Source organism: Salmo salar, chromosome 10 (genome assembly GCF_965601325.2).
Source record: "Salmo salar chromosome 10, fSalSal1, whole genome shotgun sequence".
NCBI classification, from domain to species: Eukaryota; Metazoa; Chordata; class Actinopteri; order Salmoniformes; family Salmonidae; genus Salmo; species Salmo salar.
In genome coordinates this window covers 31,019,009-31,091,097 of record NC_138300.1, presented here as the reverse complement: position 1 = coordinate 31,091,097, position 72,089 = coordinate 31,019,009, and the positions used below count along the sequence as shown (strand labels likewise).

Here is a 72,089-nt window from a genome sequence, read left to right as displayed (position 1 = left end):
AAACTGAGCAATCGGGGGAGAAGGGCCTTGGTCAGGGAGATGACCAAGAACCTGATGGTCTCTTTGACAGAGCTCTAGAGTTCCTCTGTGGAGATGGGAGAACCTTCCAGAAGGACAACCATCTCTGCAGCACTCCACCAATCAGGCCTTTATGGTAGAATGACCAGACAGAAGCCACTCCTCAGTAAAAGGCACATGACAGCCCTCTTGGAGTTTTCCAAAAGGCACCTAAAGACTCTCAGACCATGAGAAACAAGATTCTCTGGTCTGATGAAACCAAGACTGAACTCTTTGGCCTGAATGCCAAGTGTCACATCTGGAGGAAACCTGGCACCATTCTTACGGTGAAGCAGTGTGGTGTTAGCATCATGCTCTGGAGATATTCTTCACTGGCAGGGACTGGGAGACTAGTCAGGATTGAGGAAAAGATGAATGGAGCAAAGTACAGAGAAATCCTTGATGATAACCTGCTCCAGAACGCTCAGGACCTCCAACTGGGGTGAAGATTCACCTTCCAATAGGACAACGAAACTAAGCACACAGCCAAGACAACACCGGAATGGCTTCAGGACTAGTCTTTGAATGTCCTTGAGTGGCCCACCCAGAGCCCGGACTTGAACCTGATCGAACATGTTTGGAGAGACCTGAAAATAGTTGTGCAGCAACGATCCCCATCCAACCCGACAGAGCTTGAGAGAATCTGCAGAGAAGAATGGGAGGTGTGCCCTATAAATAGGCCCATTTAATTTTGTCTGGCTTGCTGTTCTAAATTAAATGGAATCTTTTTTGCTTATATAATTTAAAAAACAAGTCGCGAGGTGTAGGCAAGGCCATAAAGAAATAGGTAAACTGAGATATGACTAAAGAGTTCATCAGGGTGATTTCTCCACAAATAGACAGGTATTTCCCTTTCCATGGTAGCAAGATCTTATCTACTTTTGCTAACTTTCTATTCAAATGTATTGTAGTGAGATAATTTTTTCTTTCGGGATAAGAAAGTATGTCCACTTCACCGTAGACCCTTTTATTGGTAAACTACAATGTAATGTAAAAATTGCATTTTTTGTGATCCAATACGTACACTCATCATAATTTGGTTGTAATCCAGAGAGGTTAGAAAAAGTATCTAGATCCTCTATGAGGCTGTGGAGAGATCCAAATTGTGGATTTAAAAGAAAACATTAATCATCAGTGTACAATGACACTGTCACGGCCGTCGTAAGGATTGGACCAAAATGCAGCTGAGCGGGTACGTGAATGCTCATATTAACTTTATTAGAACACGACACAAAACAAGAAAACGAAAAAAACGAACGACAGCTAAACAGTTCTGCAGGCTAACCATAGCAGTGCAAAAACAACTTCCCACAAAAGACAGGTGGAAAAAGGGCTACCTCAGTATGGCTCCCAATCAGCAACAACGATGTACAGCTGTTCCTGATTGAGAGCCATACCAGGCCAACACAAAGAAATACACAACATAGAAAAACATAGAAATACAAAAACATAGAATCATACCCAAAATCCCCGAAAACACAAAACAAACACACCCCTGCCATGCCCTGACCAAACTACAATAACAAATAACCCCTTATACTGGTCAGGACGTGACAGACAGTTTTGTTTTTAAGCACTGGATTTATAGCCCCTTGATATTATTGTTGGATCTGATTTTAATAGCTAACACTTTGATGGCCGCAATAAATAGATGGACAACCTAGTTTTACTCCTCGACAGTTTAATACTTTCTGAGAAGTATCCATTATTTACTATTTTAGACCTAGGGTCACTATACATAACTTTAACCCATAATATAAGAGATTCTCCAAAATTAAATTTTCCAGGCATTTATCTATAAATTCCAGTAGTACTTTATCAAAAGCCTTTTCAAAATCTGCTATAAATACTAAGACTGTCACGCCTGCTCCCGCTCCCCTTCTCTGGCGCTCGAGGGTGCCAGGCTGCCCATCATTATGCACACCTGTCACCATCATTACGAGCATCAGCACTTCATTGGACTCACCTGGACTCCTTCACTTTGTTGTTTGCCCCCTCTGTATCGGTCTGTTCCTCAGTTTGTTCCCGGTGTCAGCATTAATGTCATTTTGTTTCCCCTGTCTAGACGCTGTCCATGTTTAGTTTCATGTCCGTTATTTATTAAATCTTCACTCCCTGTACTTGCTTCTCAACTCCCAGCGTCTGTCCTTACAGAATGCTGACACCAATATTGGAAGCATGAAGGAGTTTTGTTTTTTGTTTTGGTTGGTGACATCGTGCCTGGGTGCCACTGCCGAAGGAACCGGGGGAGCCTCAGCTGGCTCGTCAGGCTTCCACGCCTTAGCTGGCTCGAGAGGTTTCCTTGCCTCGGTTGGTTTCCTTGCCTCAGTTGGTACGCAAGTATAAACACCATGGGACCACGCAGCCATCAAACCGCTCAGGAAGGAGAATTCTGTCTTCTAGAGATTAACGTACTTTGGTGCGAAAAGTGCAAATCAATCCCAGAACAACAGCAAAGGACCTTGTGAAGGTGCTGGACGAAACAGGTACAAAAGTATCTATATCCACAGTAGAATGAGTCCTATATCGACATAACCTGAATGGCCACTCAGCAAGGAAGAAGCCACTGCTCCAAAACCGCCATAAAAAGCCAGACTACGGTTTGCAACTGCACATGGGGACAAAGATCGTACATTTTGGAGAATTGTCCTCTGGTCTGATGAAACAAAAATAGAACTGTTTGGCCATAATGACCATCGTTATGTTTCGAGGAAAAAGGGGGAGGCTTGCAAGCCAAAGAACACCATCCCAACCGTGAAGCACGGGGGTGGCAGAATCATATTGTGGGTGTGCTTTACTGCCTGAAAGACTGGTGCACTTCAAAATAGATGGCATCATGAGGCAGGAAAATTATGTGGATATATTGAAGCAACATCTCAAGACATCAGTCAGGAAGTTAAAGCTTGGTCGCAAATGGGTCTTCCAAATGGACAATGACCCCAAACATACTTCCAAAGTTGTGGCAAAATGGCTTAAGGACAACAAAGTCATATTGGAGTGGAGTGGCCATCACAAAGCCTGACTCAGTTACACCAGCTCTGTCAGGGGGAATGGGGCAAAATTCACCCAACTTATTGTGGGAGCTTGTGTAAGGCTACCCAAAACGTTTGACCCAAGTTAAACAATTTAAAGGCAATGCTACCAAATACTAATTGAGTGTATGTAAACTTCTGACCCACTGGGAATGTGATGATATGAATAAAAGCTGAAATAAATAATTCTCTCCACTATTATTCTGACATTTCACATTCTCAAAATAAAGTGGTGATCCTAACTTACCTAAGACAGGGAATTTTGTCTAGGATTAAATGTCAGGAATTGTGAAAAACTGAGTTAAAATGTATTTGGCTAAGGTGTATGTAAACTTCCGACTTCAACTGTATGTTATGTCAGAAAAAGTAAGTTATAAAATCTTCTGTCCTAGTTAAAAACAAGTTATCATCCGATAGGCTTGGATTACATTTCCAATATCCTCGCCCACGTGGAAATTCTGTAAGAGTAATGTATATGCCAATTATTTGATGGTCCGACCGCATTCTGTCCCTTATCAACACTTTTTTTACTTTTGGTGCCAGCGAGAATGACATAAGAAAGGCTACTCACATCGGCTACAGAGAGCGTGATCACACAGTCGTCTAGAACTGTTGATGCTCTCATGCATAGTTCAGTGTTGATTGCCTCGAAGTGAGCATAGAAGGCATTTAGCTCATCTGTTAGTCTCTCATCACTGGGCTGCTTTCGGCTGGGTTTCCACTTTGTAATTCATGATAGTTTGCAAGCCGTACGGTCACTGTGGGGATGACATCATCGATGCACATTAATGAAGCCAGTGACTGATGTCCAACTATATTCTCACAAGCAGTATCTGTATATCCAGTACCTACAGGTGTAGTATCTTAATTTGACCAGTTTCTCACAGCAGGAAAATAATCCTTCAGCAAAAGGAAATGTGAATTATTGTGTGGATTATAATTAATGGACATTTTCCCAGGGGTTGATGCATGTCAAGTCTGACATTTTTAAATTGAAATTACTAACTTTAAAAGCCTGTTTAAGCCTTGAATACACTACACGTTTCCTGTAACAACAGGGTGATCCAATTAAGATACCATATCTGTATAATTATAATTATACATAATACAGTAAGGTAGGAGTAGACAATGCTCCAAATGGAGAGCTACTGGGTGCAGGCTTTTGCTCGAGCCCTCTTCTAACACACCCATATGTGTGTGTGTGTGTGTGTGTGTGTGGTGTGTGTGTGTGTGTGTGTGTGTGTGTGTGTGTGTGTGTGTGTGTGTGTGTGTGTGTGTGTGTGTGTGTGTGTGTGTGTTTTAAGACCGCATTACTACCCTCAACATGGTTTTCAAATTCATTTCACCAGAATACAAAGAGTCCATTGATTCAGAGAAAGGGAGAGAGAGAAGAGTGAAAGGGAGGGAGAGAGGGATGAGGAGATAGAACATGATAGAGAGAGAGAGAGGAGTGACAGAAGAACTTTCCAAAACATTTGGTTCTGGAATGTTGGTGGAAGGTGCCACATAGCTTCAAATATTTGTTGTTTCCATCGTCAAGGCAATGGAGCGGCCAAGGGGTTTAATAGAGTGCTGAGGAGGAGGATTCTACGGTGTCCAGAAGAAAATTCACCATTCATTTTCTGTATACAGGGTTCACTCAAACGTTGTTTTAAGCTTTGTTTTACTATTGACAGTTACTGTTGATTTCGGGATTGTGTATCAATTTGCTCTCCTTAAATATAAATAATCTGATTCATTCATTTCAGTCTCTGGATTGTTAAATCAAACTTTTCGCCGCTGGCGCACTAGGCCCGACCTCGTTTTCCGCGGTTTCCCTGGCTAAACTAGCTGGGTAGCTGAACTGTGCTAGTTTTCGTCCTCATTGCCAAACTTCATAAATACTGCACCCTCAACTTCCAAACTCCTTTTCTAGTTATACAATTATGTAACTAAGAAATTCTCTGGAAAGAAACTTGAAAATTATGTATTGTTTTATTGTTTTGTTGAAAAGTCATGACTGGTTCAAGACATCTGTCGTAAGACGAAGGCGAAGGATATATAAGGCGAAGGATATTATTGCTACTTAACGCGGATCCAAGCTCAGTTTTGAGAGAGGGAAACGTGTGCGGCAACTGCACCGTCCGCAACCGCAGGCCAACCGGGTGTTGCGGTCCGCCCAACGCATCACTGGGAGCCTGTTCACCTCGCTATCATCCAGAAGGCGAGGTCTGTACAGGTGCATCAAAGCTGGGACCGAGATACTGAAAAACAGATGCTATCTCAAGGCCATCAGACTATAAATAGCCATCGCTAGCCGGCCTCCACCCAGTACCCTGTCCTGAACTTAGTCACTGTCACTAGCACAGCTATTTTCAGGTCTTTCGAGAGATGTTCGATCAGGTTCGAGTCCGGGCTCTGGCGGGGCCACTTAAGGACATTCAGAGACTTGTCCCAAAGCCACTCCTGCATTGTCTTAGAAGGTGAACCTTCACCCCAGTCTGAGGTCCTGAGTGCTCTGGAGCAGGTTTTCATCAAGGATCTCTCTGTACTTTATTCTGTTCATCTTTGCCTCGATCCTGACTAGTCTCCCAGTACCTGTCACTGAAAAAACCTCCCCACAGCATGATGCTGCCACCGCCATGCTTCACCTTAGGGATGGTGCCAGGTTTCCTCCAGACGTGACGTTTGGTATTCAGGCCAAAGAGTTCAATCTTGGTTTCATCCGAACAGAGAATCTTGTTTCTCACAGTCTGAGAGTCTTTAGCTGCCTCATAGCAGTCTGTCATGTGCTTTTTACTGAGGAGTGGCTCCCATCTGGGCACTCTACCATAAAGGCCTAATTGGTGGAGTGCTGCAGAGATGGATCTTCTGGGAGGTTATCCTATCTCCACAGAGGAACTCTAGAGCTCTGTCAGAATGACCATTGTGTTCTTGGTCACCTCCCTGACCAAGGCCCTTCTCCCCCGATTGCTCAGTTTGACAGGGAAGTCTTAGGAAGTCTTGGTGGTTCCAAATTTCTTCCATTTAAGAATGATGGAGGCCATGGCTTCCTGAGTGGTGCAGTGGTCTAAGGCACTGCATCACAATGCTAGAGGCGTCACTACAAACCCGGGTTCAATCCTGGGTCTGTAGTGAGTCCCTTAAGGCGGCGCACAATTGGACCAGCGTCAACTGGGTTAGGGGGCTTTACTTGGCTCATCACGCTTTAGCGACTCCTTGTGGTGGGGCAGGCGCCTGCAGGCTGACTTCGTCGGCTGTTGAACGGTGTTTCCTCGACACATTTGGGAGTTGCAGCGATGAAAAAATATCTAAATTAGGGAGAAAAAAGGGCAAAAAAATGATTTATACAAAAAAATGTGTACGATGGAGGCCACTGTATTCTTGGGGACCTTCAATACTGTGGAAATGTTTTGGTATCCTTCCCCAGATCCGTTCCTCGTCACCATCCTGTCTCGGAGCTCTATGGACAATTCTTTTGACCTCATGGCTTGGTTTTTGCTCTGACATCCACTGTCAACTGTGGGACCTTATATAGTCAGGTGCAAATCATGTCCAATCAATTGAATTTACCACAGGTGGACTCCAATCAAGTTGTACAAGGATCTCAAGGATGATAAATGGAAACAGGATGCACCTGAGCTCAATTTCGAGTCTCATAGCAAAGGGTCTGAATACTTATGTAAATAAGGTATTTCTGTTTTTTGTTCTTAATGAATTTGCAAACATTTTCAAAAACCTGTTTTCACAATGTCATTTTGGGGTATTGTGTGTAGATTTCTGAGTCAAGGGGTCTGAATACTTTCCGAAGGCACTGTATATACTGTATATATTATTTTACTTTTAGATTTGTGTGTATTGTTGAGTATTGTTAGATATTACTGCACTGTTGGAGCAAGGAACACAAGTATTTCACTACACCCACAATAACATCTGCTAAACATATGTATGAGACCACAAAAATTTGATTTGATTTGATGTGGAGTTTCGTTGCATTGTGAAACACACTCTTCCACACAGAGCGACAGCTCTTCTCAGGCAGACAAGGCTTAGAGAGGTGAACAGATCAAACTACTGTCACTCAACTATGCTGATTCCTCTTCCTCTGCCTCGCCTCTCTACACACACACACACACACACACACACACACACACACACACACCAAGCACAGCATGTACACAAATAACAGTCTGTAATATCTGGTGTAGTACTGGCATGCTGTGTGTGAGTGGAATGATCAGGCTGCTTTGGCTGATCTCTCTGGGTCTACACACACACACACACACACACACACACACACACACACACACACACACACACACACACACACACACACACACACACACACACACACCCCCCCCCCCCCCCCCCCCCCTACTCAGGGCCAAGTGCTCTTCAAAGAGAAAATATTAAACCCCCTAACCAACCCTACTCCCCCCTAAGACCTCTAAGCATTGATCTGTGATCGGGTTTCATTGCTGCCATGCCGAGGAGGGATGGAGGGGAGGAGTGTTAAATCTTTATCTAGCAACACAGACGGAGCTACACAGTCTTTATTGCACACACCAACACAAGGCTCTAGGTACCAGCCAAACCAATGCTAGCTCACGCAAATAGCTTCATGAATAATTGACAAAATCAATAGAAGCCCCTCTCTCTCCGCTGAGGGCTAACGACTTAGACTAGTTCTGATCACTCAATAACTAACGCAGGGAGGGAGGTACATCTGAGTGCTCCAAGAGAGGCCTGATCACAAAGTATGATTCCTCTAAGATTGTAGTGTACTGTATTACTCTCTCCCAAATCACAGAGCCTTTGTAGTCCCTTACAGCTGTGGTAGGATGTCATATAGAATCCCTGTGACGCTCCGCACACACCCTCAACCTCCAATCCAGATAAAACAGCCTCAGCTCTCCTTCTCCTTCTCTCCCCTATTTTCTTCCTCCCCCCATCTCTCTATACACACTCCCTCTCTCCTCACAGATGACAGAAAACAACTGGTCAGCTTAAAACAAGAGCCAAGTCCTGCTGTCACACTCTACTTCCCTCCCTCCACCACCCCTCCTCTTCTCCCCTCGGCCTCCTCTTTTTACCCCACCCCACCCCCTCCCTCCCTGTCCCTCATTTCTTATTGCCTCTGAAAAGTCAGTCTAGCATAACCACAGAATATAAACACTAGCAGACAACCCCAACCCTTGACAACCCTTGACAACTCCTTCTCCCCCTATCCGACACCAGAGGTAAATGGGGTGGATCAGGTTAGAGCGTCGGCCATCTTGTTTCCCACCTGTATAAACACAGAGCTCCATCTGGGTTCAGGAACCAGCGGTTTAATAGCTATAGATCACTATGCCCAACAACACACACACACACAAACATACACTCGCTGGCTTGTTACAGGCTGGCAGAAGCCATGTCAGGCAGTGTGCTGAGGCTTTCCATACCTACTACAGAGCATCAAGGAGCCCTTTCACACCTCAGACAGGCCGCCTGTTCACCTGCTGTATGACTGTGAGTGTGTCAGAGGAGGCTGGTGGGAAGAGCTATAGGAGGACTGGCACATTGTAATGGCTGGAATGGAATAAATGGAACGGTATTAAACACATCAAACAGATGGAAACTACGTTTGACTCCGTTCCATTTATTCCATTCCATTACAATGAACCCATCCTCCGTTAGCGTCTCACAAAGACACGGCAGTTGGAACAAAACATTTCAAATTTGGACTCCAGACCAAAGGACAAATTTCCACTGCTCGTGTTTCTTGGCCCAAGAAAGTCTCTTCTTATTATTGGTGTCCTTTACCAGTGGTTTCTTTGCAGCAATTCGACCATGAAGGCCTGATTCACACAGTCTCCTCTGTGTCTGTTACTTGAACTCTATGAAGCATTTATTTGGGCTGCAATTTCTGAGGCTAATGAACTCTAATGAACTTATCCTCAGCAGCAGAGGTAACTCTGGGTCTTCTATTCCTGTGTGTTGGACCTCATGAGATCCAGTTTCATCTTAGCGCTTGATGGGTTTGCGACTGCAAAGGTTCTTGAAATGTTACGTATTGACTGACCTTCGTGTCTTAAAGTAATGATGGACTGTCGTTTCTCTTTGCTTATTTGAGCTGTTCTTGCCATAATATGGGCTGTCTTCTGTATACCCCCTACCTTGTCACAACACAACTGATTGGCTCAAACGCATTAAGAAGGAAAGAAATTCCACAAATTAACTTTTAAGAAGTCACACCTGTTAACTGAAATGCATTCCAGGTGACGACCTCATGAAGCTAGTTGAGAGAATGCCAAGAGTGTGCAAAGCTGTCATCAAGGCAAAGGGTGGCTATTTGAAGAATCTCAAATATATTATGATTTTAACACTTTTTTGATTACTACATGATCCCATATGTGTTATTTCATAGTTTTGATGTCTTCACTACTATTCTACAATGAAGAAAATAGTAAAAATAAAGAAAACCTTAAATGGGTAGGTGTTCTAAACCTTTTGACCGGTAGTGTACACTATATATACAAAAGTGTGTGGACAGCCCTTAAAATGAGTGGATTCTGCTATTTCAACCACACTGTCACGACTTCCGCTGAAGTCGGTCCCTCTCCTTTTTCGGGGGGCATTCGGCGGTCGACGTCACCAGCCTTCTAGCCATCGCCGATCCACTTTTCATTTTCCATTTGTTTTGTCTTTGTCTTACACACCTGGTTTCAATACCCCAATTACTTGTTCATTATTTAACCCTCTGTTCCCCCATGTTTGTTTGTGAGTAATTGTTTGTCTTGTATACGGTCCGTTATTGTGGACTCGGTATATTGTGTTGTATTTGTGAATACTTGAGTAAATACGTTGATTACTCATATCTGCTGTCCTGCGCCTGACTCTCTACACCAGCTACACACAGGCCGATTACACACACCTGTTGCTGACAGGCGTATAAAATCGAGCACACCGCCATGCAATCTCCATAGACAAACATTTCAGTAAAATGGTCTTACTGAAGAGCATAGTGACTTTCAGCGTTACACCGTCATAGGATGCCACCTTTCCAACAAGACAGTTCGTCAAATATCTGCCCTGCTAGAGCTGCCCCAGTCAACTGTAAGTGCTCTTATTGTGAAGTGTAAACATCTATGAGCAACAATGGCTCAGCCGCGAAGTGGTAGCCACACAAGTTCACAAAACGGGACCGCCGAGTGCTGAAACGCATAGCGCATAAAGATCGTCTGTCCTCGTTTAGCAACACTCACTACCGAGTTCCAAATTGCCTCTCGAAGCAACATCAGCACAATAATTGTTTGTCGGGAGCTTCATGAAATGGGTTTCCAAGGCCGAGCAGCCGCATACAAGCCTAACATCACCATGCCCAATGCCAAACGTCAGCTGGAGTGGTGTAAAGCTTGCCGCCATTGGAGCAGTGGAAACGCGTTCTCTGAAGTGATGAATCACGCTTCACCATCTGGCAGTCCAACAGACGAATCTGGGTTTGGCGGATGCCAGGAGAACACTACCTGCCCAAATGCATAGTGCCAACTGTTAAGTTTGATGGAGGAGGTATAATGGTCTGGGGCTGTTTTTCATGGTTCGGGCTAGGCCCCTTAGTTCCAGTGAAAGGAAATCTTAACATTACAGCATACAATGACATTCTAGACGATTCTGTGCTTCCAACGTTGTGGCAACAGTTTTGGGAAAGCCCTTTCCTGTTTCAGCATGACAATGCTCCCATGCACAAAGCGAGTTCCATACAGAAATGGTTTGTCGAGATCGGTGTGGAAGAACTTGACTGGACTGCACAGAGCCTGGACCTCAACCCCACTTAACACCTTTGAGATTAATTGGAACGCCGACTGCGAGCCAGGCCTGATCGCCCAACATCAGTGCCCAACCTCACTAATGCTCTTGTGGCTGAATGGAAGCAAGTCCCCGCAGCAATGTCCCAACATCTAGAGGGAAGCCTTCCCAGGAGAGAGGAGGCTGTTATAGCAGCAAAGGGGGGACCAACTCCATATTAATGGCCATGATTTTGGAATGATATGTTCGAAGAGCAGGTGTCCACATACTTTTGGTCATGTAGTTTATTTCCATCCCCTATTTCCTTACCTCCTCTTACCTTCCCTTACCTCTCCTTATCTTTCTCTCTCTCTCTCTGAGTAGTTGTAAGTTCCAACCTCTTAAAAACCACAACAGGCCTGCCCAGCACGCACACACACAGGCCCATCTAAAATTGCCATGGTGGCAGCCTTTGCAGAGATTACATTATGTACATATTTAATCATATTTAATAGTTTTTATGTAAATATTTTTCAATAGCTAAATGATTGCAGATCAAGTGTTGATATCATGAATTGGATTCCTACCCCTAAATTTATGGAAATCAGCATTGTCAACAAGCTAGCTAATGCTAGCTAGCAGGTGTGTTGTAGATCAGCTAGATTGCATTTGATTATGTTGCATCGTCTTATTAATCTAAATGTGTTTTTTTCCCATGTCGTCGTGGGAAAGACTCATTTGTTATCTTTTCGTAAAACAACTGGTTGCAGTATAGAGCCAATCTGGATACCAAACAGATCCTTAGGGAAATCGACGAGTACCAACAGCTTTACACTATGGAGGAACAACATACTCCTTCGTGGAACGATCCGACCACCTCACAAAATAACTTTAACCCGACAAAAAAAGAAAAAAAGATTAATCTACAGACACGGACAATTTACTTAGCATTGAGGTAGAGGCTAGTGCTCTAGCTGGAATCCATGCAACAATGGAAAAGTTGTGTGAGAGGTAGCAGGGCTGAAGGGAAGTTTGGAGTTCAGCCAGAGTGAAATTCTCAAACTCCAAAGAGAAAACAAGACACTCACAGCCAAGGTAAAAATACACGATTCCAACATATATTGTCGACTCAGGGAAAACAGGGTGATGAAGGAGACGCTACTAGACATACAAAGTCGTAGCATGCGTGAAAATATATATTTTTTTCTGGTATTCCTGAGGACGTATCCAATAATCCAGAGGGCGCGATCAGAGAATTCATGAAATCCGCATTGAAACTTCCTATAGAGACTGTAAACAAGGTGGCTTTCCACCTAGTACACAGACTTGGAGCTCGGAGCGACAAGACCAAGGGTCCCTGACCGATCATCGCAAAATTTGAACACTACCAACAAAAGGAGCTGATCAAAAGCAGAGGGCGGGAGCTAAAAGGGACCAAATTCGGTCTCAATGACCAATTTCCAAAGGAGATAAACGAACGTCGTAAGAGACTGTATCTGGTAGAAAGACAACAAAGGATGGATGGTAGGCGTGCCTTTATCATTGTGGACAAACTCTTTATAGATGGACAGCTATTCCGAGACAGCTCCATAGCACCGTGGCTGTACTAAATTCTACAGGGACTTCAGGTTACGAAAAAAAAGAAGGTATGGGAACTGTTTAAAATATCTGAACATTATGAAGTGAATATGAACACGCACGTACTCAACTACATGCTTGCTTACACATACGGACTTATACATACACACACACACCTGATCTCGCTCTCTTCTCTTCTCTCCCTCTCTCTATTGTCGAGAACTGTTTTATAATTTAATGTGTTTATTGTTTGTCTATCTTTTTTATGTATTTGTCTATAAGTTTATATATGTTTACAACAAGCAAGGGGAAGATATCAAAATAAGGGGCATTGGGGAATAATAACATATTGTATGGAATACATTTGTACTGTAGTGAAGCCATCTCTAGAGTAATGCAAGGTCTCTTTCATGATCATGTGAAACGTCAATTGCTATGGAAATGCTGGGATGTGTTTTTCAATTATGTTAAAGGAAATTATGATGCAACTATGATGGTGATACGATATGGATTACAATTATGAATATTAAGGTTATACGCACTACATGTTACACACATAGACACTCAAACATGCAAATTGGCAGAGTTATTATTTATTTGGACATCACACATTATAGTCATACTCTTATACAGACATCATACACACTCATTATATCATATCCAATATCATACACATCAACCTACTCAGACTTGTTACACACATAATTTGTCTCAATTTTCTAACATCTGTAGCATTGGCTCACAGGCAAACAGGCAAGGGAATAAAACAATTTATTGCTAGAACCTATTTCTTGAATTCTAAATATCAGACATTTGAAAGCTCTAGTTTTGACCTTCATAATACCTCTGGTGGCAGTAACTTTACAAGCACTAATTACGGTCAATTTAGCCTGAGAACAGTATCTAGTTATGGTAAGGGGTGAAATAAGTATAGCTAGTTATAATTGTAACGGTTTGGCAGATTATAAAAAAAGATCAGTCTTTACATGGCTAAAAGAAAAGTTATATAACACATGCTGTTTACAGGAAACTCACTCTACATCCTTAGATGAAGTTGCGTGGAAAAAAGGAATGGGGTGGTGAAATAATTTTCTGTCATGGACAAAGGAACTCAAAGGGTGTGAGGATATTAATTAACAAAAAAATTTATCTGAATGTGCAGATAATCAGGAATGATTCGCAAGGAAGGTGGATCCTTTAGAGTATGAAAGTGGACGAAAAAGAGATTTGGCTCATTAATCTATATGGTCCAAATCAGGATGATCCACACTTCTTTGAAAACATTTATACCAATTTATTGAATTTAAAGGCAACAAATGATCTAATCATTATGGTAGGAGACTATAGCACAGTGTTAATTACCTCAATGGACCGTAAAGGTAATCACTCCACAAACTATCATCACCGTGCCCTTAAGGAAATCACTAATATTATGGACACATTAGAAATAGTGGATATTTGGAGACTAAAAAACCCAGACCTAGTGAGATATGCATGGAGGAGACTTAATCAAGCTAGTCGTCTTGACTACTTTCTTGTCTCTTTCTCTCTTGCATCAAAGGTTAAAAAAGTTTTAATAGGAGACAGAATGCGATGGGATCATCATCTAATTGGCATTCACATAACTCTTATAGATTTTCCATGTGGACGGGGATATTGGAAATTTAATCAAAGTTTACTGGAGGACAACTTATTTTTAACTAAGACAAAAGAATTTATAACTGAGTTTTTCCAGTATAATATAGGTTCAGCAAATCCCCTTACTGTTTGGGATACCTTTAAATGTACCTTCAGGGGTCATTCAATTCAATATTCATCAATAATAAAAAAGAGTTTCTGGCTAAAGAAACAAGACTAACAAGGGAAATCCATGAACTAATAGTACAGGTAGAAAGCAATAAAAACGATACTACAGAGATACAAAATAAGTTAGAGGAATACAAAAAGAACTTGAGGAACTTATTCAAGAATGATCTAATGTAATCTATTACAAAAATAAAGCAAACTGGATGGAATATGGAGAAAAATGCACAAAATTCTTCCTGAATCGTCAATACAGAAATGCTAACAAAAACAATTTGCAGAAACTCGTTACTGAAGACGGAGTCATCTATGATTCTCCGAATGATATTTTAAAAGAGGAAGCTAATTATTTTAGGCAGATGTTCTCTTTTCCGTCTCATCCTCTCCCACTGAATAAAGATTACGGTAAGGAATTCTTTCCAAATAATATACAAAATTGAAAATTAACAAATGTACAGAAAGATCAGTGTGAAGGCCAAATTACAGAGGAAGAACTTTTTGAGGCTGTTAAATCCTTTCAGTCTGGAAAAACCCCAGGGCTTGATGGCATACCGGTAAAAGTATATCAAGTATTTTTTGATATACTAAAAGCTACATTGTTAGATTGTTTTAACTACTCCTATAGAAATGGTAGTCTGTCAGGTACTCAGCAGGAAGGTCTGATTTCTCTATTATTAAAACAAGACCCAGATGGCAAATATAAAGACCTGGTCTATCTAAAAGACTGGAGGCCCCTTACACTTCAATGTTGTGATGCAAAAATACTAGCAAAATGCATAGCACTCAGAATTAAAAGGGTTTTACCAGGTATTGTTCATCCTGATCAGACAGGTGTTTTACATGGACGATACATTGGAGATAATATACGACAACTACTACAAATAATAGAACATCATGAAAGATATAAGAAGCCAGGAATGGTATTTATAGCGGATTTTGAAAAGGCATTTGATAAAGTAAGACTGGATTTTATTTATAAATGCCTGGATTTTTTCAATTTCGGTAATTCTCTTATAAAATGGGTAGACATAATGTATAGCAACCCCAGGTGTAAAATACAAAATAACGGCTACTTCTCAGAGAGTTTTGAATTGTCAAGAGGAGTTAAACAAGGGTGTCCGCTGTCACCATATCTATTCGTTATGGCCATCGAAATGCTAGCTATTAAAATCAGATCCAATAACAACATTAGAGGATTAGAAATCCAAGGCTTAAAAACAAAGGTGTCCATGTATGCCGAGGACTTTTATGTTAAGTCCGCAAGCTAAATCCCTGCAATGTCTCATTAAAGATCTAGATAACTTTTCTGTACTCTCTGGACTAAAACCTAATTATAATAAGTGTACAATATTACGTATTGGATCCTTAAATAATACAACTTTTACATTACCTTTCAGCTTACCTATAAAATGGGCTGATGGTGAAGTAGACATACTCGGTATTCATATCACAAAATATATAAATAAGCTCTCCACAATGAATTTCAATATAAAACTTGTAAAAATAGACAAGATCCTGCAACCATGGAGAGGTAAATTCCTGTCTATTTATGGAAAAATTGCCCTGATTAACTCCTTAGTCATATCTCAGTTTATATCTCACTTACTTATGGCGCTGCCTACTCCTGATGATTTGTTTTTCAAATCATTTGAGCAAAAAATATTTCGCTTTATCTGGGAAGCTAAACCAGACAAAATAAAACGAGCCTATCTATATAATGAATATGAATTGGGTGGGTTGAGATTATTAAATATAAAAGCACTAAACCTCTCTCTAAAAGCTTCACTCATTCAAAAGTTTTATTTGAACCCTAAATGGTTCTCAAGTAGATTAATAAGAAAAGCTCATCCATTGTTTAAAAATTGCCTTTTTGCCTTTGTGCAGATTGCCATGTCTCATTTTCGATTAATTGAAAATGATACTTTTTTCAAAGTATCTCTCTTTTTCAAACAAGTATTGCAGAGCTGGCTACAATTACAATTTCATCCCCCTGAAAAGATAGAACAAATTACAACAATTATTATGGCTGAACTCAAATGTGCTGGTTGATAAAATACCTGTATTTATGGGAAAGATGTTTGAAAAGGGTATTTTGATCTTAAATGAAATTGTAAATTGTAATGGTAGAGTTATGTCCTTCATGGAGTTATCAGAATTGTACGGGAAGGTCTGCTCAATCCAAGAGTACAACCAATTGATTACAGCATTGCCCCAAAAATGGAGGAGGCGGGTGGCAGCGGGAGGAGGTAGGGAACTGGTCTGTCTGCCCAATTTAAAGGATCAAAACTGGCGGAGGAATAAAAATAGCATAAATAGGAAAGTATACCAGTTTCATTTGAGGACCAGGATGTTGACAACTGTGCCATACAGATTGCAAAATAGTTGGGAAGACATTTTTGATGTACCGATTCCATGGTATATGGTGTATGAGTTGATATATAAAACAACGCAAGATTCAAGACTTTGTGCTTTTCAGCTGACTGGGTCAGTCAATTACTAATACTCTTAGTAAAAGTATTTATCTTCAACACGCAATCTGTAGATTCTATTCGATTAGATAGATGGAAATTGTACGTTAAACATCATTGCATAGCTGAAAGATATGTGTTGCGTAGAAACACGAAGTGGGTGGCCAGCAAAGATAGATGGGATGGGCTGAGGGAAGCTGAGGGTTGGTATGTGGAATTGGAGACAAGTGGGAATGGAGTTGCTGTGTGTGAGAGAGAATGATGGTCAAAAGATAAAGGAAAAAAAAGTCAAAATTAAACATAATAAAAGTACATTTGAATGACACTAAGTGGCAGTGTTTTTACAACTAATGCCAGTTTGCCTGAGGCTGATGCCGTGTAGGTGTTTGTACACATGCATATACACACACTATCATTCAAATAAACACATACAAGAACACATTCATGTAATAGTGCAAGACGTGCACACAAACATATAAAGTAGGCATTGCTGTTATGATTTCAGTTTTTCTTGATGTCATTTGTTTTAAATTTATAATAAAAAATAAAAAAATGCATTGTTGTTTGCTGTTTTCTTCTGTCTTTTCCTTTTTTCTTTTTAGTTCATTCTCTTGGTTGTTGCTGCATTGGGGGATTCTTGGGGGTGGGGAATGGAATTAATTGTATTTTTGATTTTTTTCCCCGTGGGGGTGGAACTGTGGGAGGGGTCTCGAATGGTTGAAGGACAGCTATTGGGGAACTGTGGGGGGATCTTGGAGGGTTCGGGTTTCACAAGATTGTGATCAGGAAAAAGGAAACTATGACATATATTTCATATCACTAAATCTGTTAAATGACTTAAATGTAAATGTAATATCACTATCATGCACACGCACCCTCACACATAAGGATGGCTCTGTTGCGGAAAGACTGATACATGTTTGATAGTGTCTTGATGCTGTATTGTTTGTCCTTCATGTTCTAATACGTTAATGTTACCCCTTCTTTGTGTTTTTTGTAATAAATAAAATACAAAAATAAAAATAAGAAAGAAATTAAAATAATAATGTGTTTTTTTTGTATGTGTTACTGCAATTCAGCCTTTAGCTGTCATAGCGCACATGAAACAAAATTAAATCAAAATAAACCATTATCATCTATTGCAAGGCCAGTCCGACACAATCTACAGAGGCGCTCCAACAGCTGAAACAACAACTGCTCTCACAGTGTGTGTGTGTGTGTGTGTGTGTGTGTGTGTGTGTGTGGTGTGTGTGTGTGTGTGTATAATTGGTCATCATTTTGACTCTCAGCCAAAGAAAATAGATTGTTCAGTATGTCAGAAAGACGATCTCAAAACACAGAGTAAGCGCCCTCTCTCTCTCTCTCTCTCTCTCTCTCTCTCTCATACTTAAGATAAAAGTGAGGGTAAAGTAGTAGTTCTGCTTTCAGCTCAACATCCTCAGTGATTCTTAAGCATACCCAATATAAAGGGTTTGCAACATCCCTAACAGAGAGAACAAATCAAATCAAATGTTATGTCACATGCGTTGAATGCAACAGGTGTAGACCTTACAGTGAAATGCTTACTTACAAGCCCTTAACCAACAATGCAGTTTTAAGAAAAATAAATGTTAAGTAGAAATACATAAGTACATTTAAAAAAAATAACAAATAGTTAAAGAGCAACAGTAAAATAACAGTAGCGAGGCTATATACAGGGAGTACCGGTACAGAGTCAATGTGCGGGGGCACAGGTTAGTCGAGGTAATTGAGGTAATATGTACATGTAGGTAAAGTTAAAGTGACTATGCATAGGTAATAACCAGAGAGTAGCAGCAGAGTAAAAGGGGGGGGGGGGGTGGCAAATACAAATAGTCTGGGTAACCATTTCACTAGCTGTTCAGGAGTCTTATTGCTTGGGGGTGGAAGCTGTTAAGGAGCCTTTTGGACCTAGACTTGATGCTCCTATACTGCTTGCCGTGCGGTAGCAGAGAAAACAGTATATGACTGGGGTGGCTGGAGTCTTTGACAATTTTTAGGGCCTTCCTCTGACACCGCCTGGTATAGAGGTCCCCGATGGCAGGAAGCTAGGCCCCAGTGATGTACTTGGCTGTACGCATTACCCTCTGTAGTGCCTTGCGGTCGGAGGCCGAGCAGTTGCCATACCAGGCAGTGACGCAACCAGTCAGGATGCTCTCGATGATGCAGCTGTAGAACTTTTTGAGGATCTGAGGACCCATGCCAAATCTTTTCAGTTGTCTGAGGGGGAATAAGCTTTGTCGTGCCTTCATCACGACTGTCTTGGTGTGTTTGGACCATGATAGTTTGTTGGTGATGTGGACACCAAGGAACTTGAAGCTCTCAATCTGCTCCACTACAGCCCTGTCATTGAGAATGGGGGCATGTTCGGTCCTCCTTTTCCTGTAGTCCCCAATCATCTCCTTTGTCTTGGTCACGTTGAGGGAGAGGTTGTTATCCTGGCGTCACACAGCCAGGTCTCTGACCTCCTCCCTATAGGCTGTCTCATTGTTGTCGGTGATCAGGCCTACCACTGTTGTGTCGTCGGCAAACGTAATAATGGTGTTGAAGTCGTGCCTGGCCATGCAATCATGGGTGAACAGGGAGTACAGGAGGGGACTGAGCATACACCCCTGAAGGGCCCCCGTGTTGAAGATCAGCGTGGCAGATGTGTTATTACCTACCCTTACCACCTGGGGGCGGCCCGTCAGGAAGTCCAGGGTCCAGTAGCAGAGGGTTGTGTTTAGTCCCAGGGTCCTTAGCTTAGTGATGAGCTTTGAGGGCACTATGGTGTTGAACATTGAGCTGTAGTCAATGAATAGTGTTCTCACGTAGGTGTTCCTTTTGTCCAGGTGGGAAAGGGCAGTGTGCAATAGAGATTGCATCATCTGTGGATCTGTTGGGGCGGTATGCAAATTGGAGTGGGTCTAGGGTTTCTGGAATAATTGTGTTGATATGGGCCATGACCAGCCTTTCAACACAGGTTTTCCACTTGAATACGTTCACACACCACATGTGAGCAGGGCCGTTCTCATATTCTGTAGGATAGTCACCTCATAATCACATCCTGCTTCATATGTTATTGTATGTATAATGTGCAAGTGAGAAATTGTGTGAATGTACAGTATGAGCATTCACAGGTTTATGTATATTTCTCTCTGTTCCTCATTGTGTGTGTGCTCTCTGCCCCATGCAGCCTTTGAGCACAGGAAGAGAACTACTTAGCTCACGTGTGAGTGTGTGGAACAGAATTACCAACACAATAGAGTTTCCGTCACAGAGGAAGTCCTGCCTGAAGGGGCACTGATAGGAAGAAAGAGAGAGAGAGAGATAGAGAGACAAAGAAACAGAGAAAGGGAAGGAGAGTGACATGCTGACCACACCGCTTGCGTCGCATGCGCGAGCATTGCAAAACACATTTACACATACATGTTATTCAATCATTACACCTACACTGCTCGCACGCCAACGAGCATCTGCGTTGCCAAGTACTAAAATATAAGTCAGTTCTTTTTGTAACGCTCAATGTGCTGCAAGTCCTGTCTCTCCCATCTCCTCATTGGTTTATAGAAGCATATACCCACGTGCCATCTCCTCATTGGTTATACCCACGTGGGTAATTGAAAGATGAACTGCGGTCGGTCGGTCAGTTGTGGTAATACACAGAAGAAAAAGTCTGGAAGGAGGAGAGATGACTAGAAACAATTTGGTTGAACATTTTATGTGTGGATTAATTGTTGGAGTAGAGGACCTTGTGCATTTCAGGTAAAATAACAACTCAGCGTTTATATCCCAGGACAAATTAACTAGCAACAGCAAGCTAGCTAAATAGGACATATTAGCTTGCAACTGCAAGCTAGCTAGCTAAATTGCCATAAATGTTGAATGCTTTTCGACCTGTCCCCAAATTAATATAATTGGTTCAGAGTTTGTTTTTATATTTCAACCTGCATGTCGTGATCGCGTTTGGTGTGGGGGGACAAAATCAATTTGTGCACGATGGCGCACGTGCACATCCGGTTTGGGCATGGTTTTAGTGAAGGGATATTGTGGTAAAGAGAGGTGGAATGGGGGATGGAAAGGTGGATGCAATGAGAGACGGATGAAGGAAGAGGTGGAGGGAGAGCTGGAGGGAGGGAGCAATGCTAGGGGTATGAGAGATTTGTTATTTTGTACTTATTTGGTATTTATTAGGATCCCCATTAGCTGCTGAAAAACCTACTCTTCCTGGGGTCCGCATGAAACATGACATAATACATAGTACAGAACATTATTAGTCAACGACTGAAATACATAAATGTAAAATGTCACACACAGACTACATATTAGTACATACACAATATCATGTCTTGTGTTGTACCAATGAGTGTCCGAACAGTGTGACAACTGTTTGAACAGACAGTTCGGTACCTTCATCACATCAATACCTCGCGCAAAGACCATTAATGATGCAGTCAATCTCTCCTCAACTTTGAGCCAGAAGAGACTGACATGCATGTTACGGGCACTTTCCCTCCGTGTATATCTAAGTGCGATACGCGCTGCTTTGTTCTGGACCAACTGCAATTTACCTATGTCCTTCTTTGCCTCACATGACCACACAGCTGTGCAGTAGTCCCGGTGAGACAAAACAAGGGGTCTGTAGGACCTATCTGGTCAACTGAGATGTCAAGAAGGCTAAGCAACGCCCTATCATGGACAGACCTCTTCCCATTTTAGCAACCATTGACTCTATATGTTTGACCATGACAGCTTGCTATCTAGGGTTACACCCAGCAGTTTAGTCTCATCAACTTACACAATAGCCACATTATTCAATAATAGAGCTAAGTGAAAATTATACTTTTATTTATTTTTTGATATTTAGCACCAGCCTATTGCTAGTTACCCATTCTAAAACTGACTGGAGCTCTATGTTAAGTTATCGATTTTTACTGTTGCAGCCGACATGTATACTGTTCAGTCGTCAGCGTACATAGACACACAGACTTTATTCAAGGTCAGTGGAGGGTCATTTGTAAAAACAGAAAACAATAATGGCCCTAGCCGGCTGCCCTGTGGTTCACCACCCAGCTGAATTTGCATGAGAGAGGCTTCCATTAACGAAAACCCTCTGTGTTCTATTAGATAGGTAACTCTGAATCAATAATAAGGCAAAGGATGCAAATCCATAACACCTAAGTTTTTTCAGCAATAGGTTATGATCAATGACATCAAAAGCTGCACTGAAGTCTAACAAAACAGCTTTCACAATCTTCTTACTATAAAATTATTTCAGCCAATCATCCGTCATTTGTATCAGTGCTGAGCATGTTGAACGTCTGTTGTTAATTTGTTTTCTGTAAAATAACTTTGTATTTGATCAAACACCATTTTGTCCAAAAGTTTGCTAAGCACTTGTAACAGGCTGATTGGTCGGCTGTTTGAACCATTATTAAAGGGTGCTCTGCTTTTTTGGGTAGTGGAATGACCTTTGCCTCCCTCCATGTTTGTGGTCACACCCGTCTTCTAGGCTTAAATTGAAGATGTGGCAAACAGTAGTCACAAAGTATTCCGCAACCAACCTCAGCATTTTACAATCCAGGTTGTCGGTACCAGGTGGTTTGTCCTTATTTATTGATAGCAAAAAATAATGACCTCTTCCACAAAGTAGGTGTGGAACTCAAAACTACAGCGCTTGTCTTTCATTATTTTGTCCATTATGCATGAATATGAAGACACCAAACATTACTTGAAGATGATATTTTCACTCAAAGCAAAACTGCTTTCATGAGATCAAAGACAATTGTATAATGAAACCAGACAGACTAATAGCCAGACACACACACTAGCTCCTCTACAAAGCAAGCACAGCAAAATACAATACTTCAGAATGCTGAATCATAAACTGAAAGCCCTGTGACTGTCTGTCTGTGGCCAGGGAGTTTATTGGGCCAGAGGTGGTGCTAGGTTTGGCTGCTGGTTTGGCTGATGCCAGCTCAGCTGTGGGTGTCCGTGAATCGTGGTACTGTGGTGTTGACTTAGTCTCTGATGAAGAAGGTTAATAAATACACCCACCACACACACACACACACACACACACACACACACACACACACACACACACACACACACACACACACACACACACACACACACACACACACACACACACACACACACACACACACACACACACACACACACACGGGGTCGCAGTTAGCCTAGCGGTTAAGAGCGTTGGGGCCAGTAACCGAAAGAGCCAGTATTCGAATCCCCAAGCCAGCAAGGTGGAAAAATCTGCCGTTCTGCCCTTGAGCAAGGCACAACAACTGTTTCCTGGGCACTGATGATGTCAAGGCAGCCCCCTGCACCTCTCTGATTCAGAGGTTGGGTTAAATGAGGTCCGGAAGACACATTCCGGTTGAATGCATTCATTTGTGCTACTGACTAGGTATCCTCTTTCCACACACACACATGCATTTCACCCGCTGGCTACCACATGTCTGACCATGAGGTTGTAAATTTGTGTATTTTCTAAACAGACTCCCCTTTTCTAAACATCATCAGATACCGCTACAGTATGAGGTTCAAGACAGGCTGTATAGGGAGAATGGGGACTAGACTCTATGTCGTCACAGTCTGAGAATGGGGACTGGAATCCAACAGGAGAATGGTGGATTGGGGACAGAACCCAAAAGTCACAGTTTTTCACACATAGCCACTGCTCTGTCTCTCTCTCTCAAGCCATACTTTATTGCGTAAAGATCGCTATAAACCCACTCACCTTGTCCCCAGTCTCTGTTACGAGGACAAGGCAGTGACTGAGAATGCCTTGTTGTTTATGAATGAGGATGTGTACTGTAGTGTGCCCATTTGGACAACGTTATGATTATTTAATGTGATTTAATTCAAAAACAGCACAATTATGAATGGAATGGATGTGTTTTAAGGACATAGTACACATGGATTATTGAGGATGCCTTGTTACATATTAAATGAATGGGAAGGTAGTCAGTAGTTTGTCAATTGGACCTCCTTAAGGACCACCTTATCATTAATTAATGTGTTTTAAATCAGAAGAAATTAAGCCATGAATAGATGAATGAAGGAAACAAGATACATTTTTCAGAGAACTTCAGTGAAGTATTTAAGTATTTCAAACACAAGCCTCTAAACAACATGGGTTTGTCTCTGGTCTTTTCCTGGAGCAAGAGTTATGAACGATCAGAAAATGAATGAGAGAAAGACAGGGAGAGAAAGAGGGAAAGAAAGAGTGAATGAAAGAGAGAGACCAGCCAAGCCCCCCTTCTCATGCATCTCAAAGACTTCGTCCATGGCTCAACATCAACATCATCGTCGTCAAAAAAAACACTGAGACCTGGTGAAAGCATTGCACTGACCTCCAGTCAACTACTGATGACATCAAACAGTTTAATCACACTGATCAGACAGACCATTATCATTACCATCCCCAACAGACGCCACAGAGAAATAAAATGACAACACAAATCACTGCAACAGAGCTTTTATGGAGCATTAAACTAGTTGAGACCTCACTAACCTAAACCCTTGCCAGGAGGACCACATGCCTTGGAAGGAAGGTGTTGGGACATGAATCAAACAAACTCCATCAACAATAGTTCCTCTCTTCCTCTTTCTCTCCATAAAGGAAGACAAAGATAGTATAAGATGATACTTTATTGATCCCTGCAGGGTGATGTTATTTCAGCAGACAGTATATCAGACACACTCAGTACATAAAGACAACATAAGGAGTTGTAAAGAGTCAGTCTTTCTTTTTTATGTCCCAGGTCATCCTTCTCTGGTCTAATGCTGGGGGACTGATTTAAATGTTGCACCGGGGGAATGATTTACTTATGGCGCCAGGGACTGATTTAGGCTTGGCACACTGGAGACAGTAGGTAGTAAAGATGGTGGGGCAGATAGTGACCCAGGCAGTGAGAGAGGTGGGAAGGTGTGTGTGTGTGTGTGTGTGTGTGTGTGTGTGTGTGTGTGTGTGTGTGTGTGTGTGTAAGGAGCTACGTCATTAAAGCAGCAGTGCTTTCTGTCCAGAGGTTAGGGGAAAATGTGGTCTAAACGCCACTAATTACACACACACACACACACACACACACACACACACACACACACACACACACACACACACACACACACACACCACACACACAGAGCTAGAGGTACGCTGGGAATTTTATGAGAGATAGCAGTACTAGATGGTATAGTTATAAGGATAAAATACATTCTGTGTCATGTTTAATGCAATGACACTGGGCATACAAAAGGATTTTATGAGAATGGATAGACTCTAGTTTTATTGTTACAGTATAGTTGAGTGGGATGGGTTACACACCGCCCACGCACACACACCACATGCTGCATACCGGTGTGTGATTAGGAGTGTGTCCTTGTTAAAAGGTCTGTTATGTTATACCTAAAACAGGAGGTGATTTTCCACAGGTGAGTGTATGCTGTGTGCGTGCATCCACTGATGAGATTTTTTAGTGTCTCAACTGAATTATGACACTTCAAACAAATGAAAAACAGTATCTCCACTGCAGGCCTCTCCGATAGAAAGCAGTATGGGTGTTTGTGTATGTTATGATTGTTAAACATTCAGCTGATGAAGTCGGAAGTTTACATACACCTTAGCCAAATACATTTAAACTCAGTTTTTCACAATTTCTGACATTTAATCAGAGTAAAAATTCCCTGTCCGAGGTCAGTTCGGATCACCACTTTATTTTAAGAATGTGAAATGTCAGAATAATAGTAGAGAGAATGATTTACTTCAGCTTTTATTTCTTTCATCACATACCCAGTGGGTCAGAAGTTAACATACACTCAATTAGTATTTGGTAGCATTGCCTTTAAATTGTTTAACTTGGGTCAAACGTTTCGGGTAGCCTTCCACAAACTTCCCACAATAAGTTGGATGAATTTTGGCCCATTCCTCCTGACAGAGCTGGTGTAACTGAGTCAGGTTTGTAGGCCTCCTTGCTCGCAAACGCTTTTTAAGTTCTGACCACCAATTTCATATAGGATTGAGGTCAGGGCTTTCTGATGGCCACTCCAATACCTTGACTTTGTTGTCCTTAAGCCATTTTGCCACAACTTTGGAAGTATGCTTGGGGTTATTGTCCATTTGGAAGACCCATTTGCGACCAAGCTTTAACTTCCTGACTGATGTCTTGAGATGTTGCCTCAATATATCCACATCATTTTCCTGCCTCATGATGCCATCTATTTTGTGAAGTGCACTAGTCCCTACTGCAGCAAAGCACACCCACAACATGATGCTGCCACCCCCGTGCTTCACGGTTGGGATGGTGTTCTTTGGCTTGCAAGCATCCCTCTTTTTCCTCCAAACATAACGATGGTCATTATGGCCAAACAGTTCTATTTTTGTTTCATCAGACAAGAGTACTTCTCCCAAAAAGTACGATCTTTGTCCCCATGTGCAGTTGCAAACTATAGTCTGGCTTTTTTATGGCGGGTTTGGAGCAGTGGCTTCTTCCTTGCTGAGCGGCCGTTCAGGTTATGTTGATATAGGACTCGTTTTACTGTGAAAATAGATACTTTTATACCTGTTTCCTCCAGAATCTTCACAAGGTCCTTTGCTGTTGTTCTGGGATTCATTTGCACGTTTCGCACAAAGTATGTTAATCTCTAGGAGACAGAACGCGTCTCCTTCCTGGGCGGTATGACGGCTGCGTGGTCCCATGGTGTTTATACTTGCGTACTATTTCTTGTACATATGAACATGGTACCTTCAGGCATTTGGAAATTGCTCCCAAGGATAAACCAGACTTGTGTAGGTCTACAATTTTTTCGATTTATTTTGATTTTCCCATGATGTCAGGCAATGAGGCACTGAGTTTGAAGGTAGGCCTTGAAATACATCCACAGGTACACCTCCAATTGAGTCAAATTATGTCAATTAGCCTACCAGAAGCTTCTAAAGCCATGACATCATTTTCGGGAATATTCAAAGCTGTTTAAAGGCACAGTCAACTTAGTGTATGTAAACTTCTGACCAACTGGAATTGATACAGTGAATTATAAGTGAAATAATCTGTCTGTAAACAATTGTTTGAAAAATTACTTGTGTCACAAAGTAGATGTCCTAACCGACTTGCCAAAACTATAGCTTTTTAACATTAAATTTGTGGAGTGGTTGTAAACACGTTTTAATGACTCCAACCTAAGTGTATGTAAACTTCCAACTTCAACTGTATCATGTCATCTGCAGGTTCATGTTTTCATGGATCCCAGGACTCCTAAAAAACAGGGGTGATTATTGCTGAGTGGACTATCCTGGTTAAATAAAGGCCTGCCCTGGGCCAATACATAAACACAGTAGTGAATGGATATAATTTCTCTCAATGTCCCCAAACAGACACACAGATACAGATAAAACGTCTAATAAGTGATGTCCTGTATAAATTCATAAGCAAATGTTAGTCTATTATTCATTCAATCAAACAAAGACATTCATCAAGACAATTATTCAAACACATCATTATTTGCATCATGGATAATAAAACAGTAACACATTAATTACCTCAGGGCTGATCATGCAAAGTTTCTGGAGGCAGAAGTCTGTCTGGCAGAAAATAATTTGAATCTCTATAAAAACGTATGGGGAGTATATTTTCTGTGGAATAATACATAATGCAGAATAGACCTATATATTGGATAACATACATCTATGAATTGTACATATCAAGGGAATTTTCCAAACACACGCTGTCTATACCGCCACTACTGTCTGTGAGCGCTAAGCCGCGGGTAACCAGATATTCAAAAACCACACGTCATTCCACAATGCACCGCGCCCCTTCTCTTGCAGCATTACCTCATCCCATCAGCCAACGCGAGACCGAGAATCTTCTGGGTGGTCGTCTAGGCAACGCGCCTTATCTGGCAACAGGGAACGCCCCGCGAACGCCTGCAGCCAATGGAAGACTCCAGAGGTGACATCATGTCTATTTTTAGAGAGGCAGTGGCTGCAGATAAGCTTTGCCTCCACGCTGGAAGAATCAGTATACACACAGAGAGCTAGAAAGGCGCGCTTTGAGCAGGAATGCTGTTGAACTATAATAACTTATAGCACTTACCGCGTCTCATTCAAAGACTGTCAAAAAACTGTGGACAGAAGCGAAAGAACGAATTTGAAGAATTTATACAGCGTTCTGAGTCAGACTATCAGTGCAGCTGAACACAATACTTTTTCTCGGGACAAGGAGTGCGCTTACAAGTTAGTGTGTGTACGGGACACGAATTTATTTCAGAGACTTTTAGCTCGGCTTCGGAGGTTGAAAGATTTGTCTGAAACAGTATGACACTTTTCTCTGAGTTTTACAACGGAAAGAACGAGAGAGGGGTGATCGAAACACTCATATCTTCTGTTTGAGTAGCCTACTAGAGACATTTCAAACTGAGTGTTTGGTTTATATTCTATGTCTACCAAGATGGAAACTACTTTCTACGACGACTCGCATAACGCTTTCTCCCAGCATCAGAACGCGGGCTACGGATACAACCCCAAAGCTCTGAAACACAGCATGACACTGAACCTGGCTGACCCAACCATCACACTCAAACCTCACCTCCAAGCTAAAGCCAGCGATATCCTCACCTCTCCGGATGTGCAGCTCCTCAAACTTGCCTCCCCAGAGTTGGAGCGACTCATCATTCAGTCCAGCAACGGCCTGATCACCACCACACCTACCCCGACGCAGTTCCTCTGCCCGAGGAACGTAACTGATGAGCAGGAGGGCTTTGCCGAGGGGTTCGTTAGAGCTCTGGCGGAGCTCCATCATCAACACGTCTTGCCCAACGCACCTGGGGTCCCAGCCACCTCCACCGGGCAGACAAGAATCAACAACTCGACCACACTCCCACCTGTTTGCTCCGTGGCTGGGAGCACTGTTTATAACAACGTAGCCATGCGCTCTGAGTCACCTGTCTACGAAAACTTGAACACTTTCACCCCGGCTGTCACCACCAACTCAGCCCCGGGTTACACCACCTCAGTGCCGGCTATGAGCTTCCCCTCTGCCCCGCCTCAGCTCCCCATCTATGGGCAGCAGTCTCACCCCCACCCCAGGCTCACAGCCCTGAAAGAGGAGCCCCAGACGGTACCTGAGATGCTCGGGGAGACCCCTCCACTCTCTCCCATTGACATGGAGAATCAGGAGAGGATCAAAGCCGAGAGGAAGCGCATGAGGAACCGCGTCGCCGCTTCCAAGTGCAGGAAGCGGAAGCTAGAGCGCATCTCCCGGCTGGAGGACAAGGTGAAGAACCTGAAGACTCAGAACTCCGACCTGGCTTCCACAGCCAACATGCTGAGGGAACAGGTCGCCCAGCTCAAACAGAAGGTGATGAACCATGTCAACAGCGGCTGTCAACTCATGCTGACGCAGCAGCTCCAGACCTTCTGAAGAGGAGAGGACACTTGGGGAAGAATAGAGAAAGAGTTTGAACGAAAAGGACAGATCGTTTATAAGTGACTGGATGGCTGTTCCGTGGCTCCGTGGCATTGTGACAGGTAGAATGGGACAGTAACAGCACGAGACTGGTGGGAGGGAACCGTGACTGGCTGGCTGCCTCTAACCGGGTGCTTCGCGCGCCACCGTTGAGCACAGGAGTTGGGGCTCCAGACAGAGCAGAGCGTGTGAAGGAAAAGAAACAGCAACAAACAGGACAAACTGATGTTTTGTTTCGTGTTGTTTTTATTGACTGGACATTTGTTGGCGTTGACCAAGCTGTGCTTTTATGAATGGACCTTCGTGATGATTCAGTATTACAGAAAACAAAGACAGTAGATTTTAAAACTTCCTGGCGCTGAAGGAGAAGGCGTGTAGCCTAGTCTAAACAGATGAAAACGTTTAACAAAAGCTGCCTAACTTTTGAGTTACAATGTATTGTTTATTCTTAATTGTATTGAATAAAGTTAGAAAAAAGCTTAGTTACTTGTTTTTTTCTGAAGTTGTTTAATGGGGTTCCACTCATTGTTATTAGTTGTATATAAGATCGACTTGGAGTACTTACATTTACAATTTGTAATAAGAAACAATATAATTTTGTAGGTTCATTTTCTGAGCACTTCAGAAACGAATCAATATTTAAGAAATGTAATAAAACATATGTGAACTGAATACAATGCCTCTGTGTGTGTTGTGAAAGGGTGTGTATTGTGTGTGTACACTGAAACATGTTGCAACATGTTAAGAGAGCAGCAAGTTATCTGTACCATGAATGCCATATTGATCCTGAGGTTAGTGATGGAGTTTCACAGTCAATGACCCTTTTATCTCTCTACAGCACACTAGTTAGACATTGCTGTGGGACTGAGTAATCTGGTCCTAGACCTGTAGTTATAGGTTCAACCTCTACAGCAGGGATGTATGCCAGGAATGCCTTATTGATCCTGAGGTTAGTGATTGAGTTTCAGTCAATGACCCTTCAATCTCTCTAGTGTAGATTCGAGTGCAACATGAGCGGGCCACCTAACACCTCAGCTCCACTTGAGTCTCATCATCTAACAAGGTAAAAGGAACACAGATACTCTGTATGTTGTGAAGTGGCCTACATTCACAGGCCTCCAGGGCAAATGCTTCTGACACACTGCTATGGTTGAGGGACCTATAAAGTAAATCATGATTATAACTTCAATTACTCAATCATAATACATTGTCAATAATTTCTAACGTTATTTTTAATGCGTTGCAGCGAAAGTGTTTAGTAAATTCATAGCACAGCTGAATTGTGTGTAGTGGTGACATGTTCTGTCCCTATATTGTATCATAAACTTAACTTCCTGTTGCCCTGGTCAACATGACTATTGGGTTGCTCACACAGCATCACAAGCATGATCACTGTAAACAACAATAACACCAGAGGAATAAGCGACAGGAAGAAACATGGTGGTAACTAATCTAAACAAACATATTTACAAACAAAACATTTGACTACAGGCCTATGGTTACATTGTATCTAGACATGTTATATTGAGGGGTGGGCACAGGGCAGAGTCATACAATTGTAATAAATAAGAGCATAATCATAACGTTTTAATAACTATCCAGCTAGATTGCCGATGAGCACCTGCTAATACAGAAACAGTAAAGAAAACATACATATATACTGTATGAGTAGAAAGTCTGTGATTTCCTGTAGGACTCTGAAATATTCACGAGAGGGCGACATTGCCGATGAGATGAGCACAGTTAAAAAAAAATCTGGGTCTTTTCTCCAGGGCCAAGGCTCTAGTTTATTACTGATGAAGACCATGTTCAGGACAATACAGAACAAATAAAATCATGTTTATATTACCACAGTACTCACAGAGGAATAGAATCTGATGTTCAAGAAATAAGTAGTTGTTCGCTACACAAATAAACGTTCCCTATAATTAAAAACAGGAATATTTAGAAGTATCTAGAAGACATATCTACACAATGTACTACAAATATACAAACTACAAAGTAGGTCAAACTCAGATTTAAAATCCCATGAAAAAAATACATAGTCAGCCTAGAAGCAGCCTAAGCAGAGAGCTCCTTTAAATATGTAACATGTAAATGTACAAATATTTGTGGTCCCGTGTGGCTCAGTTGGTAGAGCATGGTGTTTGTGACGCCAGGGTTGTGGGTTCGATTACCAAGGGGCACCAGTATGAGAATTTTTTTTTAATGTAATCTATGCATTCACTACTGTAAGTTGCTCTGGATAAGAGTGTCTGCTAAATGTAAAGTTTTTTATTGTGTTTTTTTTTTATCAGCTGTTTTGTTTATGATGACATTGAGTTTATTGCATATTTCTGGTGGTTTTGACCCACAGATTTTCAGATGGACTGGCAGATCAACTCTTTTGGCTATTTAGCTGGCTAATTGTTTTTGTTCAAATGATGGATCTGGACACTGTACCAGCTTTTTTGTTTCACCTGGCTGCTGGTTCCTGATCTTTTGAAATCATCAATTGAAGTGTCACCTGAGGCTTGAGTTGATAGAGTACCACAGTATGAGTCATAATACCCATAAACCTAGTGATCAAACAGGGAAATGGTTCCAATTGTTTTTCCACCATTCATCTATGAGATTTTAGAAGCACTTAAAATGAGGGCTGTGTTTCATGTAGGCTTACCCTGGTGTGATGTTTTGATAACGGTGTAAACCTCTCTAAGATAAGGTGACTTTTATCAATGTATTCATCTGTATTTTTCCCCCAAGAATGAAATGCTAATCAGCTGCTAATGTGCCTATCATAAAGAACTTAAAAATGCCATGATGATCTGGACGAGACTGTCGAATGGTGGCAAAGGTAAGACTCTCTGGATTAACTATATAAATGTTAGTTAAATGTAGGAATTAATAAATTGGTGTTACGGCTGTGTACGGGAGGCGAAGTAAGGTGCAGGAGAGCAGAGTAGATTTAACAGGCACACTTTTATTCCGGTCAAGAAATAGGCACAAAATGACATCAAAGTGCCCAAAAGAACACACGGAACATGTACAAAAGTGTAGCGTGTGAACATCTCACATAACAATAAACAATTACACACAAAGACATGGAGGGGAACAGAGGACTAAATACATGCAGTGTGATTAGATAATGAAAACCAGGTGTGTATGGAAACAAGTCAAAACAAATAGAAATATGAAAAATGGAGCGCCGATGGCTAGAAAGCCGGTGACGTCGATCGCCAAACACTGCCCGAACAAGGAGAGGAGCCGACTTCGGTGGTAGTCGTGACAATTGGCTGCATTTCTTTAAATAGACAATTCTGTGAACTGTCTTGTGCAAGTTTTAAATTGACACAATATCTGTTAGCAAAGGTGTCAGCTAAAGATGACGTGCAGGAGCTTGCAGGGATTTGTAGTTTTGCATGATGTCTAGTTTGTTGGAAATTAGCATTTTTCGAATCAGAGAGTAAGTAGAGCCAAATATATTGATAAAAGTCACTTTGTCCAAGAGAGATTTACATGGTTATCAAAACATCACGCCAGGATAAACATACAAGAAACACAGCCCTTATTTTAAGTGTTTCTAAAATTCCCTATGGGAAAAATAAATGGTGGAAAAACAATTGGAACCATTTCCCTGTTTAACCGCTAGGTTTTATGGGTATTATGACACTGTGGGGCTCTATGGGAGATGCAGTACTAAGACAGAGGGCTCATAGAGAGGATGACTGGCTACTAGTCTGAACTGTGTGCGGTGTCCTTTCTGGCGCCCAAAGCTGCTGAGGTGTCACTCAAGTGGGTGTCATATTGTTAAGGAGGTCCAGTAGATGCACGACTCAGGCTGGTATCCAGAGTAGCCCTCTACAAGATCATCATCAGACTCTTCATCAACCATCTCCCTGACCACCTTCCTCTGATAAAGCCATGAACTGTCCCTCTCCATCTTTGGAAGATGCATGCACTCAAAGACTTGGCTTCTATTGGTTGACCTAACTATAGCTAGGCTACTCATGATGATGAGTATTGCTTGTTTATTATTTGCTTTTGAAGCGCTTTGAGATTGTTATGAAAAGCGCTATAGAAATTATTATTACTGTTCAGGTTTTATTCTGTAGGCTACTTATAAGACCTAATTGAGAAAGTACAACTAATAACAGTCTTATGGAAGAACAATGAGCCTGTATTTTAAATCAGATAAACAGACATAATAATTGACACAATATTCGAGTGGGTCAGAGTCTCAAACTGATTTTCATCAGTCTGCTCTAATTTGATTGCCATAACTTGGCAAAATATGACTTCATACTGGAACACATGAGGAACTTACCTGACCATGGGAGTGTTTGTAAATTCACTCTGGAGTGCCAGACTGCGCTATAGGCTTTCGTAATTTCAGAGCATTTTCAAATTGTAGCTCTCAGAGCACACTGGACGCTCTGACAGGGGAATAGGGTTGATCCGAGCGTTCTGACCTCACAACAGTCAGTCAAGCACCCAAGCTAACTGGCTAAAGTTGGCTAGCTTTAGCTTACATCTCACTCTGTCAATTTTACTCGCCATAGCAGAGTTGGTTTGGCTCTTTTAATGTTATCTAGCGCGTTGGTGCCTGTCACTGTGCTGTTGGCAACAACTGAATTATGTTTTTTTGCCGATGCTCTGGCACACGAAGACGAGAGTGCTCTTAAATCGGAGTAGATAGCCAGAGGGAATTTACGAACGCACCCCGTATGATGACAGAGCACGGTCGGAAGACCCACGTCATCCCGCCTAATAAGCACACATGCCGCGTTCATGTCCTAGTGAGAACTAGGAAACTCGTAAATTTCAGATTTGCTAAATTGTTGTAGTTATACACGTGCTACGTTCAACTAGTTAGCAAGTCGAAACATTTTTAAACCCAAGACTTTCTAAAGCCAGATGCGCAACATCGTGACAGTTCTGGGAAAGCTTGCGAAACAGACAAAGCAGACCAGGCCCGGTTTGAGATGTCAGTGAGAGAACAATTCTTCCTTAGTTGTTAATTTTCTCGAAATCGAAAGATACAACCTATATCCGAGCCAATGTCTTAAGTAGCTGAACATGTTATTACTCCAACCTCGTGAAAGTGACAAACTGACACGTTTTCATTCTTGTAAAAAAAAAAAAACGTTATATTGATGGAGTGGCTTTGATTTTTAACGGCCTGCACATGCACAGTTTGGCGCAAGACGAACGTTAGACCCGATGACGTGTTTCTGAGCATGAGCTTAGATAGCCAAAATCGCCATGACATCGCCTATAAGCGTTATGGGGGATTTATATTGGAGAACCAGTTTCATCCCATCTTCATACTGTACTGTACTGTCTTTATAGTATGCGTGTTTCACTGGAAGTGGAGATCACTCTCTAATCTTGGCGCGGGACAGACCAAAGCATCCTGCGTTGCACTTGAATGAGCGTTCACTGCACGTTGTCCTGTTTGTTTGTTCAAAGGCAAATAACTAAAGACATAACCTTTATTTAATCAAGCAAGTCAGTTAAGAACTAATTATTATTAACAATGACGGCCTACCCCGGCCAGACCCTAACCCAGACGATGCTAGGCCAATTGTGCACCTCCCTATGGGACTCTCAATCACGGCCGGTTGTGATACCGCCTGGAATCGAACCAGGTTCTGTAGTGACACCTCTAGCACTGAGATGCAGTGCCTTAGACCGCTGTGCCACTCGGGAGCCTAATACATGGTGAAATGATATAATGCAGATATAAAGCAGAATTAAATATATAAAAGTTAGTAATTTAAGAATAGGCCAATCATGTATTCAATTTCTAAATTAACCCTTGCAAAGAGGAGGTTTATTAATTGGCCACACAAAGGTTGTTTAAAAAGGGTGACATTTCTGATGCTTATGAAGCTTATAACAGCTTATAACAGTTATCAGTTTGGTCAAAAACTGTAGCATAGTGTCGTCTATAAGTATGCATAGCAGCCATCTATTTCGTTTTTCAATTTCACAGACACTATGAGAGACAAATGTGGATTGTTCAATAACAAGGTGGGTTTCATAGCCTATTTTAACCTTAAATTCATCTAACGTTTTCAGTACTGTGAGAGACAAATATGGATTGTTCCATAACAACGTGGGTTTCATAGCCTATATTAACCTTACATTCGTCTAACGTTTTCAGTACTGCATGCGAAGACGTTGAATATGAAGTTTACTATTACTGCTGCCTCCCCCATTTTTAACTAATATATATATAATACAAAGTCAATAAGAATGGCCGCTCCCACCATGGAGTACTCTGGTTCGTGGTTGTTCATTTTAACATCTTCTGAGATATACAGTGCGGCTGGAACACAGACGACCTGGAACGAGTCCGTCCATCGTGTCACATGACTTGGCTAGACAATTACGTGACATTTTGTTGATAAGGTTTCGAATGACAGCGGAGTGGGAATATACACTCATATTTAGTAGTTTATGTTCCCTGTAGTGTAATTTACTTTCCTTTAGTTCATTGTTTAACCCCCATCCAATTGGTGACAATACACTTTTTTTTGTGTGTGTAACGTTAGTTCGCCAATATACCCAAAGAAGAAGAATGTTGCTGGTAAATTAGCGTGTCGCTCCCAAATGGCTAGAAACGAGGAGAAACAACTGGGGAAATTAAACAGATTATGGCTTCAAAAAGAAAGAGATGGCAAGTGGCAATCAATCGTATTTCAATAGATTAAGTATTCCGTTTGTATTTTTAGCTACGCGTTAACGTGACTCTTTGCAGTGCTAGCAAACATTGTTAGTATTATCTAGCTAGCTAGTTAGACTTCCTATCAAGTTAATTTCGCTCTGGCAAGCTTGCTACTACTAGCCTATAGCTAGAAACACCCACTGCCTTAGCTATCAGCGATCTAGCCTGTTCTTAACAAGCTAGCTAGTTACATTATATATCTGGTCCACGATGTTATGTTCGGTTTGAGTGTTTAACGCCATGCAGCGTTGAAAAAAAAAATCCTCCTATTATCTTGCCTGGCCTTGTTGGTGTCTGAAAGTTGATTACATTCGATTTAGAACCAGACTGACTCCCGGGTATGAGCCATGTGACGTAATTAAGCATGAGCGGTAATTAGTAGGATTCAGTGTTTTCCCATGCAAAAGTGATTGCTTTTGATAAAAACACTTTATCGAGTTAAAAAATGTGAACATGTATGTAGGGAAATCAGTGGAATTAGAGTATGGGCATTCGTGACAGGGAGAAGCATTCATCCATGATTTATACAGGTAAGATAGTCTAACTAACTAAATTTTCAGATATTACACTTTTCAAATTTCGACAGAAAGTTGTTTTAATTTCAAGTTGAAGTGTACTGTTAGCACGCTAGCTAAAGTTACGTGTATGATCCTATTATTCGTATCTCAAAGCCATTTGCTTTGCTAGTTATAGCCTAATGTTGGCTAGCTAACATTGAACCTGGTTGGTTAGCTACCAGAATCATGCAGGGTAGTAACGTCATGAGTTGGGATTATGGTTCATTGTTTAGCTAGCTAGCTACCTACTTGTCTTAACAAAAGACTCCACTATGCAAGTGTAACCGATGTGAAATGGCTAGTTAGTTAGCGGTGGTGCGCGCTAATAGCGTTTCAATCAGTGACGGCACTCGCTCTGAGACTTGAAGTAGGGTTTCCCCTTGCGTTGCAAGGGCCACGGCTTTTGTGGCGCGATGGGTAACGATTCTTCGTGGGTATCATTTGTTGATGTGTGCAAGGGTCCCTGGTTCGAGCCCAGGTTGGGGCTAATTGAGGTAATATGTACATGTAGGTAGAGGTAAAGTGACTATACATGAAAAATAGAAAGTAGCAGCAGTGTAAAAATGGGGGGTGGGGTAGGAAGACCTAGATAGACGGACCTGCCATTAGAATGAATCTGATTTAAAAGGAATATTTTTCCCATACTTTTGTATCCTCTCCAGATGGCCCCTTTACACAGTGCATTCGGAAGGTATTCAGACCCCCTTCCCCTTTTCCACATTTTGTGACTTTACAGCCTTATTTAAACATATATTAAATATATATTTTTTACTCACCAATATACAGACCATAATGACAAAGCGAAAACATAACTTTTGTTTTGCAAATGTGTTAAAAGTAAAAAAAGAAACATACCTTATTTACATAAGTATTCAGGCGCTTTGCTTTGAGACTTGAAATTGAGCTCAGGTGCATCCTGTTTCCATTGATCATCCTTGATGTTTTAACAACCTGATGGGTGTCCACCTGTGGTAAATTCAATTGATTGGACATGATTTTGAAAGGCACACCCCTGTCTATGTAATGTCCCACAGTTGACAGTGCATGTCAGAGCAAAAAGCAAGCCATGAGGTCGAAGGAATTGTCCGTAGAGCTCCGCGACAGGATTGTGTCTAGGCACATGTCTGGGGAAGGGTACCAAATAATTTCTGCAGCATTGAAGGTCCCCCAAGAACACAGTGGCCTCCATAATTCCTAAATGGAAGAAGTTTGGAACCACCGCCCGGCCAAACTGAGCAATCGGGAGAAGGGCCTTGGTCAGGGTGGTGACCAAAACCAGATGGTCACTATGCACTCTGACAGAGTTCCAGAGGTCATCTATGGAGATGGGAGAACCTTCCAGAAGGACATCCATCTCTGCAGCACTCCACCAATCAGGCCTTTATGGTTGAGTGGCCAGACGGAAGCCACTCCTCAGTATAAGGCACATGACAGCCCGCTTGGAGTTCGCCAAAGGGCACCTAAAGGGCTCTCAGACCATGAGAAACAAAATGATCTTGTCTGATGAAAGCAAGATTGAATTCTTTGGCCTGAATGCCAAGCGTTACGTCTGGAGGAAAGCTGTCACAATCCCTACGGTGAAGCATGGTGGTGGCAGCATCATGCTGTGGGGATGTTTTTCAGCGGCAGGGACTGGGACACTAGTCAGGATCAAGGGAAAGATGAACGGAGCAAAGTACATAGAGATCCTTGATGAAAACGTGCTCCAGAGCGCTCAGGACTTCAGACTGGGGCGAAGGTTCACCTTCCAACAGGACAATGACATTATACACACAGCCAAGATAACGCAGGAGTTGCTTTGGCACAAGTCTCTGAATGTCCATGAGCGGCCCAGCCAGAGCCCGGACTTGAACCTGATCTCTGGAGAGACCTGGAAATAGCTGTGCATCAACGCTCCCCATCCAACCTGGCAGAGCTTGAGAGTATCTGCAGAGAAGAATGGGAGAAGGGAGAAACTCCCCAAATACAGGTGTGCCAAGCTTGTAGCGTCATACCCAAGAAGACGGGAGGCTATAATCGCTGCCGAAGGTGCTTCAACAAAGTACTGAGTAAAGGGTCTGAATACTTATGTAAATGTAATATTTCATTTTTTATATATATATAGATTTGCACAAATGTCAAAAAGTTTGTCATTATGGGGTATTGTGTGTAGATTGAGGAAAATTTGTAATTTAATAAAGGACTAGATTATCTCAAATTTTTTAAATAATTATTTTTTTTCAACGTTATGAGTTCTTCCGTAAATTAAATGTGCCTTTTCACCGGAAGTTATTGGGGAGAACATTTTCTGAACGTAACGCGCCAATGAAAAAATTGGGTTTTTGGATATAAATATAAACTTGATCGAACAAAAAATGCATGTATTGTCTAACATGATGTCCTAGGAGTGTCATCTGATGAAGATTGTCAAAGGTTAGTGCTTCATTTTAGCTGTATATCTGGTTTTGTGATGGCTATCGTGCTTCTTTTTTTTTTTTTTTTTTTGGTGATATGCTATGCTAAAATAATCGAATGTTTTGCTTTCACCATAAAGCCTTTTTGAAATCGGACAATGTGATTGGATTAACGAGTAGAGTATCTTTAAAATGCCGTATAATACTTGAATTTTAATTTTGAGATTATTTTGTTTTGAATTTCGCGCCGTGTTCTCTCACTGGTTGTTGCCCAACCAATCCCGTTAACGGGATTGTATCCCCATTAATCAATTTTAGAATGAGGCTGTAACCTAACAAAATGTGGAAAAAGTCAAGGGGTCTGACTACTTTCTGAATGCCATGTATGTCCTATAAGAATGGACCCATGGCTATTTGTACTCGGTGTCATCGGGAACAGGCCCTCACTTACTTTAATTGAGCACAGCTCAATCTTCGTGAAAGATTATCTTTGTGGCCCGCAAATGCATTCTCCTTCACTGGATAAAAGACCAGCCAACAAAAATAACCCAGTGGTATTGTGAGATCTTTAGTGTTAACACTGGAGAGAATGAATGCTATATTCAGGAACAAGTAATGAGATTTCTATACAATATGAGACCCCTTTTTGCTATCACTTCCCCCTAATCTTGCAGATACCCTAAGAAGTGTCAATATAACAATTATATGAATCTGTGTCAACTTGACGCTGGTCGCTTTCTTGTATAGAATAATTATTTTGTCGCTACAGCCTCACATTTTGCGACAGTCAAATTAATTGAGGCATGTAAGGAAAATTATTTTTTTCATTAAATTAATATGACAAATTTAAGAAATGGAAAAATTAAGAGCAGTGAACTGAAAGGGAATGTATAATTATATTTACATTTACATTTAAGTCATTTAGCAGATGCTCTTATCCAGAGCGACTTACAAAATGGTGCATTCACCTTATGATATCCAGTGGAACAACCACTTTACAATAGTGCATCTAAATATTTTAAGGGGGGGGGGGGTAGAAGGATTACTTTATCCTATCCTAGGTATTCCTTAAAGAGGTGGGGTTTCAGGTGTCTCCGGAAGGTGGTGATTGACTCCGCTGTCCTGGCGTCGTGAGGGAGCTTGTTCCACCATTGGGGTGCCAGAGCAGCGAACAGTTTTGACTGGGCTGAGCGGGAACTGTGCTTCCTCAGAGGTAGGGGGGCCAGCAGGCCAGTGGTGGATGAACGCAGTGCCCTTGTTTGGGTGTAGGGCCTGATCAGAGCCTGAAGGTATGGAGGTGCCGTTCCCTTCACAGCTCCGTAGGCAATCACCATGGTCTTGTAGCGGATGCGAGCTTCAACTGGAAGCCAGTGGAGAGAGCGGAGGAGCGGGGTGACGTGAGAGAACTTGGGAAGGTTGAACACCAGACGGGCTGCGGCGTTCTGGATGAGTTGTAGGGGTTTAATGGCACAGGCAGGGAGCCCAGCCAACAGCGAGTTGCAGTAATCCAGACGGGAGATGACAAGTGCCTGGATTAGGACCTGCGCCGCTTCCTGTGTGAGGCAGGGTCGTACTCTGCGAATGTTGTGGAGCATGAACCTACAGGATCGGGTCACCGCCTTGATGTTAGTGGAGAACGACAGGGTGTTGTCCAGGATCACGCCAAGGTTCTTAGCACTCTGGGAGGAGGACACAAGGGAGTTGTCAACCGTGATGGCGAGATCATGGAACGGGCAGTCCTTCCCCGGGAGGAAGAGCAGCTCCGTCTTGCCGAGGTTCAGCTTGAGCTGGTGATCCGTCATCCACACTGATATGTCTGACAGACATGCAGAGATGCGATTCGCCGCCTGGTTATCAGAAGGGGGAAAGGAGAAGATTAATTGTGTGTCGTCTGCATAGCAATGATAGGAGAGACCATGTGAGGATATGACAGAGCCAAGTGACTTGGTGTATAGCGAGAATAGGAGAGGGCCTAGAACAGAGCCCTGGGGGACACCAGTGGTGAGAGCGCATGGTGCGGAGACAGATTCTCGCCACGCCACCTGGTAGGAGCGACCTGTCAGGTAGGACGCAATCCAAGCGTGGGCCGCGCCGGAGATGCCCAACTCGGAGAGGGTGGAGAGGAGGATCTGATGGTTCACAGTATCAAAAGCAGCAGATGGGTCTAGAAGTATGAGAGCAGAGGAGAGAGAGTTAGCTTTAGCAGTGCGGAGAGCCTCCGTGACACAGAGAAGAGCAGTCTCAGTTGAATGCCCAGTCTTGAAACCTGACTGATTAGGATCAAGAAGGTCATTCTGAGAGAGATAGCAGGAGAGCTGGCCAAGGACGGCACGTTCAAGAGTTTTGGAGAGAAAAGAAAGAAGGTATTGTTTTGGTGTATGTTGGTTATGCAATGTTTTATGTTACCTTGTTTCATTTTGGAATTCAAATATATGTACATTCAGTACCAGTCAAAAGTTTGGGGACACCTACTCATTCCAGGGTTTCTCTTTATTTTTAATATTTTCTACATTGTAGAATAATGGTGAAGACATCAAAACTATGAAATAACACATGGAATCATGTGATGACCAAGAGAGATTCTTCAAAGTAGCCACCCTTTGATGACAGCTTTGCACACTCTTGGCATTCTCTCAACCAACTTCATGAGGTAGTCACCTGGAATGCATTTCAATTAACAGGTGTTCCTTCTTAAAAGTTAATTTGTGGAATTTCTTTCCTTAATGCGTTTTGAACTAATCAGTTGTCTTGTGACAAGGTAGGGGTGGTATACAGAAGATATCAAATCAAAGTTTATTTGTCACGTGCGCCGAATACAACAGGTGTAGACCTTACAGTGAAATGCTTACTTACAGGCTCTAACCAATAGTGCGAACAAAAAGGTTGTGTGTGTGTGTGTGTGTGGGTAAGTAAGTAAAGAAATAAAACAACAGTAAAAAGACATTTGAAAATAAGAGTAGCAAGGCTATATACAGACACCGTTTAGTCAGGCTTATTGAGGTAGTATGTACATGTGGGTATGGTTAAAGTGACTATGCATATATGATGAACAGAGAGTAGCAGTAGCATAAAAAGGGGTTGGCGGGTGGTGGGACACAATGCAGATAGCCCGGTTAGCCAATGTGTGGGAGCACTGGTTGGTCGGGACAATTGAGGTAGTATGTACATGAATGTATAGTTAAAAGTGACTATGCATATAAGATAAACAGAGAGTAGTGGGGGAGGGCATACAATGCAAATAGTCTGGGTAACCATTTGGTTACCTGTTCAGGAGTCTTATGGCTTGGGGGTAAAAACTGTTGAGAAGCCTTTTTGTCCTAGACTTGGTACTCCGGTACCGCTTGCCATGCGGCAGTAGAGAGAACAGTCTATGACTGGGGTGGCTGGGGTCTTTGACAATTTTCCGGGCCTTCCTCTGACACCGCCTGGTGTAGAGGTCCTGGATGGCAGGCAGCTTTGCCCCAGTGATGTACTGGGCCGTACGCACTACCCTCTGAAGTGCCTTGTGGTCGGAGGCCGAGCAATTGCCGTACCAGGCAGTGATGCAACCGGTCAGGATGCTCTCGATGTTGCAGCTGTAGAACCTTTTGAGGATCTCAGGACCCATGCCAAATCTTTTTAGTTTCCTGAGGGGAATAGGCTTTGTCGTGCCCTCTTCACGACTGTCTTTGTGTGTTTGGACCATTCTAATATGTTGTTGATGTGGACACCAAGGAATTTGAAGCTCTCAACCTGCTCCACTACAGCCCCGTCGATGAAAATGGGGACGTGCTCAGTGCTCCTTTTCCTGTAGTCCACAATCATCTCCTTAGTCTTGGTTACGTTGAGGGATAGGTTGTTATTCTGGCACCACCCGGCCAGGTCTCTGACCTCCTCCCTATAGGCTGTCTCGTCGTTGTCGGTGATCAGGCCTACCACTCTTGTGTCGTCAGCAAACTTAATGATGGTGTTGGAGTCGTGCCTGGCCATGCAGTCGTGGGTGAACAGGGAGTGCAGGAGGGGACTGAGCACGCACCCCTGGGGAGCACCAGTGTTGAGGATCAGCGTGGCAGATGTTGCTACCTACCCTCACCACCTGGGGGTGGCCCGTCAGGAAGTCCAGGATCCAGTTACAGAGGGAGGTGTTTAGTCCCAGGTTCCTTAGCTTAGTGATGAGCTTTGAGGGTACTATGGTGTTGAACGCTGAGCTGTATCCCTATTTGGTAAAAGACCAAGTCTATATTATGGCAAGAACAGCTTAAATAAGCGAAGAGAAACGACAGTACATCATTACTTTAAGACATGAAGGTCAGTCAATACGGAACATTTCAAGAACTTTGAAAGTTTCAATTGCAGTCGCAAAAACCATCAAGCGCTATGATGAAGCTGGCTCTCATGAGGACCGCCACAGGAAAGGAAGACCCAGAGTTAACTCTGCTGCAGAGGATAAGTTCATTAGAGTTAACTGCACCTCAGATTTCAGCCCAAATAAATGCTTCAGAGTTCAAGTAACAGACATATCTCAACATCAATTGTTCAGAGGAGACTGCGTGAATCAGGCCTTCATGGTCAAATTGCTGCAAAGAAACCACTACTTAAGGACACCAATAAGAAAAGGAGACTTGCTTGGGACAAGAAACACAAGCAATAGACATTAGACCGGTGGAAATCTGTCCTTTGGTCTGATAAATTCAAATTTGAGATTTTTGGTTCCAACTGCCATGTCTTTGTGAGACGCAGAGGTGAATGGATGATCTCCGCATTTGTGGTTCCCACCGTGACTCATGGAGGAGGAGATGTGATGGTGTGGGGGTGCTTTCTGGTGACACTGTCAGTGATTTATTTAGAATTCAAGGCACACTTAACCAGCATGGCTACCACAGCTTTCTGCAGCAATACGCCATCCTATCTGGTTTGCTCTTAGTGGGACTATCATTTGTTTTTCAACAGGACAATGACCCAACACACCTCCAGGCTGTGTAAGGACTATTTGACCAAGGAGAGTGATGGAGTGCTGCATCAGATGACTTGGCCTCCACAATCACCCAACCTCAACCCAATTGAGATAGTTTGGGATTAGTTGGACTGCAGAGTGAAGGAAAAGCAGCCAACAAGTGCTCAGCATATGTGGGGACTCCTTCAAAACTGTTGGAAAAGCTTTCTTCATGAAGCTTGTTGAGAGAATGCCAAGAGTTTTCAAAGCTGTCATCAAGGCAAATGGTGGCAACTTTGAATAATCTTTTACACTTTTTTGCTTACAACATCATTCCATTTGTGTTATTTCATAGTTTTGATGTCTTCACTATTATTCTACAATGTAGAAAATAGTAAAAAATAAAGAAAAACCCTTGAATGAGTAGGTGTCTAAACTTTTGACTGCTACTGTATGTAAAATCTGTTCACAATGTTGACCTGAAATAAGGAAAATTAAATAATAATATATGTATCTAAAAATATATATTTGACCTTGAGCGAATCGATGTAGTCGTAACTGAATTCCACAAAGCCTGGTCCCTGCTCAACTCCGTTGGTTGAGTTCATCAGAAACTTCCTTCACCATGGAGTTTAGTCAGCTATATGAAGAGTTACACGTGAAGATGCAGCAGGGCGTTGAAGAAGGCTTAAGCTGCAAGTAACGCCTTGGACCAGAGCTAGCTACAGATCGATCTTGGGTGGAGAGACTTTTGTTACAGCTGTTTGTTCAGAACCTAACAGAGTAAACTCACGGACGACTAGAAAAAGCTCAAACCAAGTTTGTTCACCCCACTGGGTCATACAGCTGTAAAAGACTAAGCATGATTACACAAGCACATATTTATTACCTCCTACTATTTGGGGTCAACTAATTACACATCTAGACAGCCAATACATCTTTGTTGTTAGGCAGGAACTTAATTAGTTATTTTCACTGATGTAGTCATGGCCCTGCCTGATGCTAGAACCTTTGAAAGTGTATGCGTATGAAATTGGACTGTTTCTTCTCACTTCATCTGACCTGACCTCGGACCGAATTCCTCGCTCCTCCCTAATCCGCCACTGTCCTACTTTATCATTGACTGAAACCAGACTGTTCTCCTTTACCTCCCTTTTTTAGGAGCCTTGATATTCAGCAATAACATGTTTGACAGAATGTGACTTTCCATACACCACGTTCCTATACATCCTTCATTGACCCCAACCTATACCTTCCTTATACTTGTAAAGTAATCAATAAGTTCTAGTATGGTAACATGAGTAAGTATATTTAAAGCTAGAACCCAACACCTTTCAACTTATTCAGATCTGGGTGATCAGTTGAATCCTGTGTGTTATGCAGGGCTTGAATAAAAGCCTGTGTTGGACATTACTGTAATGTGTAGCTAAATGTAATTCCTTCTCTGTGCCCTGAAACAGAGGGCCGTATCAAAGATGTCCATGAACCTAGACCCAAACTGGTGAGTTCTCCTACACATTTCATCTGATTGACAGTAATTCACACATGCTCTATTGGGGATAAATATGACTTGCACTTACGATCTGATATGTTTTTTTTCCCTCCACAGTCAACACTCAGTTCAGCCTCATCCATTAAAAAGTGGATCCCAAGCATCAAGAATGAAATCGAGTATTATCTGCAGGTAGGCTTGTGAAGTGTGTGTGTGTGTGTGTGTGTGTGTGTGTGTGTGTGTGTGTGTGTGTGTGTGTGTGTGTGTGTGTGTGTGTGTGGTGTGTGAAGAAAGGATACCCGAACTGAAGTTTCATGTTAAAGTGAGTATGGCACACTTTATTTTTTTCTCCTCTCTCTCAGCAGTCCCAGTTGTCTCACTACCCTGAGAGGAAGATAGCAGAGTTCCAGCTGAGCATCCAGGGGCTGGAGAAAGAGTATAAACGCTTCATCTATAAACTGAAAGCCCTGGACCCGACCTGTAAACACCAGCCCTGGACACCTAGAGCATACACCAAGAGGAGTGCAGACACACACATCTCCCACAACACCGGTCAGTTTGTTGTCTTACCTCTAACATAAACAATCAGCTTTCATATGCTATATGGGTTGTCTTCTATTAAGAAGAGAGGTTCCCAATTAGTTTTTTAAAATGACCATAGTCATAACCAACCTAAAATATATTGTGGCCCTAAAAAATACCAAACCTATGTTACAGTCAGGTTCCCGTCTCTAGACTTGATACCAAATATATCTGGCATGACTAACATTTTGAGAAACTCTGGTCTAGAGAAAGGAAATACTTTATTTTTAAAGGTAATTCCTGGTTTCTCTCATCTGTAGCCAAGAAACCATGCGGTCTCCAGTCATGTGATATGAGCAGGCCGGTGGGTGGATCACAGAGTAACTGGGTCGTTGAAAGATCAGGAAGTGAAGCAACCTCAGCCTCTGAGAACAATGTACACTTCCACCAATCAGGGACTTTCCTCAGCCCATTTCCAGTTGACCTGACTAATCCCAGCCCAGAGTCCACCAATCCAGATCAGGACCAGCCCCTGACCTTTGATCGCACCCGTCTGGCGGTGGTTCTAGCAGGGTCCAGAGGCCCATTACAACCAGGGTCGTCTCACACTCAGAGTATGGCCAGGGTGCTGCTCTCTGGGCTACCCAACCTCCACAGCTCTCCACTGGGAAGGGCCATTGCTGCACAGGACAGAGACAATACAGGGGGAGAGAGACTAGACAGCACAGGAGCAGGAGGAGCCCATAGCATCGTTAATGATGAAAAGAGCACAGGGCATGTACTGGGACTAGGCTGCTACTCCTCCTCAGACGATGAAGACAACACATGACAAGGCTTTGTTATTAGCACTGGATCTCTGATCACTACTCAGAACTCAATCTGCCATTCATGGACATCCCATGCTCCAGTACTTGTCCATTTTACCGTGAACTCCAATCAGCTGTTGTGAACCACAGGTTCTTTCTTTTCTTATTGTACATTATGTAGATACACAATAAAAATGGCAATGATACAATGTACTTCAAGGGCTTTTATTTTTCTTGAGAAACAAACGTGACCCAACAGACAGACCCTTCTGAGATTATGGTGCTGAATTCTACTTTAGAAGTAATATAAGAACCAATAATAATTAGTAGGACAGACTTTCACTCCATTCTGATTTGTTTGATTAGAACATGAAACAATAAGTGCAACAGATGATCTGCTAAGGTGATGACGAGAATAGGATGTCTATATTTCATGGTAACATTAGCTGTCACTCTCAGGTTGCAGCTCTGTCTCTGTTGCATAATCAGTCTCCCCCAATACCAGCCAGTTTAACAGGGTTTGGCTCTGTTGTCTAGTTCCAACCAGTTTTGGTGTCTTACCTCTAACATAAACAATCAGCTTTCATATGCTATATGGGTTGTCTTCTATTAAGAAGAGAGGTTCCCAATTTGTTTTGTAATATGACCTAGTCATAACCAACCTAAATGTATTGTGGCCCACAAAACCAAACCAATATTTCAGCCAGGTTCCTGTCTTTAGCCTTGACTCCAAAAATATCAGCCATGGTCTAGAGAATGGACAAATATACAATTCTTGGTTTCAGTGTTATGTCAGGGGAGTTTCTCACTTATGACGTGTACTGTATCTCTCATCTGTATCCAAAAAAACACGCAGTCTCCAGTCGTGATCTGAGCAGTCCGGTGGGTAGAGTAGAGAGTAACTGGGTTGTTGAAAGAACAGGAAGTGATGCAACCTCAGCCTCTGAGAACTATGGACACCTTCACCAATCAGGGACCTTCAGCTCATTTCCAGTTGAGCTGACCAATCCAATCCCAGCCTAGCAGTCTCAGTCCACTAATCCGGATCAGGACCAGCCTCTGACCTTTAATCGTACACGTCTGGCAGTGGCTCTAGTTTGGCCCAGAGGTCCAGTACAACCAGAGTCATCTCACACTCAGAGCCAGGGGCGTAGGCACATGTGGGCCTGGGTGGGTGAGTGCAGTGCCACCCACTGGGGAGCCAGGCCCACCCAATCAGATTGAGCAAACGGGACATTTGTAATTACCTAAGCACAGTACTTGATTTTGGTAGGAGCTAACTGGAACTGAGTACCGGCTCCTAAAATGTTCTTCTGCTTTAGTTCCTGCACCTCCTGTAGAATACTAGCTCAGGAGTTCCTGCCCTTCAATATAAACATACCGGCACCCAAAATGAGTAACAGCACCAATTTCAGTCCAAGTCAAGCACTGCAAAAATGTATACTGACCAAAAATATAAACGCAATGATTTTACTGAGTTACAGTTCATATAGGGAAGTCAGTCAATTGAAATAAATGAATTAGGCCCTAATCTATGGATTTCACTTGACTGGGCAAGGGCACAGACATGGGTAGGCCTGGTAGGGCATAGGCCCACAACTGCAAATTAGTTTTTCCCCATAAAGGGGCTTTTCTCCTCAGTTTCATCAGCTGTCCAGATGGCCGGTCTCAGATGATCCTGCAGGTGAAGAAGCCAGATGTGGAGGTCCTGGGCTGGCGTAGTTACACGTGGTCTGTGGTTGTGAGGCTGGTTGGACATACTTCCAAATTCTCTACGACGTTGGAGGCAGTTTATGGTAGAGAATTGAACATTAAATTATCTGGTAGCAGCTCTGGTGGACATTCCTGCAGTCAGCATGCCAAGTACTCGCTCACTCAACTTGAGACATCTGTGGCGTTGTGTTGTGTGACAACTGCACAATTTAGTGGCCTTTTATTGTCCCCAGCACAAGATGCACCTGTGTAATGATCATGCTGTTTAATCAGATTCTTGATATGCCACACCTGTCAAGTGGATGGATTATCTTGGCAAAGGAGAAATGCTCTCTAACAGGGTGTAAACAAATTTGTGCACAACATTTGAGAGACATTTCTGGGATCTTTTATTTCAGCTCATGAATTATGCAAAGCTGTCATCAAGGCAAAGGGTGGCTACTTTGAAGAATCTAAAATATATTTTGATTTGTTTTAACGCTTTTGGTTACTACATGATTCCGTATGTTGTGGCAAAGAAGGGGGTCGAGTGATGAATGGCAGATATGTGAGGGCAGAACTAATAAACGGGCTCCGCCCGATCACTAAAATGGCCACCCCGATCAGAACTACAGATCACAAAATGGCCGACTGCCAAAACTACAATTCCCAGAAGCAAGGGGAACCCTCAGAAGGTGGAGCCGACCCACAGATAAAGGGTCAAGAAAAACCAGGAAGAGAGAGAGGGGGCAGGAAGGATCTATGAACCATAGAGAAAGAGACAATCTACATTGGCTGGATTTACCGTGTACGAGCTGGACTGTTTTGGACTTACCTGTTGGCGTTTAGACCTGGACCTACCGAGAACCAGATTTGTGTACCGAACCCTGCTATCCTTGACCTTGCCTGGGTGGACCAGGACAGAGAAACAAACACACAGGTACTGTCATGTTCGAAATAACTTTCATTCTGGGCTGACTTTTGTGACAGTTTCCCACTTAATTTGTGACAAACGCTCCTAACTTTGAAGAGGTTTGCCACAATGTGTTATTTCATAGTTTTGATGTGTTCACTATTATTCTACAATGTAAAAAATTAAGAAAAACCCTTGAATGAGTAGGTGTTAACAAACTTTTGACTGTTACTGTATATTTCAAATCAAAATGTTATTGGTCACACACATGGTTAGCAGATGTTAATGCGAGTGTAGCGAAATTCCTGTGCTTCTAGTTCCGACCGTGCAGTAATATCTAACAGTAATCTAACAATTTCACAACAACTACCCCCGCCCCCCCGTGCAACTGGGTCCTAGACTTCCTGATGGGCCGCCTCCAGGTGGTGAGGGTAGGAAACAACACCTCCACCCCGCTGATCCTTAACACTGGGGCACCACAAGGGTGCGTTCTCAGCCCTCTCCTGTACTCCCTGTTCACCCATGACTGCGTGGCCATGCACGCCTCCAACTCAATCAGCAAGTTTGCAGACGACACTCGTGATCGTGGACTTCAGGAAACAGCAGAGGGAGCACCCCCCTATCCACATCGACGGGACAGTTTGGAGAAGGTGGAAAGTTTTAAGTTCCTCGGCGTACACATCACGGACAAACTGAAATGGTCCACCCACACAGACAGCGTGGTGAAGAAGGCACAACAGCGCCTCTTCAACCTCAGGAGCCTGAAGAAATTTGTCTCGGCACCGAAAACACTCACAAACTTTTACAGATGCACAATCGAGAGCATCCTGTCGGGCTGTATCACCGCCTGGTACGGCAACTGCTCCGCCCACAATCGTAAGGCTCTCCAGAGGGTAGTGAGGTCTGCACAACGCATCATCGGGGGTAAACTACCTGCCCTCCAGGATACCTACACCACCTGATGTCACAGGAAGGCCAAAAAGATCATCAAGGACAACAACCACCTGAGCCGGGCAATAAGGTACGAGGGTGTGTGATATATGGCCAATATACCACGGCTAAGGGCTGTTCTAATGCATGTTGCAACGTGGAGTGCCTGGACACATGTATATTGGCCATATACCACAAACCCCTGAGGTGTCTTATTGCTATTATAAACTGGTTACAAATATATGTTCCATTGCCATACTGACTGGCAACATTCTTATCCGTTGCTTGCTAGCTAGCCAACTACAGCTAACTTATAGTCACGTCAAAAAGTGCAGCCAAATTAACAGCAAAGTAGATGCATTTGCATTTTTTAAGCAGTTTTCTAGTTACATTTATTTGGATACATCCATAACAATGAGCTAATGAGGTGCAATTTCACCTGGCATAGATAATTTGCTCACACATTAGGGCACTGTTGTTCAGAGGAGCTATCCATCAACACAGCTAACACAATCACTTCAAACCAAAGCTGGAAAGACTGCAAACTAGCTTCGTTTCGTTTGACCTTTTTTCAATTGGCCTGAATGCCAAGCATCACGTCTGGAGGAAACCCGGGCACCATCCCTACGTGGAAGCATGGTGGTGGCAGCATCATACTGTGGGGAGGTTTTTCAGCGGCAGGGACTGGGACACTAGTCAGGATCGAGGTAAAGATCAACAGAGCAAAGTACAGAGAGATCCTTGATTAAAACCTGCTCCAGGGCGCTCAGGATCTCAGACTGGACCGAAGGTTCACCTTCCAACAGGACAACGACCCTAAGCACACAGCCAAGACAACGCAGGAGTGGCTTTGGAACAAGTCTCTGAAGGTCCTTGAGTGGCCCAGCCAGAGCCCGGACTTGAACCCGATCGAACACATCTCTGGAGAGACTTGAAGATAGCTGTGCAGCAACGCTCCCCATCCAACCTGACAGAGCTTGAGAGGATCTACAGAGAATAATGGTATAAACTCCCTAAATACAGGTGTGCCAAGCTTGCAGCGTCATACCCAAGAAGACTCAAGCCTGAAATTGCTGCCGAAGGTGGTTCAACAAAGTACTGAGTAAAGGGTCTGAATACTTATGTAAATGTGATATTTCCGTACATTCTTTTATACATTTGCAAAAATTTCAAAAAAAATGATTTTGCTTTGTCAGTATGAGGTATTGTGTGTTGATTGATTAGGGGGGTAAACAAATCCATTTTAGAATAAGTCTGTAATGTAACAAAATGTGGAAAAGGTCATGTGGTCTGAATACTTTCTGAATGCATTGTATCGCTATAAAAATTATGCCAGCTGAAACATGATTTAGACTGGCTGAGAAATGCCGCCTGCCTGTTTGTCTCATCCTGACTCCTGACACGTTCATTACTATGGGACCGCTGGAGATCGAATTTGAATATTGAAACAATGTTGCAAATGTCGGAGAGACAGACAGCAAGGTTTATACAAATCTCCTCTGTTGAAAACTAAATGTTAGTCTAAAAGAAATGTGAGATAATGTCTAGATGCTTTTTATAGTGGAGATCAAGTTTATAAATTGCTTGGCTGGGCTGATGAGACACTGGATTGCGCAGTCAGATGGAACAGAGTAAATAGGCATTTTAACTTCATAGATTTAGCCGTTGGTAACTTGTGGAATAGACACCTGCTGGAATGCATTTTTAACCAGTCAGCGTAAATATATTTATACCATGGCATTGTTGAATACTCCTTTCTGATTGGCTTGAAGGGCATTCTAGATTGTGCACTGTAGAATTCAATGGCTATAGTACATTTTTACGTTTTGGCTGAGCTGCTTTTTAAAGCAAAAGTCGAATTGATAACATTATTGTTGTTGAATTTGATTTTCAGAATAGCAAGCTAGGACTTATGGTTTGGTTAGCTAAACTAGCAAGTCTATTTGTTTGGTTACCACAGCAACTACTGTAGATATCTAGTAAGATTACTATCTACTTCAGTGGCCGTTGAACACATTTCTACCAGCAAATAAACACATTTCTACTGGCAAATGTGTTCAATTATAGCCATGGTATAAAAGGGATAATCAACTCAGGGCTCTGTGTTCTCTGGAAAATAATGCAATTCTGTGAAAGGTCAGTTCCACTCCTCTAGCGCATCGTGCAACACACCTTCCACGTCATTTGTTATATTCCATAGAACACATAGCTCCTTATTGATTATCCCTTACATATACCCAGTGAAAGCAAAGAACCTTGAGGGTTCTATCCCTACCCCAGAGTGTAACAGGGATTTTAGAAATCAATAGCTAACAAAAGTTAGCCCAGTCACATCAAACTCTGAAATGACAGCTAACATTCCCTTTTAATTTGTTTTAGCTGTTTTCCATTTACATGTATATCCATATCATGCTGCTGCATGATTTCGCCTGTTCAGAAAAATGGCTAGCTAACGTCTGACACTGTTAACTCTCTATGGCATGAGGAAGATCGAATTGTTGCTGAGGTCTCAGTGGCAAACAGCTAGGTTCATACAAACCTGTGCTGTTGCAAACTAAATGCTCCATGGAAGCAAGAGTAAAGAATGGGTTTAATAAAAGCATACACTCGTCCTCCAGATGTGACGCTTGGCATTCAGGCCAAAGAGTTCAATCTTGGTTTTATCAGACCAGAGAATCTTGTTTCTCATGGTCTGAGAGTCTTTAGGTGCCTTTTGGCAAATTCCAAGCGAGCTGTCATGTGCCTTTTACTGAGGAGTGTCTTCCATCTGACCACTCTACCATAAAGGCCTGATTGGTAGAGAGCTGCAGAGATGGGAGAACCTTCCAGAAGGACAACTATCTAAACAGAGGATTCTGGAGCTCTATCAGAGTGACCATTGGGTTCTTGGTCACCTCCCTGACCAAGGCCCTTCTCCCCTGATTTCTCAGTTTGGCCGGGAGGCCAGCTCTAGGAAGAGTCTTGGTGGTTCCTAACTTCTTCCATTTAAAAATGGGAGGCCACAGTGTTCTTGGAGACCTTCAATGCTGCAGACATTTTTTGGTACCCTTCCCCAGATCTGTGCCTCAACAAAATCCTGTCTTGGAGCTCTACAGACAATTCCTTCGACCTCATGGCTCGTTTCTTTTCTCTGACATGCACTGTCAACTGTGGGACCTTATATAGACAGGTGTGTGCCTTTCCAAATCATGTCCAAACAATTAAATGTACGACTGGTGGACTCAAATCAAGTTGTAGAAGGATGATCAATGGAAACAGGATGCACCCGATCTCAATTTCGAGTCTCAAAGCAAAGGGTCTGAATACTTATGTAAATAAGGTATTTATGTTTTTTTATTTTTAATACATTTGCAAATATTTCAAAAAATCTGTTTTTGCTTCGTCATTACGGGGCATTGTGTGTAGATTGAGGAAAAACATTTATGTAATCCATTTTAGAATAAGGCTGTAAAGTAACAAAATGTGGAAAAAGTCAAGGGGACTGAATACTTTCCGAATTAACTGTATATAGAACCTTTTGGATCTCTCAATTCAAAATGTTAACATCTTATGGATACATGGGACGGTAGCGTCCCACATGGCCAACATCCGGTGAAATTGCAGAGCGTGAAATTCAAAAATTCAAAATTCATATATTTAACATTCTTGAAAATATGTGTTATACATCAAAATAAAGCTTAACTTCTTGTTAATCCAGCCAAGGTGTCAGATTTCAAAAAGGCTTTACGGTGAAAGCAAACCATGTGATTATCTGAGGACAGCACCCAGCACACACATGCATAACAAATCATTCGCAACCAGGGAGTTGCGACACGAAAGTCAGAAATAGCGATATAATATATGCCTTACCTTTGAAGATCCTCTTCAGTTGGCACTCCAAAAGGTCCCAGTTACATTACAAATGGTCCTTTTGTTCGATAAAGTCCTTCTTTATATCCATAAAAACTCAGTTTAGCATTGGCGCGCTTCAGTCAATAATCCACTCGGTTTCCCTCCTTCAAAATGCATACAAAATGAATCTCAAACGTTACCAATAAACTTATCCAAACAAGTCAATCAACGTTTATAATCAAACCTTAGGTACCCTAATACGCAAATAACGATACAATTTAAGACGGAGAATCGTTATTGTCTTTACCAGAGAAAAATACCAAAGAACGCGCTCTCATTCACGCGCTTGGAAACACTACAGCCAAAATGGGAGCCACCTAGAAAAACTACAATTTCTGACTCATTTTTCCAAAAACCAGCCTGGAACTCTTTCTAAAGACTGTTGCCATCTAGTGGAAGCCCTAGGAACTGCAATCGGGCATGATATCGCCCTATTATAAAAGTGCTAGCCATTGAAATCAGTGGTTGGATGATTTGTTTTGGGGGGGCGGTGGTTTTTCCTCGGGGTTTCGTCTGCCATTTCAGTTGTTATACTCACAGACATTATTTTAACAAACTTTAGAGTGTTTTCTATCCAAATCATCTATCAATTATATGTATATCCTATCTTCTGGACCTGAGTAGCAGGCAGTTTACTTTGGGCACGATTTTCATCCGGACGTCAAAATACCGCCCCTTATCCCAAAGAAGTTAACTGCCATTCCGATTCAAAAACCAACTGCCAATCCATTCCAGCATGACAACACGAGAAAGGTCAGTCAATCCGGAAAATTTCAAGAACCGCTACAACGAAACTGACTCATGAGGACCACCACAGGAAAGGAAGACTCAGAGTTACCTCTGCTGCAGAGGTTAAGTTCATTAGAGTTACAGTAATTACAGTAAGATTTCAGCCAAAATAAATGCTTCACAGAGTTCAAGTAACAGACACATCGCAACATCAACTGTTCAGAAAGACTGCGTGAATCAAGCCTTCATGGTCGAATTGCTGCAAAGAAACCACTACTAGGACACCAATAAGAAGAGACTTGCTTGGGCCAAGAAACACGAGCAATGGACACTAGACCGGTGGAAATCTGTCCTTTGGTCTGATGAGTCCAAATTTGAGATTTTTGGTTCCAAACGCGGTGTCTTTGTGAGACGCAGAGTAGGTGAACGGATGATCTCCGCATGTGTGGTTCCCACCGTGAAGCATGGAGGAAGAGGTGTGATGGTGTGGGGATGCTTTGCTGGTGACACTGTTGCTGATTTATTAAGAATTCAAGGCACACTTAACCAGCATTGCTACCACAGCATTCTGCAGCAATTCTCCATCTCATCTGGTTTGCGCTTTTCAACGGGACAATGACCCAACACACCTCCAGGCTGTGTAAGGGGTATTTGACCAAGAAGGAGATTGATGGAGTGCTGCATCAGATGACCTGGCCTCCACAATCACCCGCCCTCAACCCAATTGAGATGGTTTGGGGTGAGTTGGACCGCAGAGTGAAGGAAAAGCAGCCAACAAGTGCTCAGCATATGTGGGAACTCCTTCAAGACTGTTGGAAAAGCATTCCAGGTGAAGCTGGTTGAGAGAATGCCAATGATTCTATATGTGTTATTTAATAGTTTTGATGTCTTCACTATTACTCTACAATGTAGAAAATAGTAAACAAATAAATAAAAACCCTTGAATGAGTAGGTGTGTCCAAACTTTTGACTGGTACTGTTAATTACAGAAAATACACATCAAAATATAAGCAGTAAGAAAAACACTGCCATGAAAAGCAAACACAGTAATAAGGTCCTCAAGCAGCTTTCTGAATAACCCTAGAGGCACCACAACATCAAATTTTAACATTTTGAACACCAAAAGCTTATTTACCTAAGTCAGTTAATGATTGTCCAGAGTTGGCCATCCCTGAGACCGGTGTGGTAACTCGTATGTCTAAAGTTGAATAATGATGTTAGGTTCAGTGGGACTTTTTGTTAAAGGGCTTTATAAATGAAAACATAGCAATGTATCGACCTACGTGACATCGAAGAGGGCCAACCAACTTTCTGGTAGAGAATACAGTAATTACGAAAATTGTCGCCCGTAATAAAGTGCAGTGTGCTATGATAACTGCATCTAACGGCTTTAATGAAGTGGCAGCTGTGTTCGTTTTAGATGATGTCACCATAGTCCAATAGGACCGATAGGAACTTAATCTGCGATAGGAATAATCTGCTTTCTACTATTTAGCGAGAGTTTTTAATTAGGTTAAGTTAGTTTGAACCAACTTGCAAGTAGGCTACCAATAAGCACATTATTTTAAATGTATTAAGGTAAGCAATGTTGATTTATTTAATTCAAATATATGAAGCTAATGTCACAATCGTCATATAAATAGTTGGACCAAGGCGCAGCGTGAATAGAGTTCCACATTTTAATAATAGTGAAACTTCTGAAAACAACAAAGATATAACGATGTGAAATACATAGCGCACACATACAAAACAATATCCCACAACGCAGGTGGGAAAAGGAACACACTAAGTATGATCCCCAATTAGAGGCAACGATTATCAGCTGCCTCCAATTGGGAACCATACACATACACCAACATAGTATCTAGAAACCCCCTAGTCACGCTCTGACCTATTACACCACAGAGAACCCCGAGGGCTCTTTCCCCCCCCCCCCCAAAGGTGCGGACTCCGACTGCAAAACCTGAAACTTGATGGGGAGGGTTAGGGTGGGCAACTAGCATCAGTGGCGGCTCCAGTGCGGGACGTAGCACCCACTCAGACCGCGGATCCGGCCATGGAGCCAGGCTGAACGCCGTGCCCAGACTGGGCTCAGGCGCAGAGGAAGGCTCCGGCCAAGGAGCGAGACTGGACGCCGCGCCTGCACTGAGCACCGGCGCATAGGAAGGCTCCGGCCATGGAGCGGGACTGGACGCCGTGCCTGGACTGAGCACCGGCGCAGAGGAAGGCTCCGGCCATGGAGCGGGACTGGACGCCGTGCCTGGACTGGGCACCGGCGCAGAGGAAGACTCCGGCCATGGAGTGGGACTGGACACCGTACCTGGACTGGGCATCGGCGCAGTGGAAGGCTCCGGCCATGGCACTGGCGCAGGAAGCTCCGGGCCGTGGAGCGTCACTGGAGGCTCCGGACCGTGGACCGTTGCTGGAGGCTCTGGACTGTACACACGCACTGGTGGACGAGTGCGGGGAGCTGGCACAGGACGTACCGGGCTGGGAAGGCGCACTGGAGGCCTGGTGCGTGGAGCCGGCACAGGTTTCACCGGACTGATGACACGCTCCTTAGGGCGAGTGCGGGGAACCGGTACAGGACGTACCGGGCTGGGAAGGCGCACTGGAGGCCTGGTGCGTGGAGCCGGCACAGGTTTCACCGGCCTGATGACACGCTCCTTAGGGCGAGTGCGGGGAACCGGTACAGGACGTACCGGGCTGGGAAGGCGCACTGGAGGCCTGGTGCGTGGAGTCGGCACAGGTTGAACCGGACTGATGACACGCTCTTCAGGGCGCCTGTGCTGCAGAATACACCTAACCAACATCTCTCTCCGATATCCCTCTTCAAATTGCTCCATCGACTCCCAGACGGTCTCTGGCTCTCTCCTCCACCCCTTGTGCCCCCCCCCCCAAAAAAAAAACTTGGGGTTGCCCTTGGGCTGTTTGTGGCCGCGGACCCCGGCGTCGTCGCTGTCCTCCTTTACTCCTCGGCGACTCCCGCCAAGGAAGGGTCTCTTATCCACCCAGTGTCTCTTCCCATGTCCAACTCTCCTTCACCTCCTGGTCACGCTGCTTGGTCCTGTAATTGTGGGATATTCTGTCACGATCGTCATATAAGTAATTGGACCAAGGCGCAGCGTGAATAGAGTTCCACATTTTAATAATAGTGAAACTTCTCAAAACAACAAAGATATAACGATGTGAAATACGTAGCGCACATAAGCACACATACAAAACAATATCCCACAACGCAGGTGGGAAAGGAACACACTAAGTATGATCCCCAATTAGAGGCAACGATTATCAGCTGCCTCCAATTGGGAACCATACACATACACCAACATAGAAATATACTATCTAGAAACCCCCCTAGTCACGCTCTGACCTATTACACCACAGAGAACCCCGAGGGCTCTCCCCGGTCAGGGCGTGACAGCTAAAGTCATATGATAAACTGTAGGATAGATAAATAAAGTTTAAACGTTATTGGAATTTTAGCTAGCTAACTCAACTATCTAAACAGAAAAATCTAGGCTAGCCAGCTAACTCCTTTCAAATAAACATTTTTTTATTATGGGGTATGCCAAATAAAGCTAAAGACCCAGACTGATATTTGCAATTCTAATTGTTTCTTTTATTTTAGTATTTCAGTATTTCAGTGTGGAATAAATTGAGGGGACTAGCCTATGTTTCATGAAGCTTTTAGAAGACTGTTGCGGACTGAGAGGAGGCATGTACATGTAATTTTGCGCTCTGCAATTTCACCGGATGTTGTCGTAGTTGTCCCGCTAGCGGTTCATGCGCCCAAACAGGTCTATTTAAAAAAGTATGCTGATATTCTTTGGTCCATTATTTAATTGTTTAAAAAAATATATATTCTTACCTCAAAGTATTACTATTTAATAGTAGTAGCCATGATTCATGAATGGCACCATGCAGGGTTCCATATGGAACCATTTTGGTTCAGTGAAGAAGAACCTCTGGGATTCTGATCAAAGAACCCTATATATAAAGCAAGCAATATAACCCTTTTTGGTTCAATAAAGTACCTTTTTTTTCTAACACGGAACCCAAACCGGATGCGCGCATGCGCCATCGTGAGCCATTGTGCATACATTTATTTTGTCCTCCCACACCAGATGAGATCACAGCACGCAGGTTAAAATATCAAAACAAACTCTGAACCAATTATATTAATTTGGGGACAGGTCGAAAAGAATACAAAATGTATGGCATTTTTTTTAGCTAGTTAGCTTGCACTTGCTAGCTAATTTGTCCTATTTAGCTAGCTTGCTGTTGCTAGCTAATTTGTCCTGGGATATAAACATTGAGTTGTTATTTTACCTGAAATGCACAAGGTCCTCTACTCCGCCAATTAATCCACACATAAAACGGTCAACCGAATCGTTTCTTGTCATCTCTCTTCCTTCCAGGCCTTTTCTTCTCTTGACTTTATATTGCGATTGGCAACTTTCATAAATTAGGTGCATTACTGCACTGACCTCGTTCGTCTTTCAGTCACCCACGTGGGTATAACCAATGAGGAGATGGCATGTGTGTACCTGCTTCAATAAACCAATGAGGAGATGGGAGAGGCAGGACTTGCAGCGCGATCTGAATCAGAAATAGAACGGATTTCTATTTTAGCCCTTGGCAACGCAGACGCTCGTTGGCGCACGCGAGCAGTGTGGGTACAATAATTGAATAACATAGGTTTCTAATTGTATTTTGCAACACTCGCTCACTCGACGCGAGCAGTGTAGTCAGCCTGTAAGAGTGCATAGTCTTAAGCCTATGGGTCTATGTGAGTCGCATGTTAAATGCAAGAGTCATGGATTTACGTAGGCCTAAAAGATGATTTGGTCTGTAATGCGAAATCACATGTTAGATGGGTTGTTGTGTGTGATCGATTACAGTAGGGTATAGGGTAGGCTATGGTTTTATGATAATTTAATGATGATTTGAGTGCCCAAATTTTGGTCCAACTACATTTTTGCTGGCCCTGCCATCAACTTATTTCTACCTACGCCACTGCTCAGAGCCTGGCCAGGGTGCTGCTCTCTGGGTAACCCAACCTTCACAGGACAGAGACATTACAGGGGGAGAGAGATTAGACGGCAAAAGGGACAGGAGGAGCCCATAGCACCGTTAAAGATGAGAAGAGCACAGGGCATGTACTGGGACTAGGCTGCTACTCCTCAGACGATGAAGACAACACATGACATGGCTCTGTTATTAACACTGGATCCCTGATCACTACTCAGAACTCAATCTGCCATTCATGGACATCCCATGCTCCAGTACTTGTCCAGTTTGCCCTGAACTCCAATCAGCTGTTGTGAACCACAGGTTCTTTCTTTTCTTATTGTACATTATGTAAATACACAATAAAAAGGGCAATGATACAATATACTTCAAGGGCTTTTATTTTTCTTGAGAAACAAACGTGACCCAACAGACAGACCCTTCTGAGATTATGGTGCTGAATTCTACTTTAGAAGTAATATAACAACCAATAATAATTAGTAGGACAGACTTTCACTCCATTCTGATTGTTTAATTAGAACATGAAACAATAAGTGCAACAGATGACCTGCTAAGGTGATGATAAGAATAGGATGTCTATATTTCAGGTTGACATATTAGCTGTCACTCTCAGGTTGCAGCTTCTGTCTCTGCTGTTGCATAATCAGGCTATACCACTTCCAGCAGCTTTATGCAACATCGCTGTGGTGATGACATGCTGACTCAATGTTAGCCGGACTGCTTATTCATATACAAAACTCACAGCCCTGACGATGCACAGCCCACGGCCGGCCCTAACCCCCCCCCCCCCCCCCCCCCCCGACCTCTATCAGCATGGCACTTCTGGGAAACAGGCGTGTTATTAACCCAGAGAGAGTAGGAACTAGGAAACCAGAACAGTGTCTATGGTTGGGCTGACGTGGTGGTGGTGAGGTGCCCTTTTAGTCAGAGCACAGTTACTGCAGAACCTGTTATCTGCAGATTTGTGCTGTTATTATATGGGGGGAGGGGGGAGATGTTTAGTGTTAGCACACAGTTAGGCAACATACTCTACCAGGATACACTTCCACACTTCCTCCCGCAGATGGCACCACCAACCGGGTCAAGGGCTGTCCCTGCCAGGAAGCCTTGATAACTACATCAGTTGCTGCCAAACTCAGTGAGGAAAATAGCGGAAGCAGATGTTATGTTGGAATCCGAAAGCGTGTTGAGTGGAGATGAGAGTGAGAAGAATTGGATTACAGTGGTGATTGCAAAAGGAAATAAGAGAAGTAAAGTGGTAATGGAATTTGGTAAATCCAAGGCTAGTTTTGACAATATTTTGGTCGGAGTAAGGGTTTTGGATGTCAGAGATCCGTTTGAAGTGTCTATACAAATTGTGGATGCGCTGGATGAGGTAGCGTTGATGAGAGTAACAAGAAGTTGGCTTATTATAAAAAAAATGTGTGTATCTATGGAGCAGGAGGAACATGCTCTGCGCCTAAAGAAGATATCAGAGTGGAATGTGTGGTGTGTGGATCTTCGAAGCAGGGTGCATATCGACGGTGTTATCTCTGGGGTGGCGGTAGAAGTAAATGCAAAGAATATACAGTACCAGTCAAAAGTTTGGACACACCTACTCATTCAAGGGGTTTTCTTTATTTTTACAATTTTCTCATTGTAGAATAATAGTGAAGACATCAAAACTATGAAATAACACATATGGAATCATGTAGTAACTAAAAAAGTGTTTTATATTTGAGATTCTTCAAAGTAGCCACCCTTTGCCTTGATGACAGCTTTGCACACTCTTGGCATTCTCTCAACCAGTTTCATGAGGAATGCTTTTCCAACAGTCTTGAAGGTGATAGGTGAGATGGGATGAGAGTGGCTGAGGGGTGGGATTAAATAGCTTATGTTTGGTAATGTATTATTGTTATGTGATTGCTTTATATAAAAGTACCATGTTGCAAAATGTGTATGTAAAATGTACAGTGGCTTGCGAAAGCATTCAACGCCCTTGGCATTTTTCCTATTTTGTTGCCTTACAACCTGGAATTAAACATTTTTTGGGGGGGGTTTGTATCATTTGATTTACACGACATGCCTACCACTTTGAAGATGCTTAATATTTCTTATTGTGAAACGAACAAGAAATAAGACGAAAAATATATAAACTTGAGCGTGTATAACTATTCACACCCCCAAAGTTAATACTTTGTAGAGCCACCTTTTGCAGCAATTATAGCTGCAAGTCTCTTGGGCTATGTCTCTATAAGCTTGACACATGTAGCCACTTGGATTTTAAACTGCTCCATCTCCTTCATGTTGGATGGGTTCTGCTGGTGTACCAGAGTCTTTAAGTCATACCACAGATTCTCAATTGGATTGAGGTCTGGGTTTTGTCTAGGCCGTTCCAAGACATTTAAATGTTTCCCCTTAAACCACTCGAGTGTTGCTTTAGCGGTATGCTTAGGGTCAGTGTCCTGTCTCAAATCTCTGGAAGACAAACAGGTTTCCCTCAAGAATTTCCCTGTATTTAGCGCCATCCATCATTCCTTCAATTCTGACCAGTTTCCCAGTCCCTGCCGATGAAAAACATCCCCACAGCATGATGCTGCCACCACCATGCTTCATTGTGGGGATGGTGACCTTGGGGTGATGAGAGGTGTTGGGTTTACACCAGACATAGCGTTTTCCTTGATGGCCAAAAAGCTCAACTTTAGTCTCATCTGACCAGAGTACCTTCTTCCATATGTTTGGGGAGTCTCCCAAATGCCTTTTGGCGTACAACAAACATGTTTGCTTATTTCTTTCTTTATGAAATTGCTTATTTCTGGCCACTCTTCCGTAAAGCCCACCTCTGTGGAGTGTACAGCTTAAAGTGGCTCTATGGACAGATACTCCAATCTCCGCTGTGGAGCTTTGCAGCTCCTTCAGGGTTATCTTTGGTATCTGTGTTGCCTCTCTGATTAATGCCCTCCTTGCCTGGTCCGTGAGTTTTGGTGAGCGGCCCTCTCTTGGCAGGTTTGTTGTAGTGCCATATTCTTTCCATTTTTTTAATAATGGATTTAATGGTGCTCTGTGGGATGTTCAAAGTTTCAGATATTTTTTTATAACCCAACCATGTTCTGTATTTCTCCACAACTTTGTCCCTGACCTGTTTGGAGAGCTTCTTGGTCTTCATGGTGCCGCTTACTTGGTGGTGCCCCTTGCTTAGTGGTGTTGCAGACTCTGGGGCCTTTCAGAACAGGTGTGTATATATACTGAGATCATGTGATAGATCACGTGACACATAAATTGCACACAGGTGGACTTTATTTAACTAATTATGTGACTTTGAAGGTAATTCTTACTTAGGTGATTCATAGCAAAGGTGGTGAATACATAAGCACTAACTATTTTTCCCAATTTTTTTTCATTTCACTTTACCAATTTGTACTATTTTGTGTAAGTCCATTACATGAAATCCAAATAAAAATCCATTTAAATTACAGGTTGTAATGCAACAAAATAGGAAAAACGCCAAGGGGGATGAATACTTTTGCAAGGCACTGTATATGTACCATGTATGTATATGTTGCAAAAAAGCTGTAAAAAAACTAAGATATTTGTCCTCTGAAGAGAGCGGGTAGTGGGGGGTTAATAAAAAATAAATAAAACAGGCTTGAAGGTGTTCCCACATATGCTGAGCACTTGTTGGCTGCTTTTCCTTCACTCTGCGGTCCAACTCACCCCAAACCATCTCAATTGGGTTGAGGTCGGGTGATTGTGGAGGCCAGGTCATCTGATGCAGCACTCCATCAATCTCCTTCTTGGTCAAATATCCCTTATACAGCCTGGAGGTGTGTTGGGTCATTGTCCCGTTGAAAAGCGCAAACCAGATGAGATGGCGAATCGCTGTAGAATGCTGTGGTAGTAATGCTGGTTAAATGTGCCTTGAATTCTTAATAAATCAGCAACAGTGTCACCAGTAAAGCATCCCCACACCATCACACCTCTTCCTCCATGCTTCACGGTGGGAACCACACATGCGGAGATCATCTGTTCACCTACTCTGCGTCTCACAAAGACACAGCGTTTGGAACAAAAATCTCAAATTTGGGCTCATCAGACCAAAAGACAGATTTCCACCAGTCTAATGTCCATTGCTCGTGTTTCTTGGCAAAAGCAAGTCTCTTTTTCTTATTAGTGTCCTTAAGTAGTGGTTTCTTTGCAGCAATTCAACCATGAAGCCCTGATGCACGCAGTCTCCTCTGAACAGTTGAAGTTGAGATGTGTCTGTTTACTTGAACTCTGTGAAGCATTTATTTGGGCTATAATCTGAGATGCAGTTATCTCTAATCAACTAATCCTCTGCAGCAGAGGTAACTCTGGGTCTTCCTTTCCTATGGCGGTCCTCATGAGAGCCAGTTTCATCAAAGCGCTTGATTGTTTTTGCGATAGAACTTGAAGAAACGTTCATAGTTCTTGAAATTTTCCATATTGACTGACCTTCAAGTAATGATGGACTGTCATTTCTCCTTGCTTATTTGAGCTGTTCTTGCCATAATATGGACTAGGTATTTTACCAAATAGCGCTATCTTCTGTAAACCACCTCTACCTTGTCACAACACAACTGATTGGCTCAAACACATTAAGAAGGAATGAAATTGCACAAATGAACTTTTAACAAGGCACACCTGTTAATTGAAATGTATTCTATGGGACTTCCTCATGAAGCTGGTTGAGAAAATACCAAGAGTGTGCACTTTTGACTGGTACTGTATGTGAAGAATTGGATCAAGTGGTTGGTGCACATCAAAGCCCACTCCATCTGTTCTATTGTTTTTTTATGAAGCGTCTCTCATTTCTTACATGTATTTGGGTTTTATGCGATATCCTGTGACAGCCTTCGTGCCCAAACCCATGCAGTGTGATAAATGCAATTATTTGGTCGTGTCAAGTGTATGTAGACGGAAGGGTATCGTATGCCAGCTGAGTCTAAATGCTGCAATTGTGGCGGTGAACATGCACCCAAATTTCTGAATGGAGACGGAGGTGGCAAGAATGTCCAGCATGTCTCCTATCCGGAGGCGGTGAGAAGAGTGGAAGAAAGGAGTGAAGTTGAAGAAATGATGATATTAGGAGTAGACACCAGATAATATTCCTTGTCAACAGAGGGATCCTGACATGTTGCATATTAAGAAGGTGGACTTTAGCGTTTATTGCATTGGTTATCAATTCCACAGCCCAAACAGAGAGGAAATCTGAAAAAATAGGCATTGTGAGTGTGGCTGAGTGTTTTTTGGACTCAGGAATCCTGTCAATGAATGCTCCAGCCTCACAGGTACCTGAGCCTGTTTAGGGATGTGACTTGAACTGTGACTGAAGGAGTGGGATGTTTTTATTTATTTGTATACAGTATTTGTTGAGAGAGTTTGTAGCAGGTGTTTGTTTCGAGCTAGCATGCTGGGTGAGGTTTGCAGCAGCGCTAGTGTGAGTGTCAGGTTGCATGCTAGCAAGATAGCTGATGGGTTTGGTGTGGCCATGCCCGCGAAGGTATTCAATTGTTTGCAGCTGGTAGTCGTTAGCTACTGTAGGGCTGATGAGGTCTTTTTCTCTTGTGACAGAACATTTCTTGGGACAGAAAACATGGTTTTTGCCTATGGTTTTGGTAACTTTCTTTGGTGCTGTTTGCAGGATTAGATTTCCCAGTTTGGAGGACTCTGTGGCACATGCATTTGTGTTAATGCTAGGCTAGTGGCTAACTGTTGCTATGTTTTTAGCCTTGGCACATGTGTTTGTTAGTGCTAGGCTAGTGGCTAACTGGGGCTATGGCTTGTGTCATTTGCATGGCATACTGGTTTGGTTTTTGCCTGTTTAGAGTGGCTATCTCTGGGGCTTTTAGCATGTGCATGTATTGGTTAGTTAGCGGTAGGCTAGTAGCTAACTGTGGCAATGATTTGTAGCTTGATGCATGCGTTCGTGTTAGCGCTAGGCTAGTAGCTAACTGTGGCTATGGTTTATAGCATTTGTGCGTGGTGTACTGGTTTGGTTTTTGCCTGTTTAGAGTGGCTTTAGAGTTATCTCTTGGGCTTTGAGCATGTGCAGCTATTGGTTAGTTGGCTGTGAGCTAGTGGCTAACTAACTTTTCCCAGTCGATTTATTGGTTCTGTTTGGCCTACTGATTTTGACTATGGGGCATTTGAGCCAGCAGTGTGTTTTGTAGAGATAGTTGGGGGTTTTCTCAAGCTAATGAGGGATCGTTACGTCAGGTGGCAGAAATGCTGGAGGTTGAAATAGCAGAGGAGTTGAACAAGTTAGACATTGCAGTGATGTTTTGGGAGAAGTGGAGAGAGTTCTTGCCGCCGGTTCTGGTGTATAGCAGTCAGGAGGAAGAAGTCTTGTTGGAAATGGCGTGGCTAGAACAGGAGATGGCACTGCTGAAACAGCAGAATAATTAAATACCGCATAGAGGAGAGGAATTTTGTGTTGCCAGTTGGTCAGACAGTCTTGTCACTAACCAGTTTCCCGCCAGTGATCAGTGATGAGCTAGTTTCCTCAAATGATCTGGTTTGTGAAAAGTCAGGTGTATTCGGGGCCGGAGTCTCAAGGATAGTTTTGAGGTGAGGTATCCCCAGTTTGTGAAATGACTCGCGTTCAGAAGAGTGCTGATGGCTAACCAGATGAGGGGGAAGGAGGAGGATTTGTGTGGGGACTTGGAGGAAACATCCTTGGCCAAACTAGACAGTGGTTCCCAGGAAATGGTTCTCCCCTGTGAGGAATGTGATTATTGTGTGTCTCTAGCTGAGACCTGGGCAGAGATATTATGTAGTGTGTCATCTGCAGGTTGAGGATGAGGTTGATTCAGTGGTCAATTTGGGGACACGTTCTTTGCCATGGTAGAGGAGGTTGGTTGTTGATCATTGCTGACCATGAGGTTGTTTGGGTGTCAGGTATTGATTTAGCTGACACGTTTCTTACTGAGCTGTGGAAAGGAGATACTTTCCAGTCATGTGAGATTAGTGAGGATTTGCTGGAAGACGCAGTCTGTGTTTTGCAGGGTGACATGGCTGTCTAGCGATGAGAATCAGGAGCTTGAAGAATTGAGTTTGATGGAAAAGCCAGATCCACCAGTATTGTCACTCTCAGTAGATTGTCTGATGAGTGAGGAGGATATGATGAACAGTTCCCCTCTAGTGAGTGCTCAGAGCTGGAGAAAAGGGCTGTTTGGGAACATGGATGGTGTGAGTTGGCTGAAGTTGTGGTCGATGTTCACTTTTCCCTGGTGGTGTTGCTCCAAGTCTTTTAACGCTGGCTATATATCAGATGGAGCTTGTTGCTTGTGACCATGGGCCTAGTGAAGGAAGTTGGTATCTCAATTTAGAACCAGATGGGTCACAGCTCGTCCCTTTGTTTGTTCAAGTTAGACTCTTTGGCAGGAAGACATTTCCTGTGCAGACCAGTGAATTGTATGGTTTGTCTGGTTTTCTAGAATGTCTTTATCTCAGAGTTAAGGTTTTCTGTAGTCAGTTAGTTAGGTAGTTAGGCAACACTACCAGGATACACTTCCACACTCCATGCCTGAGGTGGCAACACCAACCGGGTCAAAGGCTGTGCTCTGCCAGGAAGCCTTGATAAGCACATCAGGTGCTGTCAATTAGGGTTCAGCATGGTGAGCCATGAGGCTGTTGGTTTGTTTGCTGGCCATGTTTTGGTTTTGAATATTTCATTTGAGCGTCCCTGTGTGTGGTTTCTTTTTTTAAATATATTTATTTCCATCACCACCAACTGAACAACAGTAATCCATTTGTGTTGGCCGACCATGTCGTCAAGAGAGCCAGAGCTGGCCCTGGACCAAGGTAAGGTTGCTATCTCCTGGGCACATGAAGTCAACACCTGGTCACATACACTTACTTATAATATTAATACACACATCAAATCAGGTTACAGACCAGTTAACTAGGCCTATGACCCCTAGACTTAGCGATTGCAAAAATATTAGCAGGCTAGTTGTTGGTTTAGTAAGTGTCAGTGAGCAAAAAGTTGGTTTGGTTACTGGGAGATATGAGACATACTGTATTGCATGTTTTATACTGAGATTTGCTTTGTATTGCAGTACACAGTGCTTACATTCACATTATCACAGTCAATACAATTTTGCCATGTTACTTAATCTACAGTGCCATCAGAAAATATTCCTCATTGACTTTTTCTGCATTTTATGTTACAACATGAATTCAAAATGTCTACACATTATTATTTTCAAAATTCTCCAAACTCTGACAAATTGGTTGCCGATCATTGCTGAACGTCCATTTTCAGGTCTTGCCATAGATTTTCAAGTAGATTTAAGTCAACTGTAACTTGGCCACTCAGGAACATTCACTGTCTTCTTGTTAAGCAACTCCAGTGTACATTTGGTCTTGTGTTTTAGGTTATTGTCCTGCTGAAAGGTGAATTCATCTCCCAGTGTCTGGTCAAAAGTAGACTGAACCAGGTTTCCCTCTAAGATTTGCCTGTGTTTAGCTCCATCCCAGTTATTTTTTTTATCCCAGTCCTTAATGATTACAAACATACCCATAACATGATGCAGCCACCACTATGCTTGAAAATATGGAGAGTAGTACTCAGTAATGTGTTGTATTGGATTTGCCCCAAACATAACACTTTTGTCCTGTATTCTTGCTTTGCCACAATTTTTTTTTGGTATATATTTATTCTGTACAAGCTTCCAACATTTAACTACAATGTTGTTGGGCCATAATCAGTTTTCTCCTATCACAGCCATTAAATGAACTGTTTTATTAAAGTCACCATTGACCTCATGGTGAAATACCTGAGTGGTTTCCTTCCTCTCCGGCAACATGTTAAACACTTTATAGTGAATGGGTGTATTGATACACCATTCAATGTGTAATTAATAACTTCACCATGCTCAAAGGAATATTCAATGTCTGCTCTTTTTTTTTACCCATCTACCAATAGGTGCCCTTTGAGGCATTGGAAAATCTCCCTGTGTTTGAAATTTACTGTTCGACTGAGTGACCTCAGTCACTGGGTACAGAGATGAGGTAGTCATTCAAAAATCATGTTAAACACTGTTATGCACACAGTCCATGCAACTTGTGACTTGTTAAGCACATCTTTACTCCTGAACTTATTTAGGCTTGCCATAACAAAGGAGTTGAATACTTATTGACTCAAGACATTTTAGCTTTTCATTTTTTATGAATTTAATATTTTTCTATTCATTTCTTAAGTTGTATTAATAATTCCACTTTTACGTTATGGGGTATTGTGTGTAGGCCAATGACAAAAAAAATCATAATTTAATCCATTTAAAATTCAGGCTGTAACACAACTAAATGTGTAAAAAGTCAAGGGGTGTGAATACTTTCTGAAGGCGTGTGTGTGTGTGTGTGTGTGTGTGTGTGTGTCGTGTGTGTGTGTGTGTGTGTGGGTCGTGTGTGGGGGGGGATACACTGCTCAAAAAATAAAGGGAACACTTAAACAACACAATGTAACTCCAAGTCAATCACACTTCTATGAAATCAAACTCTCCACTTAGGAAGCAACACTGATTGACAATACATTTCACATGCTGTTGTGCAAATGGAATAGACAACAGGTGGAAATTATAGGCAATTAGCAAGACACCCCCAAAAAAGGAGTGGTTCTGCAGGTGGGGACCACAGACCACTTCTCAGTTCCTATGCTTCCTGGCTGGTGTTTTGGTCACTTTTGAATGCTGGCGGTGCTTTCACTCTAGTGGTAGCATGAGACGGAGTCTACAACCCACACAAGTGGCTCAGGTAGTGCAGCTCATCCAGGATGGCACATCAATGCGAGCTGTGGCAAGAAGGGTTGCTGTGTCTGTCAGCGTAGTGTCCAGAGCATGGAGGCGCTACCAGGAGACAGGCCAGTACATCAGGAGACGTGGAGGAGGCCGTAGGAGGGCAACAACCCAGCAGCAGGACCGCTACCTCCGCCTTTGTGCAAGGAGGAGCAGGAGAAGCACTGCCAGAGCCCTGCAAAATGACCTCCAGCAGGCCACAAATGTGCATGTGTCTGCTCAAACGGTCAGAAACAGACTCCATGAGGGCCCGACGTCCACAGGTGGGGGTTGTGCTTACAGCCCAACACCGTGCAGGACGTTTGGCATTTGCCAGAGAACACCAACATTGGCAAATTCGCCACTGGTGCCCTGTGCTCTTCACGGATGAAAGCAGGTTCACACTGAGCACGTGACAGACGTGACAGAGTCTGGAGACGCCGTGGAGAACGTTCTGCTGCCTGCAACATCCTCCAGCATGACCGGTTTGGCGGTGGGTCAGTCATGGTGTGGGGTGGCATTTCTTTGGGGACCGCACAGCCCTCCATGTGCTCGCCAGAGGTAGCCTGACTGCCATTAGGTACCGAGATGAGATCCTCAGACCCCTTGTGAGACCATATGCTGGTGCGGTTGGCCCTGGGTTCCTCCTAATGCAAGACAATGCTAGACCTCATGTGGCTGGAGTGTGTCAGCAGTTCCTGCAAGAGGAAGGCATTGATGCTATGGACTGGCCCGCCCGTTCCCCAGACCTGAATCCAATTGAGCACATCTGGGACATCATGTCTCGCTCCATCCACCAACGCCACATTGCACCACAGACTGTCCAGGAGTTGACGGATGCTTTAGTCCAGGTCTGGGAGGAGATCCCTCAGGAGACCATCCGCCACCTCATCAGGAGCATGCCCAGACATTGTAGGGAGGTCATACAGGCACGTGGAGGCCACACACACTACTAAGCCTCATTTTTACTTGTTTTAAGGACATTACGTCAAAGTTGGATCAGCCTGTAGTGTGATTTTTCCACTTTAATTTTGAGTGTGACTCCAAATCCAGACCTCCATGGGTTGATAAATTGGATTTCCATTGATTATTTTTGTGATTTTGTTGTCAGCACATTCAACTATGTAAAGAAAAAAGTATTTAAGATTTTTTCTTTCATTCAGATCTAGGATGTGTTGTTTAAGTGTTCCCTTTATTTTTTTGAGCAGTATGTATGTGTGTATGTATATATATATGTATATATATTTCCTGCCACTAACAGCACATTTACTGAGGTTCTCGCTTGCAGTTTTACTGATGTGTAGGAGTGCCACCATCGTAACCATTTATCATAATTTCAGTTGATTTTAATCTGGTCAACCGAACTGTGAGGATTGTGATGACCTTTCAGTTTAACCACTGCCTGACTGTTTCAGTGTAACCACTATTACTCATTCCTTCAGTGGAATCAGGCCCTCCCTGAGCGCTGACATGCAGTCTCATGGAAACCTCCAGAACCACAGTAGAGAAAAGATTAGGGCATTGTTTTTTCCAGAAGTTATAATGATCAAAGAGCTTGTGATGTCCAAGATTAATACTATGGATGTTGTTTTGAGTACCATCACAAACATTTCTACTATAAAACAATTCCATGTGCCGTTAAGGGGAACTGGAGAAAGACCATTTAAATGAAAATTACTGAAAGGAATAAGTAACTTATCTTAGCTTCATATGCTAAATATACATATTTTTTTTAATTTTCAGTAAAGTTGCTTGATGCAGAACAGATAATCGTTTGATGGCAGCAACCACAGAGTAGAGATGAGGGGAGGATTTTATTACATAAAGAACCATTGTCAATTGTTATGTCTAATACTTACAAATGAATGTATTGCGCAGAGCAGGGGAACTGGTAAAGACTAAAGATAATGAACACAAATTAGTGATGTTACACATTTTATTTTCCATTTCAATTAATACAGTTGAAGTCGGAAGTTTACATACACTTAGGTTGGAGTCATTAAAAGTCGTTTTTCAACCACTCCACCAATTTCTTGTTAACAAACTATAGTTTTGGCAAGTCGGTTAGGACATCTACTTTGTGCATGACACAAGTCATTTTTCCAACAATTGTTTACAGAAAGATTATTTCACTTTCACAATTATTTCACAATAATTCACTGTATCACAATTCCAGTGGGTCAGAAATTAACATACACTAAGTTTACTGTGCCTTTAAACAGCTTGGAAAATTCCAGAAAATTATGTAATGGCTTTAGAAGCTTCTGAAAGGCTAATTGACATAATTTGAGTCAAGGTGGTGTACCTGTGGATGTATTTCAAGGCCTACCTTCAAACTCAGTGCCTCTTTGCTTGACATCATGGGAAAATCAAAAGAAATCAGCCTAGACATCAGAAAAAAATTGTTGACCTCCACAAGTCTGGTTCATCCTTGGGAGCAATTTCCAAACGTCTGAAGGTACCACGTTCATCTGTACAAACAATAGTACGCAAGTATAAATACCATGGGAACACGCAGCAGTCATACCACTCAGGAAGGAGACGCGTTCTGTCTCCTA

The 72,089-nt window shown here is 42.7% G+C and overlaps 3 protein-coding genes across 5 annotated transcripts in view; all 3 read left to right on the top strand.

Annotated features, from left to right (window-relative positions):
* Positions 1–27,711: 27,711 nt before the first annotated feature.
* LOC106613963 (transcription factor Jun) lies at positions 27,712–29,849 on the top strand. Its single transcript, XM_014216828.3, has one exon. It carries the CDS (start codon positions 28,144–28,146, stop codon positions 29,125–29,127), a length of 984 nt encoding a protein of 327 aa, XP_014072303.1. The 5' UTR covers positions 27,712–28,143; the 3' UTR covers positions 29,128–29,849.
* A 5,681-nt stretch (positions 29,850–35,530) lies between these two features.
* si:dkey-86e18.1 (uncharacterized) lies at positions 35,531–46,779 on the top strand. Of its 3 annotated transcripts, none has more exons than XM_014216825.3 (5): positions 35,531–35,836; positions 45,207–45,247; positions 45,356–45,430; positions 45,604–45,790; positions 46,081–46,779. In XM_014216825.3, the coding sequence occupies exons 1-5, from the start codon at positions 35,770–35,772 to the stop codon at positions 46,587–46,589; spliced, it is 879 nt and encodes a 292-aa protein (XP_014072300.1). In that variant the 5' UTR covers positions 35,531–35,769; the 3' UTR covers positions 46,590–46,779. The 3 variants fall into 3 exon arrangements, with proteins under 3 accessions (XP_014072300.1, XP_014072299.1, XP_014072302.1); XM_014216824.3 differs by having other exon boundaries at positions 35,532–35,836; positions 45,601–45,790; XM_014216827.3 differs by lacking the exon at positions 35,531–35,836 and adding an exon at positions 35,846–36,414 and having other exon boundaries at positions 45,601–45,790.
* A 22,416-nt stretch (positions 46,780–69,195) lies between these two features.
* Positions 69,196–72,089, top strand: part of faslg (Fas ligand (TNF superfamily, member 6)) — an 11,800-nt gene continuing 8,906 nt past the window's right edge. The window contains exon 1 of the mRNA XM_014216822.3: positions 69,196–72,089. This exon is cut by the window's right edge and continues 3,104 nt beyond it. The gene's annotated coding sequence lies outside the window, so the exon portion shown is untranslated.

What these genes read in the sequence shown, in the direction of transcription:
- LOC106613963 (XM_014216828.3), top strand. Translation starts at nt 28,144, where the DNA reads ATGTCTACCAAGATGGAAACTACTTTCTACGACGACTCGCATAACGCT.
- si:dkey-86e18.1 (XM_014216824.3), top strand. Translation starts at nt 35,770, where the DNA reads ATGGCTAGAAACGAGGAGAAACAACTGGGGAAATTAAACAGATTATGG. An exon ending in AAATCGAGTATTATCTGCAG is followed by an intron (nt 45,431 to 45,600) that starts GTAGGCTTGTGA and finishes CCTCTCTCTCAG; the next exon opens with CAGTCCCAGTTGTCTCACTA. An exon ending in ACACATCTCCCACAACACCG is followed by an intron (nt 45,791 to 46,080) that starts GTCAGTTTGTTG and finishes TCTCATCTGTAG; the next exon opens with CCAAGAAACCATGCGGTCTC.